The sequence below is a fragment of the Colletes gigas genome, unplaced genomic scaffold (assembly GCF_013123115.1).
Source record: "Colletes gigas isolate AHSC1104 unplaced genomic scaffold, ASM1312311v1 Colletes_gigas_Sc00104, whole genome shotgun sequence".
NCBI classification, from domain to species: Eukaryota; Metazoa; Arthropoda; class Insecta; order Hymenoptera; family Colletidae; genus Colletes; species Colletes gigas.
Genome location: NW_025106730.1, coordinates 4,635 through 72,703, shown reverse-complemented (window position 1 = coordinate 72,703; position 68,069 = coordinate 4,635). Strand labels below are relative to the sequence as shown.

Sequence of the window (68,069 nt, the reverse complement as noted above, 5' to 3'; positions counted from 1 at the left end):
CTTGATTATGCTAATTGGGGGTACGTAGTGGGTGATGTTTTTTTGTATGTAGTTTTTCGGTTCTAAAACGTGAATCGTTGTATAGCCCTTGCAGCTGCTCTGTAATTGTAGTACTCCTGATTGGTGAAGTACCACGTCTTCCATGTGCTGAACAGACGATTGTTACCGTTACCGGTTGTTGCAGTACATAGATCCATTATTATAGTAGATTTTGAAGTATGGATATTCGCACAAATGAATTCACCATCCAAATATTCATGACATTCCGACAAATCGGGGAGGAATGAAAATTGTGTTTTGGTTTGAGAGAGGATTAGGTACTGTTGTTTGGGATTTATAAAGGAAAAGATTGAAGAATTTTTATGCTGTATGGGGAGTGTAATTAATTCGTACAAGTCAAAAATGTTTCGTTTTACTAAAGGAATTTCCAGAACAAAAACCACAATCTCGTCAGTAACTAGAGTGTGTAATTTAATTAATTTGTAAATTATTGGCAAGTTATTATAGTTTGCTATTATGGGTAATTCTAATTCGCCTTTGTAGTTTTTTAGTTCGTCGCAAAGATCTTTCGGAGTAACTACCGATGGTGAGATTATATTGTGGTTCCCTAAATTAATGGCCTCGATATAATTGTTATATTCGCCAGAGATGCGGGTGCACAGTGTCAACAAAAGAGTGACGTGTTCCGTTATCACTGACTTGATAGATAGCCGCGTTAGGGCAGCATTAGCTTGTATAATATGTTTATTTATGAGTTTCATGTTAGTATTTAAGGTATCTTTCAAGGATTGTATAGAATTATTAAGGTTTTTTATCGTACTTGAAATTATTTGCACCTGTGATTTTAAGAGAGTATGCGTTTGTCTGTTGTCGTTTAAAAGCATTTTAATACTATTAGAATAGTACTGAGCATCGTTCGCGTCTGGTGTCCCAATTAACCAATTTAAGATATAAGAAGCACCGTTGATCAATCCTCTAAACTTACGTTCCTTTGAAGATCCTAATAGCTCATACAGAATTTCCTGTTTTGCATGTATGTTTCTCAATTCTTCGGCAATTAGTTTTAGCGTCCTCTCACAGTGAAAGCTAGCATGATTATGCACTGTAGGTTCCTTTAATGGTAAAGTACAGAAATTTTGTGACTTGGTAAGGTATGTTTCTAAAATGTTAATTCCTTCGCGTAAATAAGTTATGTTAATGTGCGTCAGTAATTTAAGTTGCGAGTTCGAGATTTTAGCAATACCCTTCTTATTATAAAATATTCCGCTCGACTGTGAGAGGGGGGTGTTGATGTAAGGATTACCATGGGTGGGATTAAGAGACAGAAGGAATGTCAGGATTGTCAGAGTTATCCGGAACATCTGAAATGTAAGGTTTTAAAATGTTAGTATGGTATGTAATCTTTTTGCTCCCTACTTGAATTTCAACGGTATTGTTAGTGTTTACTCGCGTTATCCTGAAAGGGTTCTTAAAGTTGGGCGATATGTTGTATTCCTCTTAATAAGGGTTTATTCGTCGTCGGAACACTGAGGTTAACGGCGGTACCGGTACAATTTAGACAATTCGTCGTCGTCTTAGGTTAAAGGTTAGCGCGTACTTGTGATCTGTCTAGTAATGGAAACTGAAGAGAAGTTTTGGGAAAAGCGCAGGATATATATCCAGGACTGGAAAAGAGGGAAAGGTAGGGAGAGAAAAGGGCGAGACAGAGAGGGCTTCGAAATGAGTCAGTGGTCAAGGTTCGGGTATGAGTCAGGATAGGTAAGGAAAGAAGTCTAAGCTGTTTGGAGTGAAAATATGATAAAGCATGCAGTAGTAAATCGGATGATGCATAGCGGCGTAAACATGCTGATGCATACTGGCATACAACACCTTCCTCCATAAGATTGTTAACAGGAGGTTAACAATTGAGCAGGTCACGGATACGTTGAGTTTCTATTCTAACTTAATGCGTCTCTAAGTGTAACAATTGTGCAAGTCACGAATACGTTGAGTTTCTATTCTAACTTAATACGTCTCTAATTATAATAAATGTCAACGAGAATTATAGGTTATTACTGTACATCTACCTTATAGCTAAATATAATATATATATATGAATATTATGGTTATAAAAATAATGTAAGAATATTATAAAGATTACAGTTTCTGATAAGTTAATACTATACGTATGCTATACATATATGAGAGTCGTAAGGTGTACATTAACATAACTTATCGATAATATATTAGGTTTCTCTTTCCCCTTTTATTTTTAGAGAGGCGTAGTGCTTCTACGCGACCTTTGTCGCGTTTGAACTCGAACTGCGGGGTTGGTTTCTTCATCTTCTGACATCTCAGGAACTGAAGAGATTGTAACTGGTGAGTTCCGTCTGGGTTGATAGGAAACTATCTCATTGATTGATGTGGTTGGTAGATTCGTTGATGGCGATGAATCGAAAATGCAGTTGACGAAATTTTTTATTAATGGTGGGTTGGTTCCTCCATGCCTTGGATCCGTGGTCGCACAGCATAGGCGTTGTAACCAATGAAAACATCCGTTGCTTCGAAAACATTTAAGAAGTATAAATACTACCAAAAGAGCAGTAATTATTCCAAGAGTGATTGTGTACCACTTGGTATGTGTAATTATAAATGGTTGATTTATTTGTTTTGTAATAATTTCATCGAATTCATTTAGCTTTTTATCGGCATATTTGAGGTCTGCGAGGTCGATGTTCGTAAGATGTATTGGCCTTAGGGTAGCTGATTCGATTATTTCTCGATGAGGCGTCAAAATACAGCAGTCATCGTCCAGGATATTTATCCGAGGAATATAAAAGGTTACGTTCTTGCTAGTTTCGTGTGTAGCTTCGATCACAAATAAATTGGTGTATCCTTTACAGTGAGGTTGGAGATGTATAATTCCACTCTTTTCGAGAATAACATCCTCCATAAGGTTCTGACTTTCTTCGCACATGACAGTGAGCGTAGTTGGTTCATTAAGAATATAGATCCATTGATTTTTTGCTATATAGTTCCAAGTTTCTATCGATGCTTTAATGGTTTTTGTTGTACACGAGGATGGAATTTTATTGATATGTGGAGATAGTAGATCGATCTCACAAATCGGTTGATTAGTCGAGGCTGTGGCGTGTAGATGGTAACAGATGTACTCCTCTTCTCGATACTCGTTGCAGTTAGACAGTTCATTAAGGAAAGTGAATTGAGATTTGCTTTTGGATAGGAGAAGAAAACGACTTTGAGGAATAATATAGGAGAAGAGTTTCAAATCATTGTGTTGAATTGGAAGAGGGATGATTTCGAAGAGATCGAATTTCGTTCTTAAAACTAATGGAATTTGCAGTGCGAATATTATATTGTCTGCCGTGGCTACCACATGAAGATGAATAAATTTGTAAAAATAATGCAAATTTTCTAGATTTGGTTCCATAACTAATTTGTGTTCATTTTTATAATTCTTTAGTTCTTCATATAATGCTTTAGGAGTAATAAGAAACGGTGAGACAATGTTGTGTTCTGCTAAAGTGACAGTCTCTATATATTTTGAGAATTCGCGGCTCATCTGGTTCGTTAACACGTTTAAGGTAATAATTTGTTGGTTAACTATGGACTCCATTTCAAGTCGCGAGATATAAGAATTAGTTTGTATAGTAAATGAGTTAATTTTTTCTATATTATCATTCATTATTCTCTCCTGACTCTGGAGGGAATGTAACGAACTATTGAAATTTTTGATAGTGTTGCTAATTACTTGAACTTGTGAGTTCGCGATTTTTGGGGACAATTTTTGCTGTATTTAAAAATTTAATAGTATTAGAAGGAAAGAAGAATTTAATCATTTCGTTAAAAATTTCAAGTTTAAGTCCATCTTTTCTTTTGGGTGGTACTAGAGTAAAATCCTCTGATTTTATTGTGTCATGAAGAACCTTAAAACTTTCAAATAAATTCCGATAATCGAGTTTGTCATGATTTAGATTTTTAGGAAATAGAATTAATAGAGTTTGTTTATCGTTTTGTAATTTAAGTAACCCATTAGGGGTTGATTTTAATGCTGTTATGTCAAAGTTTTCAACTACATAATTTGAGTATTGGTTATCCTTGTCCAAATCTTCGGACCACAAAAGTACTATTGGACTTTTTAATTTTTCAAGGGGTGTTTCTTCCTTTGGGAAGTCGATTACGTCCATATTTGTATAGTGAAATTTAGTAAAATCTTGATATGTTCTATTAGATTTATTTGTACAAAGTACAGATTTTAAGTTTTCTTCCTGGTCAGGATGTAGTCGCGATAAACCGTCTGCATTTGAGTTTACTCTTCCCGGTTTATATTTTATTACGTATTTGTATTCGTTAAGACGTAAACGCCATCGAACGAGTTTCGAAGAGGGGTTTTTACAATTAAAAAGCCATTGAAGAGGTCTATGGTCAGTGTATATTGTAAATTCTCTACCATAGAGATAAGGTCGAAAATGCTCAATAGTGTTAATAATGGCTAGAAGTTCCTTTTCGGTAGTAGAGTAATTTTGTTCAGAGTTATTTAAAGTTCTCGAATAATAAGCTACAGGCAAGTCCTTAGAATCTTTCATCTGCGAAAGAACTCCGCCAATGCCTACATTAGATGCGTCACAAGTGACGACAAACGGTTGAGAAAAATCAGGATATTGTAATAAAGGCTTGCTGATCAAAATTGATTTTAATTTTTCGAACGCTCGCTGTTGTTGTTCAGACCAAATGAATTCCGTATCGTTTTTTAGCAGTAAAGTTATTGGTTTCGCGATCGTGGAAAAGTTAGGGATAAATTTTCGATAGTAACCTATCATTCCGAGAAATATTTTGATTTGTTTCAAATTTTTCGGGCGATCTATTTTTTGAATACATTCGATTTTCCTTGGATTTGGTTTGACACCATCTTTAGAAATGATATGCCCTAGATATTGACATGATTCACGTAGAAATTCACATTTATCTGGTTGTAGCTTAAGATTGTATTCGCGAAATCTATTAAAAACATTGCGTAATTTAGTATTATGATCAGAGAGGCTAGATCCGTGAATAACGACATCGTCAAGATAAACAAAGCATTGCTTATTATTGAGTCCGATTAAAACATTGTGCATCATTCTTTGAAATACTGCGGGTGCATTTTTGAGACCAAAAGGCATACGTGTAAATTCAAAGTGACCTTCCGGAGTAGAGAAGCCGGTTTTTTCGGCGTCGTCTGGATGCATGGGAATCTGGTGAAAACCACTCGCTAAATCTAACGTGGTAAAATAGTGTGAATGCCCTAATTGATCTAATATATCCTCAATATGCGGTAAGGGATAGGCATCACCGATTGTTCTTTCATTGAGTTTTCTATAGTCGATGACAATTCGCCATTTTAGTTGACCGGAAGCATCCGGTTTTTTTGGCACAACCCACAAGGGGCTTGACCATGGGCTCGTAGAAGGTTTAATAATGCCTTGTTTTAACATTTTTTCGATTTGCTTAGATACTTCATTTTTATGTACCTCGGGATATCTATAGGATTTTACTTGAACTGGAGTATTGTCGGACGTCGGAATCTTAGTTTCGGCTGCGGTAGTCGTAGTTAATATGTCGTCAGGGAGATGGAAAATATCTTCGAATTCATAACATAATTTAATGATTGAGTCTTTTTCTTCGAGATTTAAGTGTTCGATACGTAGGTTTTCATCTAGTGATTTAAATCTATTTTCCTTATTTTTTGAATTGATATTAGTTGAGTGAAAAATATGACCTTGCTGAGGGGGACGTAAAAGAGGCAATTCGATTTTGGCGAATATCTTTTTTTCTAGAGATCGATTAATAATTGTAGTCAAAGCTTCATTCTTGTTTGTCACTTTTACTAACGCGCAAGGAGTTATTAATGATTTTTCTTGATCCAAGAATTGGTTTAGAATTATACCTTCTTTCAAATTAAGAGGGTTTGTGACCGATATTTTAGCTATCATTTCTGATCGCGGGTTTAAAGTTAATAAAGACTCGTTTGAGCATTGATTTACATTTCGTTGTAGGGGAATTGAAAATGGAATCGTTTCGATTGAGATTGATAGATTTCGAAAATCGATTTTACAATTTTGTTTATCGAAAAAGTCTTGTCCTAAGAGACCATCGAAAGGAATACCCGTATTTGAATCGAGGATTTGGAATTTGCAATTAAAGGAGTATTTACGAACCGACAATTTGAGTTCTGTTTCTCCGAGAGTTGCGATTGGCGCATTGACATTGATACCATTAAGCATAATTGGTTTAGAGTTAGTTATTTTAAAGTTACTTAGGCTCGACTTTTTGACTAATGAAATCGATGCTCCTGTATCAATTAAAAATTTTAAAGTTCCATCAGGGGAATTTGATGATAAAGATTCGAATAGGACGAATGTCAATTCATTATTATTTAGATGGATATTATGAAATGTGAAGGAACTGAGGCTCGTCGTAATATTGGATTCGTCGTTGTTCGTGGAATCTTGTTTAGGAGAATAAGGATTTGATTCAGAAATTTGCGAATTACGATTACTCAGGTGAACATTTGCGTGTCGAATGTTTTGATCTGACCTAATTCCATTATTTTTGTTACGTCGAACATTTGCAGCGAATCTTTTTATACATTCTTCAATAGAATGGCCTATGTTCTTGCAATATCGGCATTGAATTTGATCAGTCGAGCGGTGCGAATTTTGGTTTGGCATTAGAGCATTGAATCCTTTTGAATTAGGAAATTGATTTTGATCGGTCGAACGATGCGAATTTTGATTTGGCATTAAAGCATTGAATCCTTTTGAGTTAGGAAATTGAATTTGATTTTTGTGGAAACTACTTTTATTACTTTGACTAAAGGGTCGATTTTGTTGTGTAAAATGAATTGATCTAGAATTTTCAAATGTCGAGGGATTCCGTTGAAAACTACCTTTTTTATAACAATCCTCGCTTGCATGATTTGTTCTATTACAATAAGTACATTTCAAAAAGTTATCATAACGGATTCGGAGAGCCTTTTCCTCAGCTGAGGCTGCGGTGAAGGCTTGATTAATCGTTTGAAATTCCCTGTATCGAAGCATTTGCGAGATTTGTGGATGAGTGTGATAGATAAATCGGTTAAGAGTCATTTTAGTTACCATTGCGATACTACCAGGCAAAATACTTTCATCTTGTTCTGATGTATGAATAGCTGCTAGGATTCGAGACGAGAGATCTTCGATTCTTTGATAGAATTGTGACACGTTTTCATTTTTCTTTTGAGTTATCGAGTTTAATTCTTCAAACAGCTGATCGAGAGATTTTTTATCTTGATAAAGATTTAAAAGAAGTTCCGAAACATCCTCCCAAGTCGTTAGATTACAATGAATGTCTATCTGTTCCCGTGCTTTACCGGTAATACGACTTTTTACGTACAATAATAAGGCAGATTTTTGAGATTGTACGGCTAATTCAAACACTCCATCGACTTGTTTTATGAAGCTTCGAACCTTAAAACGATCACCATCGAATGTTTCCGGAATTAGTTTAATTAAGAACGAAATATCGTATGTAATTCTCGAGCTTTGAGGCGTATTATTATTAGCCATAATTGCGTTTTAAGATTTAGAAGAAGAAAGGAAATAGAACTGTCTAGACTGACGAATATCTATTGAGTAGTACTCACTTTAGAAGTTATTCTCTGTAATTGGTGCTGGCGTTGCTAGGACCAGTATTTTCAACCAGGTAACAGGACTTCCTTCAGTGTGCCGCGTCCTCGGGTATCGTCTTCTTCGATCTCCGTGTAACTTGAAAGTTATTACTCAGTTCACAGGGTAGAATTGCTGGTTCTACTTGTATTCGCTGTATTTAGAGTATTGGAGATCCCGTCCTCGTCGCCAGTTTTGTGTTGTATTCCTCTTAATAAGGGTTTATTCGTCGTCGGAACACTGAGGTTAACGGCGGTACCGGTACAATTTAGACAATTCGTCGTCGTCTTAGGTTAAAGGTTAGCGCGTACTTGTGATCTGTCTAGTAATGGAAACTGAGCGGAGTTTTGGGAAAAGCGCAGGATATATATCCAGGACTGGAAAAGAGGGAAAGGTAGGGAGAGAAAAGGGCGAGACAGAGAGGGCTTCGAAATGAGTCAGTGGTCAAGGTTCGGGTATGAGTCAGGATAGGTAAGGAAAGAAGTCTAAGCTGTTTGGAGTGAAAATATGATAAAGCATGCAGTAGTAAATAGGATGATGCATAGCGGCGTAAACATGCTGATGCATACTGGCATACAACAGATAGTTTTTTGCTTAAACCCGTTTTTGTCTGGTTCTGGTATATGCAAACGAGATCATTTACCTTAAATTTTACCGGATTGGTTTTCCTATCGTAATATTCTTTGCTTTTTTCTTTTGCGTTGAGTAAATTTTCTTTTGCTATTTTGAAAGAAACGTTTAGCCTGTTTTGTAGTGAGCGAATATAGTCATCATAAGTATAGTGGAATTCCGGTTCCTTTACAATAGATGATGGAAGGTATGCTTTCCGACCGAATAGAAGCTCGTAGGGAGTTAGATTGGTAGATTTGTGGATAGAGGTATTATAGCTAAAGATTGCAAATTGAATGTATTCGTCCCAATCAGATTGGTTAGGTTTAATATAATGTTTCAAATAATCCTTTAAAGTTAAGTGGTATCTTTCCAACCCACCATTAGTTTGAGGATGGTAGGGGCTAGTGCAAATATGTTTAGTTTTAAGCAAGTTGCTCAAGTTCTTTATTAATTCCGACATAAAGTCTGGACCCTGGTCTGTAAGGAACGTTTTCGGGATTCCAAATCGCGTAAATATTGTAATCAATGTTCTGGCAACAGTTAGTGATTCATGGTTTGGGATAGGTTCGGCAAAACAAGATTTAGTTAGATCATCCTGTGCTGTAAGAATAAATCTATTTTCATGTTCCGTAAGTGGTAGGGGTCCGACTATACATATCTACCTCTATAGCTAACTTTTCGAATGGTTGATCGGCTGTGGTAGTTATTTCCATCGGTTGTTTGGCGGGCTTGAAATTTGTTTTATTTATCTGACAAGAGCGACACAATTGTACATACTGTTTTATATCTGATTTCATATACGACCAGTGGTACTGTTCCCTGATTCTCAAATAAGTTTTATGAAAACTGCAATGACCGGATAGTTTGCTATCGTGATTTTCTGCTGTATTTCCTCAGGCGATTGGGGTGTGATTCGTTCGGAACTATATATTCTGATTTAATTTCTAGGAAATATAAATTTTAATAGTTCATTTAGTCGGTCTGGTCTGATGTTATTGTACCCCTTGGGTGGTACGAATACAAATCTTTTATCTTTAATTAGAAATTTTAATCTTTGGAGACATTCAAATATGTGTCTGTTAGCGTCAATCCCTTTTTAAGGGGTGACACGTGTCGGGATCAATGCATTTGGGGCTTTGACCAGATTCTCAAGAGTATTGTAGGTATCGATACCGGAACCATAAGTCTGTCATCAGACTTGGGCCGATGTAGTCGATACTTGAGGCGCAACGAATTCTAGGAGTCGCAGATGTTTTATTTATATGTCGGCGATAGGGAGCCCCATCGCCGATCTTCAAAAGGTACCGTGCGTGTGACCGATGACCCGAAGTCATGGTGCAGTACGACACGTGTAGTAAGATAAGGATTTTCTAGAAGGATCTGGCCACGGAGTGGGGAAGGCTTTGCCTTTTGCTAAGAGGACTGTGATGAACCCCACGGCACTAACCCCAGAACCTTGGTAAAACGCGGATCGCTAAAATAAATTTCTAACATCAGAAGTGGGATAAAGAAGTGCGACCACATTATTAAGTTACGCGTGGCGTTATTTAGGTTGATACCATATCGCGGTTGGACATTTTTTTTTCCTCTTTCTTTTCTTTCCCTCAATTTGTGTCGCGTAGTTAATATCGTGCGAACGATGGCCAGTGCGTCTGCGACTCCATCTCTTGAGGACATTGTTCGGGAGGTAATGGAGAAGATAGCGCGTAGCGTTGCGCCTGTCGCAAGCGCTAGTGCGACTTTACCTGACAATTCGATGGAGGTCCTACCGGAATTCGACGGTTCCGACTTGGGGGACGACGCGAGTGCATGGTGTGACGTGGTAGAGGAGATAACGAAAAACGCTAGTGCTCACCAAAGACTGTGTCTTGCTACCCACGTATTAACTGGTCCAGCGAAGAAATGGTATAAAGAGTGGAAGGGTAAACCGCGTAATTGGGAAAAGTTCCGACAGGATATGTGTGCAGTGTTCGTGTCCGAAAAGAAACTTCACGAACGCTTACTTCGTGCGGTGTCGTTTAAAAGTGACATGGCTACGACGTATATTGAATATGCGCGAACCAAATTGCTATATATAGAGCAAACACGCGTTAATTTTAAGCCGGAGGAACTGATTGAACTGATTATCGGGGCCATCATTGACCAAAGTGTCCGTCAATCTTTGATAAACGGAAATTACCAAACTACTTCCGATCAGTTGGTTGGCATAACCCAGTTTGCGAAACCGTGCAAGTCCAGAGAAGAATATAAGGGGACAGAGTACAGGGACGGACAAAAAAGGGAGAACAGGAAGAGGTACTATATCTGCAATGAAGTGGGCCATTTCCAACACGATTGCCCTAAGAAACGTAAACAGTGTATGAGTGAAGAATCGACGAAGAAAGTGATCACTTGTTCGTTCTGTTCGAAGAAGGGTCACGACGAATCCAAGTGTTGGATCAAGCAGCGGTCCCAGGGAAATACTCAAGGTCGGAGGAAACCAGTGGCGAACGTCTGTCACACGTCGAATCACAACCTGACACCCATTCTACTAAAAACCACCCTTGTTTATTGCCTAATGGACAGCGGAGCTGATTGCTCGCTCATAAAGGAGTCCGTTGCAAAAAGGGTGGGATGTAACGTCGTTCCTTTTGTCACGACGGTATATGGACTCGGAAAAATGAATTTATCGACGATCGGACGTTCATCTATTTTAATGCAATCCGAGGATGTGTCTGTGGAGATGGACTTATTTGTTGTTCGCGATTGTGACTCCTTGCACGACGTCATAATCGGAAGAAACGTCCTCTCACACGCCGATTTGCGGATGGTAACGGACATCAGTGGTACAAGATTGCTGCGAGTCCCTGGTGCAGTCAACAGTAACCAGCCTGGGCAACAATGCTGCGTCGCCACGACCGTCGTTGATGAAGCGCGTGGTCCAGTGGAGGAGATCTTGCAGCAGTACAAGGAAATGCTTTCTTCGTGCGGCCGGATTCGACCGGTGACCACGGGAGAAATGAAGATTATCGTCAAGGACGACAAAGTAGTAAACTATCATCCGTACCGTCTATCTTTTACTGAGCGAGAAAAGGTAAGAGATATTGTGAACGATTTGCTTTAAAATAATATTATACGCGAGTCAGTATCGCCTTTTGCCAGTCCGATCATATTGGTAAAAAAAAAAAAAATGGATCAGACAGACTTTGCGTTGACTATCGGGCACTAAATCGGATCACGGTTAAAGATCGTTATCCTCTTCCACTGATAGACGATCAGCTCGATCGACTGGGGAAAGGTCGATATTTCACGACGCTTGACATGATGTCGGGGTTTCATCAGATACCGATCGCCGCGGAATCTTTCGAAAAAACCGCGTTTGTAACGCCTGATGGTCACTTTGAATACCTTCGGATGCCCTTCGGTTTGAGCAATGCCCCCGCAGTTTTCCAACGAACAATAAATAAGGCCCTGGGGAATCTGCGGAATAAAGTCGCGCTAGTTTACCTTGACGACGTACTTATTCCATCTTTAACAATTGAGGAAGGGCTGGACAGACTAGATCAAGTTTTGAAAGTCTTGTCGCTAGCGGGATTTTCACTAAATCTCGCAAAGTGTAAATTCTTACAAGAAAAGGTAGAATATTTGGGAAGAGAGGTGTCTGCCGAGGGCATCCGACCAGGTGAAAGGAAAGTTAGAGCTTTGCACGAATCACCGGTCCCCACGAACGTGCGGCAGGTAAGGCAGTTTATGGGCCTGGCGAGCTACTTTCGCGAATTCCCGAATTCGCGACGCGAACGGCTTGTATTTCAAAGTTAACTAAATTAGGTATGCCGTGGCACTGCGATAAAGAGCAAGAGGAAGCTCGACGCTATGTTATCAATAAACTTAGTTCAAAACCGCTGTTGGTAGTTTTCGATTTTGAAAAAGAAACGGAGCTTCATACGGACGCTAGTAGTATCGGTTATGGTGCGATTCTGTTTCAGAAAGTAGAGTCCGATTTGCGAGTTGTTGCATACTTTAGCCGCCGTACGACTCCGGAAGAATCTAAATACCATTCGTACGAGCTAGAAACGCTAGCGATCGTTAATGCGTTGAAGCACTTTCGTGTGTACCTTTTAGGTATCAAATTCAAGATAATAACAGATTGTAATGCCATAAAGGCGACGAGTACAAAGAAAGACTTGCTTCCTCGTATTGCTAGGTGGTGGGTGTTCTTACAAGATTTTAATTTCGATCTTGAATATCGAAAGGGAAAATATGTAGAACATGTAGATTTCCTGAGTCGCAATCCGAAACCGAATTACAGTATAAATGTCGTTTGCGAAGGATCGTGGTTAGAAGTTGTTCAAAAGAAGGACGCTGAGACCAACGAAATTGTGCGAAGGGTCCTTGCTAAGGAATCCATAGCTAGTGATTTTGAGGTTAGAGAGGGCATATTATGCCGAAAAATTTCTAAAGACAACGGGCGTACTATTTATAGAAGCTATGTACCGAAAGGTAGCAGGATCGGACTCTTAAGATTATACCACGACGAGAATTGCCACGTCGGTATCGATAAAACTTTCGATCGTGTGGCACAGAAATATTGGTTCCCGCGGATGCGAAGTTTTGTTAAAAAATATTTGGAACACATTTGGAACAACATTACTTGCACGGTAGCAAAACGGGCCGCGGGTCCGAAGCAAGGATTATTGCATTCTGTAGAAAAAAGGCCGATTCCGTTCGACACTGTTCACGGCGATTGTGTAGGACCGTTCGACGAGTCTAAAGACGGTTATAAACACATTCTCATCATTATTGACGCGTTTACAAAGTATGTACAACTAATTCCATTAACGTCTCTAAGTGGGGCAGAAACTTTACGTGTCTTTAAGGAGCGCCTAACGTTGTTCGGTACACCGCGTTTGGTAATTCTTGATCGCAGGACAAATTTTACGTATAAACCGCTAGCTCAGTTCTTACAGAAATAAGGGATTCAACTCCATTTAATTGCCAAAGGCGCTCCTCGAGCTAATGGACAAGCGGAACGATACGTTTCTACGGTTACAAATCTTTTAACGGCGGAACTGAATAAAATAGCAGAATGGCCGAACAAACTATCAAAAATTCAGCTCTCTTTAAACACAACAGTGCAAAAATCGACGGGGTTTTCACCGACCCGGTTATTGTTCGGGGTCGAAAGGTGTGCAGGTCATGCAGTTGTTGCTGATGGGCAATTACCAGATTTGAATGAAAAGATTGATGTGACTCGTGATAGGGAAATTGCGTACAAGCGTTTAACAAAAAATGCGAACTTGCAAAACATTAGATTTAACGAGAAACGGAAAAATAATATAACATATAATTTGGGGGATACCGTATTCATACGACCCGGTGATTCGCGCAGAGCAAAATTGCAGGACAAATTCGTAGGTCCGTATTCCGTCACGAAAATCTTAGCCAACGATAGATATGAGATTGTCGGTAAGAGTGGAAAACCACAAATTGCGCCTAAAGACCGTTTGCGATTGTGGAAGGGTGAATGGTCGGGTGACGGTGAAGAAGATGTTATCGGTGAGTGTCTCGATGAACCGTGTTAGCGATTGGATATAGTACATAGGCAGAATTTGAGCGTTTTGACCAAAGATTTCGATCTTTATCTGTACAATTATTTTATTGTTCATGATTTTAATTGAATATATGTTATTGCATTTTCTATAGAATTTGAGTTGGACTTATTTCTTTTACCTGAGATGTGATTATGAGATATCATCAGCATCCCTGTAGAGCGTGTTCTGTGCGAATGTGTTCGAGAGTGACGACAGTAGGGTGCAGTTGGCTGCACGGAGCTGTGAATGTCACGATCTCGATGTTTATGCTGACTGTAGGCGTTGCCACAGTTGCGTAGTGTTGTATGTGGAATAGACAACATCTCAATATAAAACTCCTCCTCGGGTGACATAAGGTCACGGACTTGGGGTAGTATTTGAATGTTTGAAGGGCATACGCTTGCGCATGTAAAAGTCATGGTGATGCTTTGCATCTGGGCCAGTGTTCGGGAATAACGTATGAAAGGCGACAATGCCGTGTACAGAATAGAGTAACGTTATGAGTTCGAAGAAGACCTCTGTCATGGGTGGTTACGAGGCCACGGACTTGATACAGTGTTCTTCGAAGGACGGCGTTTGAAAAGTACACGAGTTACGCGGAATAGAGGACGTTATGTCTCGATGTAACACTGTGGTTAAAGTGTTTGGTGGTGATTGCAGCAGGGCACGAGTAAGGTGCTGAGCTGTGAAGGTCACGACACCTGGAGACACTTGAGGTTGAAGTGTTTGACGATGACCGTAGCAGGGCACAGGTAACCCCTCAGGGGCTGTGTCCGGTAATCGTCGGCCGCAGTACGGGGCGTAGCGACCCCGAGGTACCTGAAGCTAATCACACCGTAAGCCTCCTGTTGGTCGTCACAACGATCCACTCACAATTCCTTTTTTGGTTTTGTGAATGGTACGTGACGGCAGGAGAAACGGGGGACTTGGCTTAACCGCCTGGGCCAAGAGTATGGCGACTCTATAAAATCGCCCTCCAATCCTAAGCTATGGTGCGCGGCGATGGGATGCATGGTTGGGGGAGAAGGCCCAATCCCAAGCGACCACCTCCGGGGCACCTGCCGAACCCCCGGAGTATTAGGCTTACCCGGGTAAGGCGGCTCTGCCCAGGTGGACCTTTATTTCCGACCTACGCGTGGGAATTACAGTATTGTCTCTCTATAGCCGCACGTTTTCGGATTCTCTATAGACGCGAAGCTATCCCCACTACTTCGTTTGTAATCATCGCGCCGCGACATCGGGTATCGGATATCAAAGAGAAAGCCGAAGAAAAGTGTACGAGCCCCATCCCCCTTGAACGCTCGAGCGTGAAATCAAAGAAAGCCGAATAGACTACTCGTCTCTCAAGTTGCGTGCGCCCGGTCCCGACACGCGCGGCTATAAAGAGACAATACTGTATATGGATTCACAAATTAAAACGGGGATGGGACGGGCTGTTTCGGTTGGGGAGGACGAAGACGGTGCTGGGGCTGGAGTGACGGTGCTCGCGCCTCACTCAGCGCCTGGCCTGGCTTCGTGGAAGGTGGAGGAGGACGACGAGACTGCGTCAGTCTCGTCCTTCTCCTCCACGAGGAGCCACATAGGCTCCAAGAGGAAGCGGACGGGGCAGGCCGTCGACGGAGTGGACCGGGCGATGAACCCGGTCGTGATGGTGAGTTGCCTCAGGGACGAGGTAACCGAGGAGATATCCGAGAGGATCTCCTCGTCCCTGAGGCGGGTCGAGAAGGTTGCCGCAGCCTGCTCTCTAAAGGGGCAGAAAAGCAGCGTGGCTAGAGGCCCTGCGAGAGGCTGCGCAAAATATGGGGGAGGCGGCGCAGGAGTTGTGCGGGCGAAATGCCCGGCTGCAGCTCCTGGTGGAGGAGGAGCGACGGGGGAGGATGAGGGCAGAGGCGCGCTGGAACAGCGCAGCCCTCCCTCCTATCCTCCCTCCTCCTCCACCTCCACCACCACGACCCACGGTCGTGGAAAAAAAGCGGAGTGCGGCGGCGGTGTTGCGGGGACCTTCCATCCGCACTCCGCCCGTGCAGAGTTCCCCATCCTCCTCAGAGGACGAACTTCTGAGGAGGATCGGGAACATGATGGATAGTAAGCTGGCCGCCTTCCGGGAGGAGCTCCTCCACGGAGGTGCGGTCAGCAACAAGAAGGCGGTGCCTCCCCGACCAAAGTCGGTTCAGGCGGGGAAGGCAAAGGTGGGGGGAGGGAAGGCTCCACCCACCGTGGCCGTTCCGGTGCCGCGGGTCGCGGCCCCCAGGGGGGTAGTGTACCCGCGGCCCCGGTGCGCGCGTCCTCTGCGGCACCATCCCAAGGGGGGGTGTCGTGGAGCGAGGTGGTAGGGCGGAAGGCGAAGAGGGCGGCGAGGAAGGCCTCGCAGCCGCGACCTGCTACCTCGCCGCCCGCGGCCAAGGGAAAGGCCGCGAAGGTGCGACCAGGGCGCCCCCCTAAAACGGCAGCAGTGACGCTGACCGTTCCTCAGGGGGGCGACCTGACACTCGCGGGGGCGATGCAGCTCGCCAGGGATAATATATCCCTGGAGGAGCTTGGCATCGCTTCCGTGAGGGCGAAGAGGGCCGTGACCGGGGGTCTCCTGCTGGAGATCCCTGGTCCAGAGGGCGGCGAGAAGGCGGACCGACTCGCCCAGAGGCTCCAGGAGCAGCTGGGCGAGCGGGGTGTCCGAGTCGCCCGGCCCACGAAGCGCACAGAGATGCGCATATGTGGGTTGGACGACTCGGTCACCGCGCAGGAGGTGTCCTGTGCCCTAGCGAGGGCGGGTGATTGCCCCGAGGGAGACGTGCGGGTCGGAGAAATCCGCAGGTCTCCTTCCGGCCTGGGGTCGGTGTGGGCCCGGTGTTCGCGCCCGAATTGTTGTAGGTCGGATTGGAGTGATGCGATGTCGTCGTGTTGGAGAGTTTTCAAATGGTTTATTTTTAATAATAACAAAGTGGACTGTATGAATGTTTTCAAGTGCGTTGAACTGTGGGAGGAACTGTTTCCCCCGCGCTTACTTTAACAAAATGCGTTCAACTCAAGTAAAACTGCTGTACTGTTACAGACTTGTTAGTTAGACTTGTTAGACTTAGTCGGTTAACGACTGAACCGAGAATTGAAACTGGTTTGTCGGTTGACGACTGAAACTAGAATGCAAATGTGTCCGGAGTCCGTTTCCTCCTCAGCTTAGATCCCCTCCAAGAGGTACACTTGGGGGTGTTTTGCAAATTCCTCTGTGGAATCGTGAGTCGATTGATTGGCCATCGACTTGGGAGAGGAGGACCCATTTTCCTGCCCCAGTTTGGCAGCAAGCTCCTCCTTCACCTCGGTGGTGGAGGAAAGTCCCAGGCCACGCTGGCGAGGGTGGCCGAGGTTTCCTCCCCAAGTCGACGGCCGCGTTAATTTATCGAGGAAGAAACGGAACTCCGGATTATCCACGCAACAAGGGGTTGCGTCTGGTCTACGTCTGTTTTTATGGCTATATTGTTCCGCGTGTCGGCGATGGCCGTTGTCGTCGGTGCCTACATTTGGCCTCGACGACCGTACCACCCGCGGAACAATATAGCCCTTCGCTGGTCAACTCGAGTGTCGCGTTTCTTTCGTTTTCCAAAAATGCTATTCTTTTACATTGACATTTGCCAGATGCGAGAGACTCGAAGACGTTTGCAACGTAGTACCGATCCCGCATCTGGCAACATAAAGGACCGGAAACAACTCGAGTTGGCCAGCGGAATGAGCGAGCTTTCGTTTACCGAACATGCCGCCCACCTTGAACGGCTGTCGTTCAAAAGAAATATCAATAAATACCAAAAACATGGAACAAACAACAGTGGTAGTGTACTAGTTTAACACATATCTATATCTAATTCGATTGCAAGGCATCCTAAGCTACTATTTACAAATGGTACAATGGTTGATGATCTTGCAACGTAAATCTAAATATTCTACTACACTTAACATTGAGAAAGTTTATACACATGCAGGCTCGGCTGCCGCGGATTCATTTTTTTTTTGTGTCACGATTAACACTCGATCCAGGCTGATCCTTTGGGGATGAACTTTCATCCTCCGTAGGCAAAATGCAAATTTTTGCCACAGGTCGCTTTATGACTCCATCGGCTGTCCGGATGGAAACGACTCTGGTGATCTGGTCAGTGCCTGGGTGTAGAGCCGTGATTCTTCCTAGTTTCCATCTTAGAGGAGGGAGACTAGCGTCTTTGATGACGACCATCGTGCCCACTCCGAATCCTTCTGGTACAGCGATTTTCCATTTATGTCGCTGTTGCAGCTGATGGAGGTATTCCAACTGCCACCGTTTCCAAAAGTGCTGCGACATTGCTTGGAGTAGCTGAAACCGACTTAAACGAGTAGGTTTGACGTCAGTGACGTCAGGATATGGAAGGTCCATGAGTGGGCTGCCGGTGAGGAAGTGACCAGGAGTGAGGGGATTCAGATCTGTGGGATCGGTTGATACAGGACATAGTGGCCGAGAATTCAAACACGCCTCTATCTGCGCCAGAACAGTGGCCAGTTCTTCAAATGTTAGCCGAGTTTCCCCAACGACTCGAGTCAAAAGCCGTTTCGCGGACTTCACGCAGCTCTCCCACAATCCCCCGAAATGTGGAGAGTATGGTGGGATAAAATGCCACTGCATACCCTCAGTGACCGTAAATTCAGAGAGGGTATCCCTTCGTTTTTGGTCTGCAAAGAACTCTTTGATTCTCTGCATTTCATTGCGTGCTCCTACAAAATTGGTGCCGTTGTCTGAATATATTTCGCGACACCGGCCTCTTCGCGCAACAAACCGTTTCAACGCATTTAAAAAGGCATCCGTCGATAAATCTGAAGCTACTTCTAAATGGACGGCCTTTGTGGCTAAGCAAATAAACACGCAAAGGTAGGCTTTAGTCGTCGTCTTGCTACGGACCCTTTCTTTCAGGTAGAAAGGACCCGCGTAATCGACACCGGTAGAAAAGAACGGCGGTCTTATTCGTATTCTCGGTGCAGGCAACTGCCCCATCAGGTAGCTGGTACCCTTTGGCGCAGCTCTATTACATTTAACGCAGGTTCGGATTATCCCCTTGGTCAGATTGCGTCCCGTCAATGGCCAATACCGCGTTCGAACCATTGATAATACCGTTTCGCAACCGGCATGTAAAACGCGTTCATGTGCACGACGAATAATCATTCGCGTGACATGGTGATTCTTCGGTAGAATCACTTGGTGTTGTTGGTAGTATTTTAGCTCCGCATTGGCAAGCCTACCGCCCACCCTAATGAGCCCCTTGTCGTCAATAAATGGGTTTAATGACCGCAGCGGGCTATTGGATGTCACTGTTTGGTTTTTACGCAAGTCAGACAGTTCTTGCGTAAATGCATTACCTTGTACTAATCGGAGGATGACTACCTCTGCAAGATCAAGATCCTGCACCGTCAATTGAGTGCTCCACGGGCGAGTGGTGCGATTGTTACGAAGACTCACTCTATGTTTTACTGTGTGATAGAATTTTAAGCAGTACGCAATCACACGGAGCAAACGTGTGTAGTTTGAGAATTTTAATAGGAACCCCGGTACTTTGGGATGCGATTTCCCTTATTACAATACAAGAAATGGCCCTTTCTTCAGGAACTTCTGCTGGGATAGACCCAGTGATTGGCCATTCCGTTGATGGCTGTGCGAGCCATGATGGACCGTTCCACCAAAAAGATAGCTTGTCCAAAGCGGAAGGCTTGACTCCCCGCGACAATAAATCAGCTGGGTTGTCCCCAGAAAGTACGTGGTTCCATGGTCCCGTCGAAAGTGTTTGAATTTCAGAAACCCTGTTCGCTACAAAGGTTTTCCATCGGTTCGGGGACCCCTTGATCCACGCTAGTGCTATCATTGAATCGGTCCAATAGAATTCTTGGACCTTTTGACTGCGGGACGCTACTCGAACCTTATTCACAAGTTGCGCTAGTAATAATGCACCACATAATTCCAAGCGAGGAAGGCTTATTGTTTTAAGCGGTGCCACGCGTGTCTTTGCGCAGAGGAGCTGTGTCAATGCTTTGCCCGTTTCTGAAATCGTGCGCAGGTAGATGCACGCCCCAAATGCCCGTTCGGAGGCATCGCAAAACCCATGCATCTCTACCTGCACAGGATTCGGGCACAATACGCACCGAGGAATTGCGAGCCGTGTTAATGACCTGAGGTCCGCATAAAAATCATGGAACTCGGAATGAATCGCTTGTGGTACGGATTCATCCCATGAGAGTTTTAATTGCCATAGCGACTGTATAATTAGTTTTGCCTGGATGATGACAGGCGCCACTAACCCAAGCGGATCAAAAATTTTGGATACTTCGGATAGAATTGTTCTTTTCGTAGTCCGTAAGACTGGTTGAGATTCTACACTGACTCGCAACTCATCGGTGCATGGTTCCCACAGTAGTCCAAGAGTCTTTGGGTCCTTTTCTGCTTGTAAATTCAGATCTCTGGATTCCGTTAGAACCTCTTGAACCACTGCCGGAACATTTGAGGCCCACTTTCTAAGTGGTAGGCCTGAAGATTGCAATATTTTCTCAAGTGATACTTTAATTTTTATTGCTTGTTCTACTGTTTCCGCGCCCGTTAGCAAGTCATCCACGTAGAAGTCGTGGATGATGATATTACTTATTACTGGATCTAGATGAGACTGATCCAATCCAATTTGCCGAAGGACGCAGGTCGCTAAAAACGGCGCGGACGCAGTGCCGTATGTAACCGTATTCAATTCGTACGTTTCTAATGGGAGCGTAGGTTCTTCGCGCCATAGAATCCGTTGAAAAACTCGCTGCTCGGGAGCGACTAAAATCTGCCGATACATCTTGGCGATGTCGGCGCTCAAAATAATCTGATGCTGTCTGAATCTAATGAGTATGGAAAATAGATCGTCCTGAACAACAGGACCGATCTCTTGAGTATCATTTAAAGAATATCCGGAACTGGTTTTCGCGGATCCGTCAAATACAACGCGCATCTTGGTCGTTGTGCTTGCTGCCTTTGTCACCGCATGGTGTGGCAGGTAATAGGCAGGACCGGCCTGCGTTCGAGAGTCCCGACTTACCTGAGTCATATGACCCAGTGCGAGGTATTCGCTCATAAAAGACACGTATTCTGCTTTCAGAACAGGTGTCCTGTTCAATTTTCTTTCCAAGCCGAAGAACCTACGCTCCGCCATGGAATATGAATCGCCGAGCTTTGCCAGGTCCGAGTTAAACGGAATCGTAACAATAAACCGGCCGTCGGAGTCTCGCTTTACCGTCTCATTAAAATGCTCCTCGCACGGGTGAGCTGGAAGGTGACCGAGTGTTGGGATTTGTTCGATATCCCAAAATCGAGTTAATTGTGAATTTAATTGATCATTCGTGACTACATTGCACGACTGCGACTCCGCGTTGAGCGACGCCCGAATTTTCCCACCGAAAACCCATCCGAACTGGGATTTGAGCAATACCGGAAGACCCTGTCCCAGGCGTTTCTGTCCTACGCTCATTATCTCCCACAAATGCCCATTCCCTATTAGCATGTCTACATCACGCGGTTTGTCAAAGGATGGATCTGCTAATCTGACATTTGCAGGGATGTTCAATGCTGATTTGGCGATTTTAAAATTGGGAATATCGGAAGTGATCTTTTGCATCAGTATGCATGACATCGTAGTTGAATATCCGTTTTGCCGCGATTGTATTGTAACGCGAGCCTTACCCTGAGCGCGTTTACCTGCGTCCGCGGCCCCTACCCCCGAGATCGCTAATTGGGTCGGTTTACAACTCAAGCCGACAAATTTCGCAAATGACTCTTTTATGATATTTACTTGCGAGCCTTGGTCGAGTAACGCCCTACATTCAAATTTTTGTCCCTTGTCGTTGAGGACATGTATAATAGCCGTGGATAAAAGAACATGCTCTTTTCCCGACGAGTCATGAGTTGCATAACTCTGAGGGGGCGTATTATTTACTACATTTGCTATACTAACGACGGGATCTGCAACCACGGGATCTACGGTAGGCGTCGAGTCATTTTTTAAATGAATCAACGTATGATGGTTGCCGTTGCATTTGTGGCAATTCCCCTTGTTGCAGGTGTTTGAACCATGACCTGGTCGCAGGCAATTAAAACAAATACGGAATTCTTTGACCTTCATAAACCGAGCGTACGGAGTCAAAGCTTTAAACCGTTTGCATTGTGTGAGAGGATGATCCGACGAACATAATGGGCATTCTAAACTTTGCATGCTAACCAGCGTCATGGGGTGAGGTTGCGGTTTCTGACCTGGGTTCCTATTTTTCGGAGGGAACGGACCCGGAGGTATTACTCGAACTGACTTTATTAGGATTTTGTACTGCTTTTCGAGAAATGTCTGTAAATCTGCCAACGTTTTCTTACGGCCTATTTCCGCGACCCGTTTATCCCACGCTTCGCTCGTTTTCCGGTCGAGTTTGGTCGCTAATAAATGGACCAAGATCGTGTCCCATTTTTCGACGGGTTCCTCCAGCGAGGTTAAGGATTTTAAATTGTTGTTAAAGTCGTCTAAAAGTTGCCTCAGACTCGCCGGTGAGTCCTTTGGCAACGTCGGCAAGTCGAACAATGCACCGACGTGGAAATCGATTAATTCATTTGTGTCTTCGTAACGCTCGCACAAGAGCTTCCACGCGGCCGTGTAGTTTTCATCTGACATCGGTAATGCTTTCAATGCCCGAGCAGCGTCTCCCTTTACTGCTGATCTCAAATAGTGAAACCGTTCGATATTGCTTAACACGGTATTTTGGTTTATCAATGATTCGAAGCTGTCTCGAAAATAGACCCATTCTCCGACCGTCCCGTGAAAACTGGGCAACGGAACTGACGGCAATCTAACCGAGGGTGCCGCTACGGAGGCTGTGGGTGATGCAGCATCTACACGAAACGTCTGTTGCGCGGTAGAGCTCGGATTCGGAACCGGAGCACGCTTAGCCGAAACATGTTCGCGAACCGCGCCTATGATATCGAAATACGCGTTTTCGAACGCCTCGCGAATTTGATTTTGCGTGTGTTCTTCCGGTGTCCCGGCGGTGATCGCATCGATGCGATCCTGAATCGACTCAAATCTATCGAGTAAATGGAGATTTCTGTGCAACCGTTCCTCCAATGCAGCAGCCCCGGTGGTTGCTCGCTGCGTCTCGAAACATGTCTTAAATCGCGTGAGCGACGATTTAACGCGACCGCGTTCCTCGACTAACTTATTCAAAGTATCCTCTCGTGGGGTGGCCATTGTTCAGCGCAAAATGAGAAGTAAATGAAAACTCGACTCACCGGACGTAGACAAGAATCTGCACAGGACTCGCTTAGACGGCCTCTGCAATTCTCCAGGAATCGGTGGTCCTGTTGTCGTGCCCTTGGACTGCTCCTTGGTGAGCTGGACTCGTAGAAGCGTCTGTCACTTCCTGGTCCACTGGATGAAGCGGCTGTCGCTTCCTGGGTAGCTGCACGAAGCGCCTGTCGCCTCCTTGGTAGCTGAATGAAGCGTCTGTCGCCTCGTAGGTTGCTGAATGAAGCGCCTGTCGCCTCGTAGGTATACTGCCACACTGGCAGTTATCCTCTCTCGTTCACGAACGTGATGGGTCACACGATACGGCGACTGTCCCCGTATCACACTCTTTGCAATCGAGTGTACTCTCAATCCACGATCCGGCTCGAAGGACCAATGGTCGCGCCCCAAGTTGTTGTTGGTCGGATTGGAGTGAATGCGATGTCGTCGTGTTGGAGAGTTTTCAAATGGTTTATTTTTAACAATAACAAAGTGGACTGTATGATATGTTTTCAAGCGCGTTGAACTGTGGGAGGAACTGTTTCCCCCGCGCTTACTTTAACAAAATGCGTTCAACTCAAGTAAAACTGCTGTACTGTTACAGACTTGTTAGTTAGACTTGTTAGACTTAGTCGGTTAACGACTGAAACTAGAATGCAAATGTGTCCGGAGTCCGTTTCCTCCTCAGCTTAGATCCCCTCCAAGAGGTACACTTGGGGGTGTTTTGCAAATTCCTCTGTGGAATCGTGAGTCGATTGATTGGCCATCGACTTGGGAGAGGAGGACCCATTTTCCTGCCCCAGTTTGGCAGCAAGCTCCTCCTTCACCTCGGTGGTGGAGGAAAGTCCCAGGCCACGCTGGCGAGGGTGGCCGAGGTTTCCTCCCCAAGTCGACGGCCGCGTTAATTTATCGAGGAAGAAACGGAACTCCGGATTATCCACGCAACAAGGGGTTGCGTCTGGTCTACGTCTGTTTTTATGGCTATATTGTTCCGCGTGTCGGCGATGGCCGTTGTCGTCGGTGCCTACATTTGGCCTCGACGACCGTACCACCCGCGGAACAATATAGCCCTTCGCTGGTCAACTCGAGTGTCGCGTTTCTTTCGTTTTCTAAAAATGCTATTCTTTTACATTGACATTTGCCAGATGCGAGAGACTCGAAGACGTTTGCAACGTAGTACCGATCCCGCATCTGGCAACATAAAGGACCGGAAACAACTCGAGTTGGCCAGCGGAATGAGCGAGCTTTCGTTTACCGAACACCCGGTGTACCCTCTCCGCCGCCCGAAAGGTGGCGGAATCCGGGAGGGTATTGGTGGGGTGGGTTTCGGCGCGAGTGGAGATACTCGCGCCGCGGCCACTCCAGTGTCACCGCTGCCTCGAGCTGGGGCACGTGAGGCAGTGGTGCACCTCGCCGGTGGACCGCAGCGATCAGTGTTACCGCTGCGGGGCGAATGACCACCGCGCGAGCCAGTGTTCGGCGGCCCCCCACTGCCCGCTATGTGCGGACATGGGGAGGCCAGCCGATCACAGGGTGGGGAGCAAAAAGTGCTCTCCCCCCTCCCGGAAGGGGAAGAAGAAGGGGCCCACCCCGGTTCAGGCACCACGGTCGCTGGCAGCGTCCACAATGGAGGTGGACGGTGCCACGGGGACGGACAGCCGGGAGGAGGCTGGGACGGCCGTTAAATAACGGCGCCCCGCCTCCTCCTCCAGGCCAATCTCAACCACTGCCGCGCGGCACAGGACATGATGTCCCAAGTCCTCGCGGAGTGGGGGGTTGGCCTGGCGGTCGCCGCCGAGCCGTACCGCGTGCCGGATCACCCACATTGGGTGGGCGACGCGGACGGTTTGGTGGCGACGGGTCCCCGCCGTTCTCCATTCTGGAGCGCGGTCGGGGTTTCGTCGCCGTGGACTGGGGGGGAGTCGCCGTAGTGGGGTGCTACATCTCGCCCCGCAGCGGTCACGCCGCGTTCGAGCTGTACTTGGCCGAGGTCGCGGCATGCGTGCAGCGCTGCGCGGCCCGGCCGGTGCTAGTCCTGGGGGACTTTAACGCCAAGTCGGTGGCTTGGGGATCCCCTAGGACCACCGTTCGCGGCGGGATCCTGGGCGACTGGGCGGCGGGGCTCGACCTTCGGTTACTGAACCGGGGGTCGGAGCACACGTGCGTGCGGCGATATGGGGGGTCTATCGTGGATGTTGGATTCGCGACCCCCAACGCCGTGCGCATGGTGTCGGGTTGGCAGGTGGCCCCGGAGGCAGAGACACTCTCCGATCACCGGTATATCCGGATGGAGGTCTCTGCCGCCGGGGCTGCGTCCCGGCACCGCCGCCCGGATGGCACCCCACCGCGCCGCTGGGCGCTTCGGCGCCTGGACAAGGACGCCCTGATGGCAGCTGCCCTCGCTGCAACTTGGCCGCAGGTGGCGGCCGAGTTGCCAAGCATGGAGGAGGAGGCTGCCCGGCTCGGGGTACTAGTCGCAAACATTTGCGACGCGTCGATGCCCCGGGTCGGGCGAGCTTCTCCTCGCCGGGCGGTGTACTGGTGGTCGGCCGCGATCGCGGAATTGCGGGTCGCGAGTGTCCGCGCCCGACGCCAGTACGCCCGCGCGCGCCGTCGTCTACGACCGGACGATGGCGTGGCGCGAGCGAGGGCAGATGACCTGTATGAGGCATACCGGATGGCGCGGGTTGCTCTGCAGGTCGCCATCAAACGGGCCAAGACCCGGGCATGGAAGGATCTCCTCCAGACCCTCGATGACGATCCTTGGGGGCGCCCGTACAGGGTGGTGCTGAAGAAGCTCCGCCCGTGGGCGCCCCCCGTCACCGAGGGTCTTGACCCCCGGCTGCTGGAGGACGTGGTCAATACTCTTTTCCCAATTCGGGTGAGGGGACCACGTCCTCCGGTGGAGGCGGCAGTCCCGAGGGAGTGGGCGGCCGAACTGGGGGTCACTCAGGGGGAGCTGACCGCGGCCATCAGACGGCTCGGGGCGCGTAACACGGCCCCGGGTCCGGATGGTGTGCCCGGCCGGGTTTGGGTCTTGACCCAGGGCGTCCTTGGGGCCGACCTCAGGCGGTTGTTCGACCGATGCCTGAGGGACGGGCGATTCCCCCCCAGGTGGAAGGTGACGAGGATGGTCCTCCTCCGGAAGGAGGGTCGGCCCGCGGAGTCTCCCTCCGCATACCGGCCCATCTGTCTCCTCGACGAGGTGGGCAAGCTCTTCGAGCGGGTGATTGCTGCCCGCCTCGTCGAGCACCTGTCGCGGGGTACCCCCGGCCTGGCCGACTGCCAGTACGGCTTCCGGGAGGGTCGATCGACCATCGACGCGATAGGTCGGGTCAGGGCCCTCTCGGGGTCGGCCGTCTCCCGGGGAGGGGTGGCTTTGGCAATATCCTTGGATATTGCCAACGCCTTTAACACCCTGCCCTGGGAGGAGATAAGGAGGGGGCTCGAATATCATCGGGTCCCCCCTTGTCTCGGGGCGGTCATCGGGGATTATCTCCGCGGCAGGTGGATCGAGTATCCGAGCCGGGATGGGCATATGCGGAGGGAGGTGTACTGCGGGGTTCCGCAGGGGTCGGTCCTCGGGCCACTCCTGTGGAACATCGCGTACGACGCAGTGTTGCGGGCCGACCTCCCCGACGGCGTCAGCGCCGTGTGTTATGCAGATGACACACTGGTGCTGGCCGTCGGGGCGCACTGGGGGAGGGCCAAGCGTCTCGCGGAGGAGGGGGCGCAACGCGTCGTCGACCGGATCAGAGGGATGGGGATGACGGTGGCGGTCCATAAGACCGAGGTGATAGCGTTCTCCTATGTGAGTGGCTGGACAGAGGGCATGGAAGCCTCATCTACCGGATGGCACAGGTGTTCTCGGGGCATGGCAGCTTCGGGAGATACCTGTGCCGGATAGGGAAGGAGCCGACGGCGCGTTGCTGCCATTGTGACGCTGAGCAGGACACGGCGGAACATACCCTCGAGGTATGCACTGCGTGGGAGGGGGAGCGCCGTGTCCTGGTCGGCGTCATCGGGCGGGATGTCTCGCTGCCGGGCATGGTGCGCGCCATGCTCGGCAGCGAGGAGAAGTGGAGGGCCGTGGCCTCCTTCTGCGAAAGCGTAATGCTGCAGAAGGAGACCGCGGGAAGGGAGCGCGAGCGTCAGCGGCGTGCTGAGGCTCGCGCTCGTTTGGTGGCGAGAGAGCGTCGCCTGGGCGTCAGGCGACGCGGGCGGCCCCCTCGGCGTGGCGCATGACCCAGGCTGGGAGGGGGGTCCTGATAGCCAGGCAAGTAGAAAGCTTGATAGACACCGGAAGCGCATGTACTATCGTTCATTCGTCGATAACGAAGAAATTCTGCATCAACACGAAAACCGTGGAAGATACAATATTTAAAGGATTCGCCAATCAATCCGTAGTTATTAATAGAATCGCGTCGATTACGATAAAGATTCAGAATGTAACAGCGCGCGTAGATTCCTATATTATTCCGGACGAATATACGGCTCATAACTTAATCCTTGGAAGAGATTCCCTACAGCAAGAGCATGTTATAATGTTGAAACGGGGAAACCAACTCATCTTTAACGATTTGAGAGATTCAAGAGAACCGCGAATAATTTCGGCGATGGACATTTATATCATCGAAGCAAACCCTAAGTTGGATTTGGGAAACATCGGGAAGAAGGAACGAGAATTATGCGTCGCGGTAATTGAAGAATTCCGTGATTGCGTATCGTCGTCAATGCGAGATCTTGGAAGAACAAACACGGCGTCGATAGAAATCCGATTGCTCAGCTATAAACCGATTGCGTATCATCCTTACCGTCTCGCGGAACCGGAGAAAAGGGTCGTTCGCGAAATAATTACGGAATTATTAGACAATAGAATAATTAGAGAATCAGATTCACCGTATGCGAGCCCGATTACGCTCGTGAAGAAGAAAACAGGGGACGTGAGGATGTGCGTAGATTATCGTAAGTTAAACGCTATAACTGTAAAGGACAAATATCCTCTGCCTCTGATCGACGATCAAATCGATAAGCTGGGAGGCAATCGGTATTTCACGGGTCTTGATTTAGCGTCAGGATATTACCAAGTACCCGTCGCTGAAGATTCGATTGCGAAGACAGCCTTTGTTACACCAGAAGGACATTACGAATTCCTTCGAATGCCTTTTGGGTTAACCAACGCGCCTGCTGTTTTCCAACGGTTGGTGAATAAGGTTCTTGGAAATTTGAAGGACACCGTTGCATTTCCGTATTTGGACGATGTTATTATACCGTCGAAAACGATAGAAGAGGGTATCGTGAAGCTACGGAAAGTTTTAGAGACCTTCCGAACACATGGCCTGACCCTTAAACTCGAGAAATGTTCGTTTTTTAAGGAAACCATCGAATACTTGGGTCGTGAAATAAGCGAACAAGGGGTAAGGCCAGGCCAACGAAAAATAGATGCCGTGGAAGAAATGCCACTTCCGACAACGGTCAAGTAGGTACGGCAATTCCTGGGATTGGCCAGTTATTTCAGGAAATTCATCAAGAATTTTGCAACGCTCGTGGAAACCCTAACGCGTCTCACACGCAAGGATATATCGTGGAAATGGGGGGAACAGCAGGAAATCGCTTTTCGGCAGGTACAAGCAAATTAACGTCGCGACCGATATTATGCATTTTCGATCCAGCTCGACCCACTGAACTACACACGGATGCAAGTTCTTTAGGCGTTGGAGCCATACTGTTACAACAACAGGAAGAGCGGAAATATGGCAGTGGTTGCCTATTTCAGCAAGCAAACGACAGCGGATCAACGATCCGCTATCATTCGTATATATTCGAGACTGTAGCGGCCATTGTATAGCCACTACGCCCTTGCCAGAGTATGAATGGGAATGGAATATAAGGATAGTTTTAAGCTTTCTATTTTTCCATTTTCCTAGGGCCTCGTACGACGCTGGTCGTCCTGTTAAACACTTGGCGACCAGAGTCGTGCGAGGCGTCTGTTTTCCTTCAAGGTTTCGCCTGGGCCTCGGACCACCCCGATCCAGGCCCGGCGAGCCTCTTGACTTTTATGACTCTCTTTCGCTAAACTTTTCCTACGCTGAGTATTTTCCAGTTTCGTTTTCCGTCTTTCTGTCCTGTCTCTTTTTCTCTACCTTTGCTATTAGGGTAAGAAATTGTATATATTCAGGGGACGTGAAAAGAAAGACCCCAGTCTATTTTAGACACCCAGTCTGGTAAAGACGTCGTTGCGTTACGAAACTAGTTTTGGGCAATAACATTAACCTACGTGTGGCTACACCCCCGACACTCGCGAAATAAACAGTTTAATAATTGTTGGGGTAAATCGTGGGTTTGTCATTTGAACCCCCAGCCCCCTCAGAGACAATGGCAGTTGTGTTCGCGCTACGCTATTTCCGAGTCTACTTACTGGGAATAGAATTCAAGGTGGTGACAGATTGCAACGCGTTGAGGACGACCTTTTCGAAAAAGGGATTTATTGCCACGCATAGGCCGATGGTGGTTGGAAGTGCAGGAGTACACTTTCGAAATCCTGTATCAACCGGGGATGAAGATGGCTCATGTGGATGCACTTAGCCGAAATCCTCAGCCGGTCGCTCTCGAGGTTGCCTACTTTGACATTACGGAGGTTGAATGGATAACGTCAGCACAAATGCAGGACGAGCAATTGTTATGAGTTCGAACGATTCTCGCCAACAAGGAAAAGTCACCCGAGACGAAGCACTATTTCCAGGAGAACGTGTTGAAAAGGGACAAGCTATACCGGCGGTTAGCAGGTAACAAAACGGCTTGGGTTGTTCCGAAAAACGCATACTTTGCACATCGATCACGTGGGACCATTCGAAACGAGCAGAAAGGGGAACAAGTATCTACTCGTGATGGTAGACGCGTTTACAAAATTTATGATCGCGGAACCAGTAAAAAGCCAGAAGACTCGTCACACTGAAAAGGTATTATTGAATTTGATGTACTTATTCGGTGTGCCGACGAGGATAATAAGCGATCGTGGAACAAGTTTCACGTCGCAACGGTTCGCTATTCTAGTATGTCAAACGTACGGCATCAAACACGTGCTTAACGCGGTAGCCACACCAAGAGCGAACGGGCAATGCGAACGATACAATAAAACTATCGTTGACACGCTAACGACAAGTTCGGCAGGCCTGGATCCACACGACTGGGACACTCAGGTAAAAAGGGTGCAAAGCGAAATAAACACCACGTGCAACAAGGGTATCGGTACGACGCCGACCAAAGCATTGATCGGATGCGACACGAGAACAGTAGCTGAAGGCACACTACTGAGTGTCGTACAGGAAGAAACGGATCGGTTGGATTTGGCTGCCCTGCGAGGAAGCATCAGCCAGCACATATCCGAAGATCAACGGAAACAAAAGGAGCGGTATGATCGTACGCGAAAAGAAGCACGCACGTATACCGTTGACGAGCTGGTATTGGTACGAATTACCAGTGAACCTGCAACGGGGAGCAACCGAAAGTTGCTGCCTAAGTATAAAGGACCATTCAAGGTTCGAGCGGTGCTACCGAATGACCGCTATGACGTAGAAGATCTACGGGAAGGGGCGAAACGGCTACGAACAGCCGTTGCAGCCGATAAGATGAAACCGTGGATTACGATCCAAGGGGACGACCACGATGTTGAACAATAATCATCGATATATCCTTTTTTTGTTAAATTAAAGTATCGTTGATTTTAGTACGGATAGTCGTTCGTTAACGATCGTTGAGCCAAACGGACACATACGGTGTCGAAGTTGCCGAGTAGGGGTACAAGGGTGCCCTAGGCAAATATCCTTCGCGGGTACAACGGTATCTTAGCGAAGAAGGGCGTGAGCCAGACGGACACGACGGTGTCAAAGTTGCTGAGCATAGGTACGCAGGTACCTTAGGCAAATATCCTCCGCAGATACAACGGTATCTTGGCGGAGAAGGACACCGAACCAGACGAACACGAAGGCGTGTCTCAGGTAGGGTGGTTGTCAGTAAGGGATACAACGGTATCCATAGTTGATCGTGAGTGGTGCAACGGTATCACGTCACGACGACAACCCTTTTATTTTCAGCCAAATCAAAGGACTAATTTTATTGTAAAGTCTGAGGGCAGACTTGAATGTCAGTATGGCCGAATGTTAGAAACGTAGAAATCAAGGAATGCCTGAAGCAGGCCATGTGCTTCTCCTTGGCGCGCCTCCCCCTCTTATAGGAGGATCGGCCAGAATGTTTAGACAAAGAAGGACCGTACTGTCAAGGGTGCCCTCACGACCCTGGTTTTCTGTCAGGGTACAGAACTGTATTGGCTTTTGCCGTGAGCAGATATACGCTACAGTTTTAGAAAGCAAGTCGTGTCGATTTTATTTAAAAAACCCGACGCTATCCAGATCCTGATATTGAACTTTTTCTTACACGCGGCTCAAGTTTCTATTCTTGCCTACAATTCGACCATCTTGACTGTTAATCGCCCCGATTAACTTACAATATTCGATTACAAACTTAGATAAACCAAAATATATTTATAACAACTACTCATAACGGACGTTAATAAAACTACAACTAAAGGCGCATGTGATCTTAAACATTCAATAAAAAAACTACAGCTAAGTCGATTCTGGTTTCCATGGACGCATGTTAGCTGCTTCACATGTACCTTGGTAAGGTATTTGAGTTAACTGGAACCCGTCAACATCTTTCACAACGTATCGATCATTACGTAATACTTTTGCGATTTCATAAGGTCCCTTAAACTGAGGTATTAATTTACTACATACTCCTGGAGTACTATCAAAATTCTTGATCATGACCTTATCACCTTCTTGATACGTTGTAGCCAGTTTATGTTTCTTATCGTAATTGATCTTATTGCGTTCCTGACTTAAAAATGTGCGTTCAACCGCTTTTGTACGAATTTCTGAAAGATTACGAACCCTGCCTACGCATTCCTGTTTGTTTAAGTAATCCCTAAGACTATCGAGTACTTTTCCTCGCTGTAAAATACCGTACAACAACAGACTTGGACATTCCCCCGTAGATCGATTTATCGAATTATTCACGGCATACTCGACTTTCTCTAATACATTCGGCCATGTTGTTTCTTTCTCGTCGCTCAATTTCGCGATCATCGGTATAATGGTCCGATTCGTACGTTCTGCTTGACCATTCGCCTGTGGCAACGCAGTCGCAATCTTAACATACTGAATATCGTTATCCTTCATGAACTCCACGAATTCATGTGACGTAAAACTACTACCCCGATCCGAGACAATACGTAACGGCTTACTATAATGCGCAAAATATTGTTTCAAGCACTTAATAACCTCAGCAGTATTTGTTGTTTTCGTCGCATAAAGTTTTAAATACTTTGTAAACCCATCCACTACTAAAAATATATGTCTCTTTTGGGCGGAGGGCGATTTCGACAACGGGCCTAAGTGGTCTATGTGAATAGTGTCAAATGGCATATGCCCCTTGGGTATGTTATGCAACATTTCTTCGGACTTTCCTGACTTTGGTGAAAATGCAATGCACTTAAGGCAAGACGAAACATAAGCGTTCACTTTCGTTCTCATATTCGGAAACCAATAAGTAGAAAGAATATTTTGCATTGTCTTTTCCGGTCCAATGTGATCCATCTCATTGTGATATGCGTGTAATATGCTGTGTTCCATAGAATATGGAACATAAAACGAAACCTGTCCCTTGATTTTCCGATACACTAAACCATTTCTCAACTCCTAATGTTTATCCTCCACCGTTTCCAATCTCATACGTACAGTGCCGAACAAAAATATTGGCACAGAGCGTATTTTCAAATAAAATGTTATGTAGCTGTGAATAAAGCACAATGTCTTCTTTATTTTTTATGTAAAATATAAGTTTGGGGTTTGAACTTTAAGTATCTCGCGAAAAATGTAAAAAATCTTCCGCGAAGTGGTCGTCCACAAAAATGATCAGAACGAGATAAACGAAAAATTACCAAGATTGTAGAAAAAAATCCTAAAGGTGCCTCTACAGAAATAGCGGCACAAATGAAAAGTGAACATAAGGTAGATGTACATCCTATAACTATCCGGAGAGTTCTTAAAAGTGCCAGGTACAATTCAAGAGTGGCTAGAAGAAAATCATTGATCAGCAAAATTAATGGAAAAAACAGATTAAAGTTTGCAGAAATGTATGTACACAAAAATTTAGAATTTTGGGATAGGATACTCTTCTCTGACGAAAGTAAATTTAATATTGAAGGGATAGGGTGCGTGTTGGTATTATATAATCACAGCGTTCACTTTTTGAAGTCTTTATTTTCTGCGCGTCGTTCTCAAGTAAAATTGGTCTCGAGAAAACTCTCGTCTTTCTTTATATATTATTACATAGCTGTCGCCGTTTTCTTTGGCCAACCCCCTAAAAGGTGGGGTTAACCAATTAGCGACGTAGAACTCCGCCAAATCGTACCGTTCCCCTTCTTGCGCTCGCAGCGCGCTTTCTTGAAACGGGGGTGCGATTTGACGGTGGTTGCGCTTACTGGCGAAGGTGGCAACGCCGCGGAATTTCCCAAGGTCCTAGGTCGGCAGCGTGACCAGCCGATGGTCGCTTGTCCTTGCATAGGAGACCGTTGTGGAAACTCAGGGTTTATGACACTAGCGATTCCCATCGAGGCCGTTTAACAAATTCTTACTATGGGCATGCTTTTTACAAATTCTAATTGCAGAAACGGCTTTCTCAAAGATAGCTTCGCTGTCGTCCATGTCATAAACCGTGCTAGCCGTTTGCATGTCCTATGCCTTTTTATAGTTGTACGGCTAGCCGCTACATCACCCCCTTTCCAGTGCAAACGTTATGCCTAGCTAGTGTTCCTAATTTCTAACTTACAATTAGTTTTAAGCTAAAACTATGTACATCTTACAAACTACTTACTATTTACGCTATAAGCTTATCTACAACACTAGCAACCGACCTGTAGACGATCGGGATATCTAACGCGTCTTCCCGTACGCGTCCGTACAGGATTCTGCGCGCAGGTCGGCGTGGCATCTGCTACCGGTTCTCGTGTGATACGCGATGACATTTCGTTATCTGATTCTGTCGGTAATTCGCTATGTTCGAATATGTATGCCGGTTTGAGTCGATCTATCGAAATTGACGTATCTTTACCTCTTACTCGGATTACATATGTTTTTTTTAATCTAGAAATGACGGGGAATGGTCCCTCGTATTGTGGTTGCAACGGGCCTTTCGCGGCGTCGACGCGTACAAAAACGTGCGTGGTTGTCGGTAAATCTTTAAATACGAAAATTTTCCTTTCTCCATGCCGTGATCCTGTGATCGGCCGTAGAGTTTTAAAATGTGCTCGAAGGTTATTTACTAATTCTATGGGTTCCGCGTTATTTCCCAATGCTGTAAAAAATTCTGCTGGTATACGGATATTCTCGCCATAGACTAATTCAGCTGCGGACGCTGTCAAATCCGATCGGTGGGCTGCTCTAATACCCAATAAAACTATTGGTAGTGCGTCTGTCCATCGTTCGTCATTATGGCATTTAATCGCTGCTTTGAGTTGCCGGTGGAAACGCTCGACCAGACCGTTCGCTGCCGGATGGTACGCGGTCGTTCGCAGGTGCATCGTCCCTAACAGCGCGTTCAATTGTTTAAATAACCGCGACTCAAACTGTCGGCCCTGGTCGGTGGTAACCCGTAACGGCGTGCCGAACCTTGCTACTCACCCGCTAATAAATGTTCGGGCGACGTTTTCCGCCTCAATATTTTCTAACGGGAACGCTTCCGGCCAACGCGTAAACCGATCCACGCAGGTAAGGCAATACCTGTTACCTCTTGCTATCGGCAATGCTATCGTACAAGGTCGATATGCACATGTTATGTAACTGTGAACGAAGCATAATATCTTCCGTATTTTTGGTATAAAATATAAGTTTGAGGTTTGAACTTTAAGTATCTCGCGAAACAAAGCGATTAAGTAGACCTGTAATAATAAAAAATAATAACAAACACATGCAGGGCAGTTTTCGACGAAACAAAAATATTGGCACACTTACTATTTTATAATAAAATATTCAAATTAATATTTTGTTTGTAATCCTTTTTGTCTTATTACACTTTGTAACCGATTAGGCATCGAATGTACTAAATTTTGTGTTACTTCGTGTTGAGAATAGATATATTTTCAATGTCTAGCATTGCGATTTTTCTCTGCTCGACGTCGACCCAGGTCGGGTCATAAAACCCATAGGTCTGCCGATCATTTGGCGACGCCTATAAAGCCGGGCTTTTTCTCCGTTTGGAGTTAGTTGTGCGACAACCCTGACCGCGGAGAAAGTCTTTTACTTAGTTTTTCGCCTCCGTGTCTTGTAATATCCATTATTATACTTTTCAATAAACCATTTTTTCTTCTGCATGTAAGCGGTTGAGTTCAATCTTTCATAACGATAGATCCTCAACAATTCAAAGTTCGATAATCTATACATAATCGAGTGTCGCCCGTATTTTTCTGCAACAAAACTATTGGCGAGGCATAAGCCGAGGTGCTTTCTCTAATTACCCCTTTTTCGCAGAGAGTATCTAAGATTTCCTTCAGCTTAATTTTTTCCATGTGCAAAAGTCTTCTGGGTGTACTGTTCCGTTCGTTCGGCTCGGGGTTTTCCGCGTGTTTATGGTGCCAGATGCGGAAACATGACTTTGTCGAAAAAGTCTACGAATATTCCGCATCTGGCAAAAATAATCGTAAACCGTTCAAGCACATTAACTATTCGAAAGCGCAAGGCCCGAGTTGACCGACGAAGGGCTGTATTGTTCCGCGGGTGGCACGGTCCTCTACAACGACCATCGCCAACTCGTGGAACAATACAGCCATAAAACGGCTGCAACGCACGTGCAGCTACGCGAAATCCGAAGTTCCGTTTTTTCCTCGGAAAATTAACGGGGCCTTCGACTTGGGGAGAAAACCTCGGTCACCCTCGTCCAGGGTGACCTGGGCCTTGCCTCCACCACGATCGGGTGAGGGAGGAGTTTCCTGCCCAACGGGGCAGGAAAATCGATCCTCCTCCCCCAAGTCGATGGCCAATCGATAAACGGGAAAATTAACGCGAATTGAAAGACAAACCCCCGAAATCGCGAGTCGGAGGGGGTTCGAGCCGAGGAGGAAACGGGCTCCGGACACTTCGAGCACTCGTTCTTCGATCACCGAACAGTTAACAGCAAAAAGACTTCCATCGCAACCGCGAGTCGATTAACGTACAGTTCGACTCTGATTCGACACCGACGATTTTATTTCGAGAACATTCTTACATCAGTTCAACGTCATTCAGCAGCAACATTCGTGCTGCATTAACCTTAGAATCATTGTTTCCGGGTTAATTCCTTGAAGCAACGCGACGCGACGGACCGTTTACCGCGAGCAAAGGTAGCTTCGAAATTTACGACTTCGAAGACGGGCTCCACCGTGCGGGATATCGCGACGCAATCGCGAGGTACGAAATCAACCTCGAACCGCAACATGGTCCTTCGAGCCGGATTCCAGTGACCAGTGGAACAGTGATTGTGCTGAACGAGGGAGAGCAACAGAGCACAACACTCGCGGAATCCAGTCAACGGCAATTCTACGGACAAACGCAGCAGCCATCACCAACTGGAATCATCCAGCAAGGACAACAGACGGTCCAGGATCAACCAGCCATCGGGAGATCCAGTCAAAGGTAGGCTCGCACTTTAGATTTGCCAATCATCCCCCTATTAAACCATTCCTTGAACCTCGTTAAAATCGTATCGAAATGGAAGCTCGAAGTGAGAACGCGTCCAGCATCGTCTCCGCGCATGTTCGTGATCTGAAAATCAAGCGACGGACTTTTAAGAGCCAGATCACGCAGTTCCGAAACTGGGTAGAAACATACGCGGATTCCACCAAAGAGCGCGTGAAATTGCGGGAACGTATCGGAAGGTTACGCAGTCAGTTTGAGACCTTCAACCGCATCCAGGACGAACTAAGCTCGTTAAATTGTACGGATTTTGAAGAAGAGGAAGAAGAACGACAAAACACCACAGACCACTTCGACGACGTCATGGCCACCGCGGTCGTTTTGTTCGAAAGCGTAGAGGCACGCGCGACACAGGCTTCACCCGCGAGCGGCAATTCGCCAACCCCCTCTTCTTCCGCGTACGCGCTATCGGTAAATCTACCAAAAATCGATCTACCGAAATTCGACGGTCGTATCGAAACGTGGATAACGTTCAAGGACGCGTTCCATACCTTGATCCATACACAACCGGGATTAAGTAAAATCCAGAAACTCCATTATCTGCGACTATCGTTGTCCGGAAGAGCTGAAGCCGCGATCGGAGCTTTCAGCATCACGGAAGACAACTACGAGGCCGCGTGGAAACATCTCATGGAGATTTATGACAATAAACGTGCGCTCGTGTTACGTCACGCCACGCTCTTACGCGACACCCCCGCGATGCCAGACGACTCATCGGAGTCGATACGCGATTTGGCGAATCACATGCAACTTCACATTCGCTCGTTGCAAGCCCTCGGTCGATCGCCAAACGACATTGCGAACGATCTCATTGCGAGCATACTTATCGCGAAGATGGGGATCGAGACGAGAAGATCGTGGGAGCGCACTTTATCGGGCACGGAGGTACCGAAAATCGACGACCTGTTCAAATTCCTGCACAACGCGTCGCACCAGAGCAAGGAGTACGGACTCGACATCAATCGCTCGCCCACATACCGCGACTCCGTGAACAGACCGCGAGCGACCCCGACGCGCAATCCCACCGGCTATCCGCGAACGCAGCCACCGATACAAAAACGTCAAGTTTATTTGACCAACACCGCGCGAAACAGTCCGACGCCGCCGTTATCTTCGAATTCGCAACGACGGACGACGCCGCCGACATCTCCTCGTTCGCAACGACGGTCAACCCCTCCATCGTCTCCACGCGCCCAACGCCGATCGACGCCGCCGCCGGGACCGAAACGAACGGGATACGCTAACGCGAAATGCCCCGTATGCGAGGGATCGCACGCGATATATCAGTGTCCGCGGTTTTTGGATACAACGGTACCGCGTCGCGTTGAAGCCGCTCGCAAGGCACATTTGTGCCTTAATTGTTTGCAACCGGACCACCACACGGAAGATTGCAAGGCCGGAAGATGCCGTGTGTGTAACCACCGGCACAACACGAAGCTGCACCAGGATCAGCATCCGGAGAACGAATCATGACTACGATCGACCGTCAGAAAGCCCGACCATCCGAGGGCCGCCAACTTCGCGATCGACGGATCGACCTTCGAGTTGCTAGCTACTGCAATCGTACATGTACTCGATCGCGACCGAAAACCGTTCGAATGTCGGACCCTAATCGATACGTGTTCGAGACCAAATTTTATTACCAACGACCTGGCGACGAAATTACGGCTTCCCACGAAAGACAATACCACGACGATTGAAGCGTTGAACCAGTTGAACACGATCGCGAATCAACTGGTGTCAACCACGATCAAATCGCGACTATCTAACTATCAGCGGGAATTAACCTTCTTCACGATCCCACGGATCGCCGGACCAATACCGGACGAGCACATCGATCGTTCTCGAATAGCGATACCGGCGAACATCAAGCTCGCAGACCCGCAATTCCACCAACCGGCACAGGTGGACATGTTAATCGGCACGGGTCCTACGTTGTCCTCGCTCAGCATCGGTCAACATCGACTCTCTCCTCGCACTGGACCTGATCTGGTCCTCCAAAAAACGCAATTTGGATGGATCATCGGGGGGAGCGTATTAACGGCTGCCGCGCGGAAAAAACAGCGCACATTTCTCACCACCCCAACCTTTGACCTTCAAAGGTTCTGGGAGTTGGAAGAGGTATCCGAAACGCGACACCTTTCCTTCGAGGAACAACAATGCGAGCAGCATTTCCGAGATCACGTCACGCGAGACAACACCGGCCGTTTCATCGTCGCGCTGCCGTTTAACGAAAAAAAGACGCAACTCGGCGAATCTCGATCGCGCGCCTTGAATCGTCTTTTGTCCCTCGAACGCAGATTCCGGCGAGACCCAGACTTAAAACGCGAATATTCGGACGTCTTAAAAGAGTATCTGGACCTGGGGCACATGAGCGAGGTAGAACCTCGCGGCACGGAGGGTTTCTACCTGCCCCACCACGCGGTCATAAAACCGACCAGCACGACGACTAAGATTCGTGTCGTCTTCGACGGATCCGCAAGGTCCAGCAGCGGACTATCGTTAAAAGACACCCTGTTAACTGGACCGACAATTCAAGACGACATTTTCGCGCTCCTAGTCAGGTTTCGTTCGCACACGTATGTCTTGACCGGAGACATCGAGAAAATGTACCGCCAATTTCTCATCAGACCCGAAGATCGCCGGTACCAACGCATATTGTGGCGAGACAACGACGACAAGATCAAAACCTACGAACTCAACACCGTCACGTTCGGGTTATCTCCCGCACCGTTCCTCGCCATCAGGAGCATTCAACAGCTAGCGGACGACGAAAGAGTTGAGGCTCCAGTCGCGGCAACCGTTCTTCAGCGCGACTTGTACGTGGACGATTTGTTGACCGGAGCGGACACCTACGCAGAAGCAATAAGGCTACGCGAGCAAACAATCAGGCTTCTCAAATTGGGTGGATTGCACATTCGGCAGTGGGCTTCGAACGAACCACGACTTCTCACAGGACTTCCGGAAGCCCAAATCCACACCAAATATTTCGGAGACGCAACGGTCAAGACTCTCGGCGTCTCGTGGCACGCGCGCGACGACCACATCACCTATTCGGTGGATCCGAATATCGAGACAAGAGTAACGAAGCGAACAATCTTGTCCACCATCGCGAAGATATTCGATCCTTTAGGTCTGCTGGCACCGGTTATCACGACCACGAAGCTACTGATGCAGTAACTTTGGTTACTGAAATTGGACTGGGACGAATCTTTACCAGCCAGCATCCATACCGAATGGACCACTTACGTCAAGGAGTTGCCGTCACTGAATCGGACATCATTCGAGCGTCACGTCGGTCAACGCGCTATCCGCGCCGTAGAGTTGCACGGATTTTGCGACGCAAGCGAGCGGGCATACGGAGCGTGCCTATACGTCCGGTCAATCGACGAACGCGGTCATATCAAAACGAAATTGTTATGCGCAAAGTCTCGCGTCGCCCCCTTGAAGGTCGTCAGCCTTGCAAGATTAGAGCTGTGCGGAGCCGTACTCCTCGCGTCATTGGTTTCGACCGTTCGTGAAATCAACGCATTCGGTTTCGACTTCGTGAGGTTATGGACCGATTCGACGGTGGTCCTGAGCTGGCTGAGGAAAGAGCCATGCACGCTAAAAACGTTCGTAGCAAATCGAGTGTCCGAAATTCAAGAGAAAACGGACATCGCAGTGTGGCATCATGTCCAATCAGGAGACAATCCAGCGGATCTGATCTCGCGAGGCCAGTCACCTGCAGAATTTTTAAGGGATTCTCTCTGGCGTCACGGACCAGAATGGCTCGCCAACAACGTCGCGGATTGGCCCAAGTCAAAATTCATCGTCACCTCAGAGGTTCCGGAAACCCGTCCGCGCGCATGTTTCGCGACCACAATCATTCGCAGCGAAGAAATCCTGAACCGATACTCAGACCTCGCCAAATTGAGAAGAATCGTCGCATATTGTCTCCGATTCAAGAAAGGTTCTCGTCAAGAAGGAACACTGTCCGCCGAGGAAATCCACCACGCCAACGAACGGATCTTGAGGCTCGTTCAAGCCTCCGCCTTCGATCAAGAAATCCGCGATCTCAAAATCGGAAAGACGTTACATCCGAAGAGCCGGCTTCTGCCATTACACCCTTTTCTGGACGACAAGGGACTACTTCGCGTCGGCGGTCGGCTACAAAATGCAACCGTGCCATTCGACCAGAAGCATCCGATCCTGCTTCCAAGAAACCATTGCGTCACCGATCTAATATTGCGTCAACACGTTCGCGATCGAAGTCGAGGCGATTTTAAATTCCCGTCCACTAACTCCTCTGTCATCTGATCCCAACGATCCCGCCGCGTTGACTCCTGCCCATTTCCTGATTGGCACTTCTTTAACGAGCATGCCCGAGACCGATTTCAGCAATCTTCCCAGCAACCGGTTGTCAAATTGGCAACACATTCAGAAGGTCAAGCAGGACTTCTGGGCCAGATGGCACAAGGAGTATATCCACCAGCTGAACGTGCGAACAAAGTGGACCAAGGGTTCGCACGAGATCAAGGAAGGATCCTTGATCATCTTAAAGGATGATCATCTTCCACCTTTACAATGGCATCTCGGACGAGTCGAGAAGGTGCACCCAGGAGCGGACAACATCATCCGAGCAGTCACCGTACGGACCAACCAGGGCACCTACAGACGCAACGTGAAGCAGTTGGCGATGCTCCCAATTCCAAACGAGGAACCTCCCCAGCAATAATCAGGCAGCTCATCAAGATGCGCAATCGAATCTTGAACGCCGTATGCGTTCAACGGGGGGAGCATGTTCCGTCCGTTCGGCTCGGGTTTTTCCGCGTGTTTATGGTGCCAGATGCGGAAACATGACTTTGTCGAAAAAGTCTTCGAATATTCCGCATCTGGCAAAAATAATCGTAAACCGTTCAAGCACTTTAACTATTCGAAAGCGCAAGGCCCGAGTTGACCGACGAAGGGCTGTATTGTTCCGCGGGTGGCACGGTCCTCTACAACGACCATCGCCAACTCGTGGAACAATACAGCCATAAAACGGCTGCAACGCACGTGCAGCTACGCGAAATCCGAAGTTCCGTTTTTTCCTCGGAAAATTAACGGGGCCTTCGACTTGGGGAGAAAACCTCGGTCACCCTCGTCCAGGGTGACCTGGGCCTTGCCTCCACCACGATCGGGTGAGGGAGGAGTTTCCTGCCCAACGGGGCAGGAAAATCGATCCTCCTCCCCCAAGTCGATGGCCAATCGATAAACGGGAAAATTAACGCGAATTGAAAGACAAACCCCCGAAATCGCGAGTCGGAGGGGGTTCGAGCCGAGGAGGAAACGGGCTCCGGACACTTCGAGCACTCGTTCTTCGATCACCGAACAGTTAACCTTAAATCGCTTTATCCATCATACGCATCCCCAAATATCTCAAATGCTAAGGTACCGCGATTTTAGTAATATTAATAGTGCTCTTACCGCGGCTATAACAGAAGAAAAAGCTTTACGCTTAAGATACGACAATTCTCCTAGATTTGCTAGTTTTAACCGGCCGGGACAAAGCAATTATAATCACGAAAGGAAACAGTGTCGTTACTGTAAAAATTTCGACCATGAAACAGAGGAATGTAGGAAATTGCAGTATAACAATGCTAGGCGAGATAACAGACCCATGAATCAGCTTTCATCTAATCCCAATAGGACGAATACTTATCGGCAGAATACACACCCTACGCGTTACCACTCGCCCAGGCACAATTCAACTTATGATTATTACCAGCAAAACCGGTCCGCTCCTACTAATATGTTTACAACTGATAATATCCCCTCAAAAACTAATCCGAATCCGCTAAATTTTCCGCACGTCCAACATCCACCAAACCCACCAATTTCGCTAGAAGAAGCAACCATGGAATTCGATGCGATGAGGTTAACATAAGTTGCTCCAGTGTATTTCAAATGCACAACGATCAATTATGTGTACTTTTTGAATTCGAGGATTCCAAGGCCGATGATAAAACGTTAAAGTTCTTGATTGACACCTGTGCTGCCATTTCTCCCATTAAAGCCAGCAGTATACACATTTCGAATATCGACAATAACAGATCCATCATGTTAAACGGCATCGCACCGAACCAACCCATTCCAACCTTGGGAGAAACCGAACTTTCATTCAAAATCCATAACAAGGAAATCTGCGGAAACTTTCAAGTACTTAACACCCCCAGTAACATACCTTTCGACGGGCTTTTAGGTGATGACTTTCTTCGAGAGCACAATGCTCTAATAGATTATTCAAAAGGTAGTATCTCGTTTGAACCGATACCATTTACGATACCATTACATCGGAATAGCCCCCAAAACTCAGCTCCTGCAATTAAAATCAATGCGCGTACCGAAACGGTAGTGCTGATAAAATTGTCAAATCCTCAACATCTTCGAGAAGGAATAATAACCTCACAACAATTAAGTGTAGATAACTCCCTTTTGTTACCAAATGCAATCGTCCAGGTTCGTAACGATGACACGGCACTTGTCACGATAATTAATACGTCGAACAAATCTCAGGTAATTCCGATTCCCGAATGTTTAATTGAGCGAATGCCTAGTTCTGCATACATTTATAGCCTTGCTGCAAACCAAGGCACCAATTCCAGAGAGAACAGATTACGCATATTGGAGGAAAACTTGCGACTTGACCATCTTTTATGCCTTGCCTTATGGAAGAAGGGTCACTGGTTAAGGGTTGTGTTTGCGATTGGCGTCTAGAGTTGTTGTACTGAAGTTTTCTGCACTCATTTATTAGATGTCCAAAATTTGTACAGTAATTGTATTGCTTTACAGGCAGCGAAACATCAGAGGTTTGATTTGGAATGGAGTTTGAAGTGTGTTGATTATGATTGAAACGTGTGTTGAAATTATTGTAACGAAGGGGTTCAGACCTAAATTGTGAAGATTGGTAATTTCTGTTTCTATAACATTCATGCGTTAAATGATTGGTTTCAAAGCAAAGTTTACATTTCTGTGCATAATTATCGTATCTCAACCGTAAAGCCTTTTCTTCTGCTACAGCAGCTGTAAAAGCATGATTAATTGTTTTGAAATCCCGATACCGTAACATTTGCAAAATTTGAGGGTGTGTGTGATAAACAAATCTATTTAAAGTCATATCATTGATCATGGCTGATCTACCCCCGAGTGTGTCTTCCATTGATTCGATGGAGTGAAAGATACCTAGAATTCGCGACGAAAATTCTTCTAATCTTTGATAAAATTCAGTAACGTTTTCGTGACGTTCTTGTTTCAAGCAATTCAATTCTTCTAATAATTGATCTAGACTTTTCTTATCTTGATATAAATTTAGTAGCAGTTCAGATATTTCTGGCCAAGATGTTAAGTTACAATGAATGTCAATTTGTTCTCTTGCTTTACCCGTAATTCGACTTTTTACGTAAAATAGAAGTGGTTGAAATTGGAAGGGCTTGGCTAATTCAAAAGCTGCATCTACTTCTTTAATAAAGCTACGTAATTTATATCTATCGCCATCAAAGGTATTTGGAATTAATTTTATTAAGAATTCTAGTGAAAGAGTTTGAGTTTGTTCAGTATAGATAGGCCCACTTTCAATCGACATGTTGTCTCTCCCTTATTTTTTTTTTTTCTTAGAAAAATTGGAATCGGAATTTGGAATTAGGAATTAGAGTTCGAAAATAAAATTGCAAGATTGTTGAACGCAAAGATTCGGATGGTACTTACGATGCAGATATTCCACGTCGTCCCACTGTTGCTGCTGGGCCTTTCTTCGAAATTCCAGGGTCTTCCAGTCAAACCGTGGATCGTCAATTGGTCCTCTGATGTAGCCTTATGCGATGGTCCAATCTTCCCAATTGAAATTGGAACTTACACTCAGTTCGGAAATTAGTATTCCGTAATTCAACTGAATATGTAAGTGTTGGATGCTAATATCCCACTTCTGACACCAATTTATGTTGGGAACCGGGTAAGAAACTCGTAGACTGTCGGTATATTACAGGTATAATATATTTCGCAGTGGTTTCTAATATTACTCGGTTACAGCAACTAAAGTTCTACGATAAGACTAAACGAGGAATGACGTGACGTGAACTGATCGTATTCGAATTTGTACTGAATCTGGGTCCCTATGTTTTGACTCCTATATACATATATGTCGGAGAAACAGAATCTTGAACCACTTCTCTAGTGCGGTTAACATTTGGTCCTCTCGGGCGACCAAGCCTTTGTCTTGTTATCATATGCATTTTTTTCTAAACTTCGAACTAAATAAACTTTCACAGATAATAAACTCAACACTTAAACGGAACGAAAGAATGCTCAACGTCAACTAATGAGTCCTTTGCAAGGATTTCTATTTTTGATTTTCTCGCACAACCTTTCCGTCTGATCACCCTTTTTCAATTCTTTTCTCTTTCAAAAGTTTCGGTAACCAGACAACCAACTCGGCTACCTTCAAAGGCCACATTCAAACGTCAACGCCAACCAGACGTACGTTTGCGTTTCCGATGACATTCTTTGCATCGATTAAATTTAAGAATCGATAAGGGGCAATATAACTTTATTATCACAAACTGAAGTAACATTCAATTAGAACAACAACAACTGTTTAATGGATTCCGACGGAGGTGATGGAAGATGATCTTTGCACGAAATTGTACTTTGAGCGACTTAGTCAGCGCAGCACGCTGACTAAGATGTTTTTGCGGAATTCGGCTATTTGACGGCAGGGTATTGTGACTTAGGATAGATACAGATAGTAAACAGAGGACTGGTCTTCCAACACTATAACATATTCAAAAATCATTGAAATCGGAAGTACCGTCCGTAATCTAAATAATTACCCCTAACTATTCTACCTAGTAGCTAATATAATGAATTAGGTCTGGGTTAGATCTGGGTTAGATATATTTTACTCGAATCGAGTTTTTAAGCACCCCCGTTATACATATCCATTTCCGGCCTCCTCGATATCTCTACAGAAACAAGAGACGATCGGCAATTCAACGCTTACACACACGCTGCCACCGGCACGTACGTATAGATAGAATTCATTGTAGTAGCAGCGATCTTTTTCAAGAAATATCTCGGAAACTAAGGCCGAGCGGCGGTTATATGTATAGGAAAAAGTTGTTTAAAATGTTGGTTTCTGTAACATATTAAAAAATCACAGAAATCGGTGTTACCGTTTGTAATCTAAATAATTACCGAAATTGTAGTTGATGAGACTATGGTTCCCTGGAGAGGAAGGCTCATATTCAGGCAGTACACACCGACAAAGTCGCATAAATATGGCATAAAACTCTTCAAATTGTGTTCTACAGAAGGATATACGTGGTCCACTAAAATATATGCTGGACGCGATTCTTGCGGGGGATCAGGCAAGTTGGGATAGCCGAAAACGTTTCCATGGAGCTCATGAACAAGCTATTGAACGAAGGGCGTACCTTGTTTATCGACAATTTTTATACAAGTTACGAATTAACAGTAAAATTGTTAGATTTCAAAATCCATGTTGTTGGTACGGTGCGCCACAATAGGAAATTTATGCCAAAAGCGGTTATACTTCACCCATTAAAGAGAGGTGAAATAATATCACGGGAAGACGATAATGACATTGTAGTGCTGAAATGGAGAAATGTCCGTGACGTCAGAATATTATCATCGAAACATGCACCTCTTATGGTACCAGTTTCGGACTCGTCCACTCTTCGCGGACGTCCTCCAAAAATAAAACTTTTAGCAGTCATAGCTTACAATACTGGAAAGTCTGGCATTGATAGAAGCGACTACATATGCAACAATAATTCGGAAGAGCATAAAATGGTACCGAAAACTAGCAATTCATTTCCTACTAGGTACTTCTGTAATGAATGCACACATTGTTTATCAAAAAGCAACGAACTGAAATATACAAATAAGAAAATTCCGAGAGCTTATAATTCGGGAGTGGTTGGAATCAGAAAACGCAAGACTCCAAGCAATAAAAAAGGTGTCTCATCACCTGCAAATTCGCAAAAATTCTCAGGGCAAATCTATTAGAAGGATATGCGTTCGGTGCTACGCAAAACAGAGGCAAACTCTCGGAAGCCAGGACGCAAGGAAAAATATGCAAAAGACTATTACGTATTGTCCTGAGTGTCCATAGTCGCCTCAATTATATTTAAAATGTTTTAACGAATTCCATCATAACTAATAAAATGTTATAATATTTTAAAGATAAATTTAAATATAAGTATATTTTTAATGTTTATTTTTGTTTACTTTATAGTGTATTATTACTTTCTGTTGTCTATACTCGTCATAATTGTGTTACAAATAAAATTACTATAAATTACCTTAAAAATCCTGTTTTAATTGGACGAAGAATAGTGTCACCCGTTTACAGGTGACGGGGCCCCCGTGGAAACATAGCCGTCACCCAGATATGGGTGATGTGACGTTCAACGTGTTAACACTCACCGGCCCCTCTCGGGGAGCCACCAAATATTTCAAACGAGGAATTCTCGATTCAATTAAAGAAACAATCGGCCCCTTTCGGGGCCAAAAAAAAGAATAACAATCGGAACAACAATTAAAAAATAAAATACCCTTCCTACCGGCCCCTTTCAGGGTCAGGCACGTTTTTTTTTTCTTTTTGCAGGGACAGCAATCCTGAAGGGAGTAACGATCGAAGAAGCAACAATCCAGAAAGGAGTAACAATTCAGGCAGGAGCAACATCCAGACACCGTCATCAACCCAGGAAGAAGCAACAATCGAAGAAGGGTGCAACGGAACGCACCGATATGTGAAAGTGAAAATTGCCAGTGACAGTGCTGTGAAGTGTTTTCGGGGTGAGAAGCAGGTGCAGTGACCGGGCCGTTCCATCAGCTGATTTTTGTTGGGGTCTTCGATCTTGCCGTGATCGATAGCAATGCACTGACTGGGCCCTATTATCAGCGCAGCAGGTAAGTTGAATTTCAATTATTTCTCTATTAACCCTTTGCATTTGAGGAATGTTTCAATACGCACAAATCCAGTCTGCTTTTCCAGTACAGTTCTTAATAGCAAACGGTTACAAATGGTTCTTACCGTATTTATTTTAATTTTCTGAAAATAGTTCTTTCAATTATTCTTTCAATTTAATTTTAAAACACTACGGCGAGAAGCGTCATTTGGGTGCGCAGGGTTAATTTCCTAAAAATTCCGAGAGCATCTTCTTACATTTTATTCCTTCTTCCTTGGAAACAGCGAATACAAATAATTAATAAATTCTGTTTAAAGATTGCATAATGCCGAGCGATTATCCTCGGCCGCAATTACCGTTAATCCTGTTAGCGTACAACAATCAAGAGATTATCTCTAATAGAATTTGTACAGCGAACAGTGATAGAAAAACGCGTTTATTACTAGTTTTTCTGGTATCGGTAACGGCTCATTACCTTCGATTCGAGTGTGCTAACGGTGTTGATGACGACAGTATTGTGAGAGAGTAGCGCGCTGATAGTTTGACAAAGATAGACGGCCGAAATTTAGACAGCACCGCGGAACGACTAATTAAAGTACCACAGCGACGTCTTCGGCTGTCAATCCGCACAGTCTTACGACGACTTCTGCCAGAGACACATCGGCTCCTGATCGTGTCCGTACAAAAATCAAGTGCGAATCGAAAGAAAATATTCTTTTGAGCACAGCTAAGAATTCAAAAAGCTCGAAAAGGTGTGGAAATTTATTCCCACTTTGCTTGACAAACGAATCAAATTCCGATTCGTACAAGTGCATCCAAAAGTCTCGTTCGAGAAATTCCCAATCGAGCTTCATTAATTTCAATACTGCAAATTCTGGAGGGCTCGAGAATACACCAATAAGGTGTTCGACCCCCCTGTGCGGAATTGAACGGTCGTTTCAAGCGTATAAACGTTTGAGACACAAAGAAGTCGGCGGATACCGTCCACACTTCTTTGTGATTGCCATTCGGCTGAGGAGACACCGAAGGGAGGCACCTGCGTGGTGTACCTCCAGATGGGCTCACTGTAGTCAGGTCGACGTCCACTTAGGACATCTGACATTCGGTCTTCGCCTCCTTACTTTTACAGATCGCGCCGGTGTAACGTTTAGAGGAGCACCTATGCGGAGAGGTAACGGGTCATGGGTCAGACCCCCACGTAGTTCAAAATACTGCTACGAATCACGTCGAGTGCTGCATTCGTGCAGTGAACAACGTGTTGTCGGGCTTCGCAGTGTAACACTCGGCCAACAGGCCATCTGTTGGAACGTGTAAAGAGAAGCCGCAGATCGACAATCGTACCTTGCACTGCAGTGCAACTCGACGCACAGACTCAGTGGACATACTCAGGGGAACAGTGCACTTGGAGCCTTACAAGCTCCACGTAGAAAAGAAGTTTAATTCTTTTCTACGCCTGACATAACACAGTCCACAAAATAGTTCGTATATTACGAACAAGCGAAATTCTCCGCTCCTGTATGTTCGAATAACGAAACCAGGAGCGTGAGGAAACAAGCGCGGCGAATATACGTATAATGTGTTTACGTGTGTCTAACACATAGCCGTATTTTTCTGTTATAGGAATCCGGACCTGCCTCAACTGAGGTTCGTGGAGTGAACCGGCGCACGGCGAGGCGACAAGCGCGAAGCACAAAACTCCTAGGAGACGCTGTATAAAATAAAGTGTTGTAACAAGGTAAAAAAGAAAGGTGTATCAAAATAAAATAAGATAATATACTAAAACAGAATAAAATACTATGAAAAATAGTACCCATATAAAATGAAAGCGGTGAACAGTAAAGAATAATAAAGTAAATTAATCAGTAAGTAAGTAAGATAAAGGTAAGTAAAAAGCATAAATGAAAATAAATAAGTAAGTAAAATACAGGTAAGTAAAAAACATAAATGAAAATAAATAAGTAAATAAAATACAGGTAAGTAAAAAGAATTAATAAAAATAAATAATTAGGTAAGTAAAAATAAAACAGATAAGATAGTCGATAATTAAAAAACAGTATTAGATAACAAAAAAGTCAATAAACAAATAAATAAGCATATATGTGTCAATAAATAAGTTAAATAAATAGATAATGAGGGGGCTGGAGGTTCAAGTGACAACCCTCAATCTACCCCAACAATTATTAAATAGTTTATTTCGCGGGTGTCGGGGGTGTAGCCACACGTAGGTCAAAGTTATTAACACTGGCTTCGCAAACGCGCGACGTCTTAGCCAGACTCGGGTCTAAAATAGACTGGGCGTCTTTCTTCTCACGTCCCCTGAATATATACAATTTCTTACCCTAATAGCAAAGGTAGAGAAAAAGAGACAGGACAGAAAGACGGAAAAACGAAACTGGAAAATACTCAGTGTAGGAAAAGTTTAGCGAAAGAGAGTCATAAAAGTCAAGAGGCTCGCCGGGCCCGGATCAGGGTGGTCCGAGGCCCAGGCGAAACCTTGAGCTTAAAAAAGCTTAAAACTATCCTTACATTCCATTCCCATTCATACTCTGGCAAGGGCGTAATGGCTATACAATGGCCGCTACATCACCCCCCTGCCAGTGATTGACCAATCACGAAACAAATATCCCATACAGTCAACCAAACATACAGACAAAAAACACAATATATACAGTACACATAAATAATTTGCACCCATACTATACAGGGTGTTCGGCCACCTCTAGCAAAAATTTTAATGAGCGATAGTAGAGGCCAAAATAAGACGAAAATCAAGAATACTAATTTGTTGATGGAGGCTTCGTTGCAAAGTTATTAACATTTAAAGTTCCGCCTGTAGAATGACAATCCGCTAAACAGCTGGTTCGCGCGGACGGTTGCGGCAGGCGAGTGCTAGTGGTTCTCACGCAGCATGAAAAATTCTGCTTACCGACATTATTGACAGCCTTAGATTTTTGTCCACTTATGGGAATGCGAACACTTTACGTTGAATAAGATTCAACCTGTCTTATGAAAATCCAGAAGGGCATATCAAAACTCGTCCGACGAGATTTTCACAGAGAAAGGGTGAATGCCAGTTCCGATACACAATGTTGTGAACAAAAATCACCCACATGCGATTATACACGCCCCACGATTGTCCGCAGTGTCCACAAGTATCCACAAATAATCCTTTCAGGCACTAACCACTATGCAATTAAATAAACACGTACCGCGATTATGTTATTCGTGAATGTCTACGTGTAAGTGTATCACGATTCTTCCGAGTTACTTACGAATAAAACTGTTATTAATTTTTCAAATACACTTCAATTTAAAAATGTAAAAAGGAATCGCAGGATAAATGAAATTTTCGCATCGATTTACGTTCACGGCGAAGAATGTAACAATACTAGCACAGACGAGATATATGAATAGACGTTTCACGTAATGTAATTTTTCGGCCGGAGTTTCTGGGGTCCCGGGACCCCATTACCATTTTCGTGTCACTCGCTACGTTATCAACAGATTCAGAAATTAACACAAGAGGAAGTGAGACAGAAAATAAAATTACATAAATTTTATTATTTTTTAACGGAATTAAAGCTGTAGGGTCTATCATTGGACATTAATCGATTAATTTCATTGGAGAAATCAATCGATTAAGAGTATTTAAAAATTTCAAGATTATTAAAATTCATAAGGATGTATTTCATTGATACGTACACCGCAAATTCTCTATTTTTTATTTTAAATTGTAATACATCATTTATTAAAAAAATAACTCGGCAGAAACGTATTTGCGACTCGAAATCAGTTTAATCAGATTGTGCATCGGGGCCCCGGAAACTCCTCATTCCTCGCTTTCGCACACTATGCTCAATTGCGTGTACGTGAGCTCGTTGAGTTTCGGAAGAGCCGAGAAGAACAGGCTGATACTCGCTTTCCTTCTCGCTCTTGCATCGCTGACGTCGTTTACATTTCTTGAAAGCAAGCCTGGCATCGCCAACCGTTCGAATCGTCAGTAAACGACAAAAGCCATCGTGACTGACAGACCTTACATTTCTCGAAATCGGACCTGGGCGCTTTTTGAAGATTCATTGACTTTCCATACGAAGCGACCATGCGTTATATACATATACATGTTATACATGCTAGGAACTATAAATTGTATAACTTTCGTTGTATATCTACTTTCTAATAACATGAGAAAATTTTAAAATATAAAAAAATGTAAGAATACTGTAGAATTTATGCAATGGAGAATTATTGAAAGAAAATGAGGTAATTATTTAGAAAAGGCCGGGTCTCACCGATTTCGATGATTTTTGAATATGTTGTAGAAATCAACATTTTGAACAACTTTTTCCTATACATATAACCGCCTCTCGGCCTTAGTTTCCAAGATTTTTCTTCAAAAAGATCGCTACTACTACAATGAATTCTGTCTATATGTACATATCTGTGGCTCTGTATTGCATCAGTCCACGATCGTTGCTTTTTTCTCTTGTTTGTATTAGTCGGCATGACAACCGACGACAAATAATGTATAATGTGTCGAGCTAAATCTACTTCTGCATTGTTGTCAAAGGTTCGAATATTCTGAAGTATGGAACTCGCCAAATACATTATGTAGGCTATTTAGGTGAATTCTTCTTCCGTCGACAATATCATGCTAATGATCTAATAATTAAATTTGTCGAAATAATGGCTGAAATCTTTCCCACTTCTGATAATATCAATAAAGAAAATTGAAATAGAAAATGAATGCGTGGCCGCCGTCAGGCGGCCGACTACACAAATCGAGTTTTTAAGCACAGCTGTTATACGCATTCATTGCCGGCCGCCTCGATGTATCTATAGAAACAATAAACAATCGGCGAGTCGTATACATACTGCAGATTTTTTGTCAACAATCGGCGAGTCGTATATACAGGGTGTTCGGCCACCTCTAGCAAAAATTTTAATGAGCGATAGTAGAGGCCAAAATAAGACGAAAATCAAGTATACTAATTTGTTGATGGAGGCTTCGTTACAAAGTTATTAACATTTAAAGTTCCGCCTGAATCATGGCAACCATCGAGCATATGCGTAAGCGTGGGAGGTCAGGAGACGATGTATTACAGGAACCGAGCTTACCGACTTATCGATCGCCTTTCGTGTCTGCGTCAACTCTCAGGACGGCGAACGTGGTACGTTGAATGAAATCCGACAGTCCCTCGTTTTTGCGTCAACTCCCAGGAAGGTAAACGCATATCGTCGAATAGGATTCAACCTGTCTTATGAACATCCAGAGGGGCATATCAATACTCGCCCGACAAGATGTTCACAGAGAGAGGGTGAATGCCTCTTTTAACACACACATTTTTTTCTGTATAAAAATCACCCACACACGAGCATACATGCATCGCGATTGTCCCGTCCGCGAATGCCACAAGTAAATACTTTTCGACGAGCACCACTATTCAATTAAATAATACACGCGCACCGCGATTGTCCCGTCCGCGAGTGTCCACGTGTCCACGTTTTCTCGTTCCGCGCCGCGCACTACACAACACAAACCGCATACCACACACTACACTGCACTACACAACACTACACAACACAACTTAATATAAACCGCGGATTTCGATTCCACGCACTATCGCGCAATAAAAAAGTAAAACTGGAAAAAAATGTATAATTAGTAAATCTGATTAATGACTGAATATTAATACAGATTGTAGAGTTCGAGAGCTATTGAATGTCCGTATTCGTTGGCGACTGCCTTCGAAATGAGTATACAATTTCTTACCCTAATAGCAAAGGTAGAGAAAAAGAGACAGGACAAAAAGACGGAAAAACGAAACTGGAAAATACTCAGTGTATAGAAAAGTTTAGCGAAAAAGAGTCATAAAAGTCAAGAGGCTCACCGGGCCCGGATCAGGGTGATCCGAGGCCCAGGCGAAACCTTGAAGGAAAACAGACGCCTCGCACGGCTCTGGTCGCCAAATGTTTAACAGGACGACCAGGCTCGCACGAGACCCTGGGAAAATGGAAAAATAGAAAGCTTAAAACTATCCTTACATTCCATTCCCATTCATACTCTGGCAAGGGTGTAGTGGCTATACAATGGCCGCTACAGTCCGTATTCGTTGGCGACTGCCTTCGAAATGAGAAAGGACAAACGATGACGAGTGGCGAGAAAAGCAGACACATTATTAAAGTGCCGAACGCGCGGCCTACGAAGCATACATTGTAACAATTTCCAATAACAAATATTAAGTAAAAAGAAATATTTATGATCGGGGAGTTTTAAAACGTGTATTTCTGTAAACAAAATTCTGGACATTTTTTTCCATTATCGTACTTATGCCTACATAAGTCGGAAAGTAAAAATGTCGGGGCTTTACAATGTATGCTTCGTAGGCCCCGCGTTCGACACTTTAATAATGTGTCTGCTTTTCTCGCCACTCGTCATCGTTTGTCTTTTCTCATTTCGAAGGCAGTCGCCAACGAATACGGACATTCAATAGCTCTCGAACTCTACAATCTGAATTAATATTCAGTCATTAATCAGATTTACTAATTATAAATTTTTTTCCAGTTTTACTTTTTTATTGCGCGATAGTGCGTGGAATCGAAATCCGCGGTTTATATTAAGTTGTGTTGTGTAGTGTTGTGTAGTGCAGTGTAGTGTGTGGTATGCGGTTTGTGTTGTGTAGTGCGCGGCGCGGAACGAGAAAACGTGGACACGTGGACACTCGCGGACGGGACAATCGCGGTGCGCGTGTATTATTTAATTGCATAGTGGTGCTCGTCGAAAAGTATTTACTTGTGGACACTCGCGGTCGGGACAATCGTGGTGCACATACACGTGGACATTCGCGGACGGGACAATCGCGATGCGTGTATGCTTGCGTGTGGGTGATTTTTATACAAAAAAAAATGTGTGTGTTAAAAGAGGCATTCACCCTCTCTCTGTGAACATCTTGTCGGGCGAGTATTGATATGCCCCTCTGGATGTTCATAAGACAGGTTGAATCCTATTCGACGATATGCGTTCACCTTCCTGGGAGTTGACGCAAAAACGAGGGGCTGTCGGATTTCATTCAACGTACCACGTTCGCCGTCCTGAGAGTTGACGCAGACACGAAAGGCGATCGATAAGTAGGTAAGCTCGGTTCCTGTAATACATCGTCTCCTGACCTCTCACGCTTACGCATATGCTCGATGGTTGCCATGATTCAGGCGGAACTTTAAATGTTAATAACTTTGTAACGAAGCCTCCATCAACAAATTAGTATACTTGATTTTCGTCTTATTTTGCCTCTACTATCGCTCATTAAAATGTTTGCTAGAGGTGGCCGAACACCCTGTATATAACAGGCACGTAAGTGTAGATAGAATTCATTGTAGTAACAGCGATATTTGTGAAGAAAAATCTCGGAAACTAAGGCCGAGCGGTGGTTATATGTATAGGAAAAAGTTGCTCAAGATGTTGATTTCTACAACATATTCAAAAATCATCGAAATCTTTGAGACCCGACCTTTCCTAAATGTTACATGGTAACAATATTAATTATAAAGGGACCCATGTACGCCCGTCTTGAGGTCCAAAGAAACAGTGCCGTGTGCAACTGATTCGGGCTGGGTGCAAAATCGATCGACTGCACGTGTCGCGGAATGTTCTCGGTCCTCGTGGGACGAGCCGAGAACTTTTGCACCCGGCGCGAGGGACAACCAAAAGACGATCGGAACCAGGACTATATAGTACAGGGCCCCGATCGCCGACCAGCAGTCTTAACAAGTAACTCAAGAGACACGGAACAAAAAAAAGACCGCACTGTATAGATTAATAAATTTCAACATAGTTAATTGCCTTTCAATACTTGCACCAACCACAAATATTTAAGCGGTATTAAGTTACCGCTTAAAGCGTATCACCGATCCAATAAGTTAAGTGTACGCGTTGAACATGGTCCTTCGAGCCGGATTCTTTATTACTATAGTAAAGATTCTAAACATTGAAGAATATATTGGTGCAAGTGCAGTTAATTATAAGAACACTCAATAAACAATCTATCGGTGCTTAGCGCAGTGCATTGAACTACACAACAAAATCAGTAAGATTGTATTCTGAGCGGACAATCCATTCGGAGAGCAGCCGTCGGAGTATTGTTATTAAACAATCATATTCAACAATCTTACAACACGTGCTGAGCGGACAACCCATTCGGAGAGCAGACGTCGGAGTATTTGTTGGTGAACAATCAGTTCAACAACACATTCATCATCAACTTACGTAACGGACATCATTGAGAAGCAGCCACGAGAGCAGCGACGGAACGTGGGATTTCATTCACCTGGACAATCAGTTCAACATTCATCGAGTCGACATATCATCATCTAATAATTCAACAAGGAAGAAAGTAACAGCGCCATTGCAGAAGTCAACGCTCGAGTAAGCTCAAAAATCTCCATTCAATCAATCCTTATCTATAACATCCATTATAATTCAACCGATTCGATTTCGATTATTCTTTTGAAAAATGGCGTTGTCAGAAAATTTAAAAACATTAATTAAAACTCGAACAGCTATTAAAGCAAACGTTACGCGGTTAATAACATATTTCAATGCCCACCCGGATTCGGAAATGGACGAAATTCAGAACCGCAAAGCAAAATTAGAAGAAGCCTACGAAGCCTTCTCAAAAGCTCAATTACAAATTGAAATTGTAGCAGAGAAAGAAAATCAAACAAATATGGATCATGAAACTCAACGATCGCAGTTTGATGATCAATATTTTGCGTGCGCTAAATTAATAAGTATGCGACTTCGCGAAATCAATTCAGTGGCCCTGCCGGTAGCTAGCACATCAAATTTAGCTTCGCATTCTGCTTCGCCGATAACTATAAAACAAACCAACAATCTTCTGCCAAAAATAGAGATCCGTCCCTTTGATGGAAATCTTGTGAATTGGTACAGTTTTCATGACACTTTCAAAAATTTAGTGCATGATAATGATGAGTTGATACCAGTTCACAAATTCTATTTATTGCAAAATGCACTTCAAGGCCCATTAACTTCAATAACGGAAAATTTAAATGCTTCGGAAGAAAATTATTTGGTGGCTTGGAATATTTTAAAACAAAGATGCAACAAACCGCGCCAGATCATTCAAACTCACTTACAATTGTTATTGGAACTTCCAGAAGTTTATCGCGAAACTCCTGCCAATCTACGTTCTTTGGTAGAAAAGGCACAGGTTCACATAAACGCTTTAAAGGCTTTAAATCAACCGGTTGATCAGTGGGATGCGTTACTCGTTTACGTAATAATCAAGAAATTGGATAAGGGCACGCGTCGAGCGTGGGAACGTACGTTAGAGGACGAGGAAATGCCGGCTTTTCAACAATTATTAAAGTTTCTCGGCAAACAAGCACGGGGTGATGAACTCGACACAATTTCCTTTGACGCGAATAAATCAAACACACAACATAACAATTACAATTCAAAAATGCCATATAAAAAACGAGCTAATCATATTCAATCGCACGTAGGTACACAAGTGCAGATTCAATGCCCTATCTGCGGTCAAAATCATACAATCTACACATGTAGTAAATTTTTACAAACAAATGAAAAAGGACGTTTCGAATTAGCTCGAAAGGCAAAACTTTGTCTAAATTGCTTAAAAAATAATCATCAAACAAGCAAATGCTATCTTAGTGGTTGTAAGAAATGCAATTACAAGCATAATACGCTTTTGCATTTTAACGAAACACACAAGGCGCGTAATCAGAATTCCATAAACAACACTGTCGAATCAAACATTCAGAATAGAGAAGAACAACCACCAGTAAATCTAGTGGTATCATCCGAGTCGGAAGTATTGTTAGGAACAGCCTACATTAAGATTTTGGATAAGGACAAGAATGAATTTCCGTGTAGAGTACTTTTAGACGGAGGTTCACAAACGCATTTTATAACGGAAAGGTTAGCTGATCGTTTAAGATTAGATAAAACGAGAATAGACTCACCATTTTCAGGTTTAGGGCAAAATCTAACTAAGGCACAATATACGGTCAAAACAACTATTAAATCTCGAACAACTCCATTTTCATGCGATTTAACCTTAGTAGCTTTACCTAACATAACTGGTTTATTGCCTTATCGAAAAATTGACAAGGATAATTTATTTATTCCTAAAAATATTGCGTTAGCTGACCCGAATTTCCATAAATCTGCCGAGATTGATGCTTTACTCGGCAACACTCTATTTTATCAATTGTTAAGTGTAGGTCAAATTAAATTGTGCAATAATTCAGTAATATTGCAAAAAACTCGACTTGGATGGATTGTAACAGGAGAAGTTAATCTTTACAATAACCAGTCAAACAAGACGAAAACATGTCTTTTGACAACTACCCTTGAAAAACAACTAAGTCAATTTTGGGAGATCGAAGAATTGCCTAATAAAAAACACCTTTCTAGCGAAGAGTTAGCATGTGAAACACATTTTATACAAAATATTGATCGGAATTCGAACGGAAGATATACGGTACGATTGCCATTTAATGAGAAAAGGGATGGTATCGGAGAATCACATAGGATGGCTTTAAAACGTTTTTATTCTCTAGAAAAACGGTTAGAATCGAGTCCAGAATTAAAAAAACAATATAGTGCATTCTTAAAGGAGTATATAGAGTTGAAACATATGACTGACATAACCAATACAGATGATCTACACATAGGTTATTATTTACCGCATCATGCGGTAATAAAGGAATCAAGCGCGACCACAAAAATTCGAGTAGTCTTTGATGGATCTGCAAAAACATCATCCACTCTTTCACTAAACGATACATTAATGCAGGGTCCTACAATTCAAGACGACCTGATTTCTATAATTATGCGTTTTCGTACTCATCAATTTGTATTAACAGCCGACATTGAAAAAATGTTTCGGCAAATTCAAGTACACCCAGATGATGCAAAATTCCAAAAAATCTTTTGGCGTGAAAATAAACATGAACCCATCAAAACTTACGCCTTAAACACGGTCACTTATGGGACTACTTCAGCTCCATTTCTCGCGGTTCGTTGTTTAAAACAATTAATAAAAGACGAAGGACATAAATATCCATTAGCTGCAGCAATACTTGATCGTGATTTTTATGTCGATGATCTGCTCACTGGAACAAATGATCTGAATCAAGCCCGGCTTTTAATAGATCAGTTAATTAAATTACTAAATTCAGGAGGTTTTAATTTACGCCAGTGGCTGTCAAATGAGCCAAAGCTTTTAAAGGAACTAAAGAATTCCTCTACATCTCAGCTCGTATGTTTAGACGCCAATGAAACAAAAAAGGTTCTCGGAATACAGTGGGATCCAGATACTGATACTATTAGTTATAACGTAAAACCCTTTGCTGAACAAAGAACGATTTCGAAAAGAACAATTCTGTCCGAAATTGCCCAGCTTTTCGATCCTTTGGGTTTATTAGGGCCCGTAATAATTCAGGCTAAACTAATTATGCAGGAACTATGGAAAGCAAACCTAATTTGGGACGAATCAATTCCACAGTCGTTACATACTGAATGGGTCAATTTTAAAAGGCAGTTACCAATACTAAATAATTTCTCAGTGCTTCGTAAGGTTATATTAAATAATTCAGTAGAATTACATTTACATGGCTTTTGTGACGCCAGTGAAAGGGGCTATGGTGCCTGTATTTATCTAAGATCCACTGATAACTTTAATAATCATTTCGTAGGGCTATTATGCGCAAAGTCACGCGTCGCTCCTATCAAAACAATCTCTATACCTAGGTTAGAACTGTGTGCTGCCAAATTATTAGCAAATTTGTATAAATCCGTAGCAGACGCATTACACCTACAATTCAGCAAAACTAATTTTTATTCTGACTCAAGTATCACACTAAATTGGCTTAAAACATCACCTCATACTTTGAAAACTTTTGAAGCAAACCGTGTCTCTGAAATTCAAACGCTCACTGATAAGAATAATTGGTATCACATATCAACACACGATAATCCTGCTGATTATATTTCTCGCGGTCAAACTCCTTCAGAGTTTATTCAAAATACATGCTGGATTAACGGACCTATGTGGCTTTCTAAGGATGAATCTCTTTGGAAAATCACGAAAATATCAACGAACCATAACATAGAACAACAACACAATGTGACGTTGATTACTACAGAACAAAATTATAACAATATAAAACAAAAAAAAGGGGATAATATTCATAATGATACCTTCGAACGATTCTCATCTATTATTACTTTGAATCGTTTTGTTGCTCTTTGTCGCCGAGCAATTAAAAATAAAAGGTCAAACAATAAAATCAAGGGTGAATTCACAGTAAAAGAGTTACAAGATGCACATTTACAAGTAATAAAGGTAATTCAAGAAAGGGAATTCCAACAGGAATTCCAATGTTTAACAAAGGGCAATGAATTAAATAAACATAGCAAGTTGCTGAGATTGAATCCTTTTATCGATGAATTCGGAGTTCTTCGCGTAGGCGGTAGGTTGACCAATGCCAATATAAATTATTCACACAAGCATCCAATTTTATTACCCAGAAGCAATCATGTGACTGATATAATAATACGACATGCACATACAAAACATTGGCATCCAGGAGTGCAAAATACATTAGCAATTGTAAGACAACATTATTGGCCTATTGACGGCAAAAATAGAACTCGATATATCATACATAAATGCATTGCATGTTACAAGGTAAATCCTAAGCCACCAAACTATTTAATGGGTCCACTACCTAAAAATCGGTTAATACAAACTCGACCTTTCGAAAATACTGGACTAGATTACTGTGGTCCGTTTTTTATAAAGGAGAAGAAATTTAGAAATAAAATAAAATTAAAATCATATGTAGTTGTATTTGTTTGCTTTTCAACCAAGGCTATACATTTAGAATTAGTTACAGATTTAACTACTGAGACATGCATAGCAGCAATTAAACGGTTTTTCGCTCGCAGGGGCAAATCAAAAAATCTTTATTCCGATAACGCAACAAATTTTGTAGGAGCAAAGAATGAACTGTTAAATGTCAGGGCACTATTATTATCTGCAAATCATAATGATAGAATTATGTACAAATTAGCAAATGAAGGAGTTAACTGGCATTTTTCACCACCGCGTTCACCTCACTTTGGAGGCTTATGGGAGGCAGGTGTAAAACAATTCAAGCACCATTTATATCGTACCGTTGGCGACTCATTGTTCACATACGAACAGCTTAATACATTTATAATCGAAATTGAATCAATCTTAAATTCCCGTCCTCTAATTCCATTATCCTCTGATCCTAATGATATGTCGGTCCTTACCCCAGCTCATTTTTTGATTGGAGATTCTTTAATGAGCATACCAGAACACCACTTTCAAGATATACCAGCAAACAGATTGTCATTGTGGCAACACATTGGGAAGGTGAAACAACATTTTTGGAACAGATGGTATAAAGAGTACTTTAATGAATTACTGCTGCGTAGTAAGTGGCGCAAAGGTGATCCTGAAAAAATAAAAATTGGAACACTTGTTATGATGAAAGAAGAGAATGTCCCACCTATGCACTGGAGCATGGGTCGCATCATAACTACTCATCCTGGCAAAGACAAAATCGTTCGTGTGGCAACCGTGAAAACAAGTCGCGGAACGTATAAACGATGTATAAAGAATCTATGCCCCTTACCGATTGATATTCCTGTAGAAGATTAATTACTATCTTATTCATGTCTTTGTTATTGTATTACTAGTTCTAGTAACCATTTATAATCATTTATGATTGCATTAATTAACTATTAATTAGTCATAATCTCATTATTAATCATTATGCTAATCATTACACATGTTAATTGTTTAAGAATCAGATTCGTGCTCATTACTTTAACTAACTACTTCAATTTGAACGCGGATCGTTCAAGGCGGGCAGCATGTTACATGGTAACAATATTAATTATAAAGGGACCCATGTACGCCCGTCTTGAGGTCCAAAGAAACAGTGCCGTGTGCAACTGATTCGGGCTGGGTGCAAAATCGATCGACTGCACGTGTCGCGGAATGTTCTCGGTCCTCGTGGGACGAGCCGAGAACTTTTGCACCCGGCGCGAGGGACAACCAAAAGACGATCGGAACCAGGACTATATAGTACAGGGCCCCGATCGCCGACCAGCAGTCTTAACAAGTAACTCAAGAGACACGGAACAAAAAAAAGACCGCACTGTATAGATTAATAAATTTCAACATAGTTAATTGCCTTTCAATACTTGCACCAACCACAAATATTTAAGCGGTATTAAGTTACCGCTTAAAGCGTATCACCGATCCAATAAGTTAAGTGTACGCGTTGAACACTAAATAATTACCGAAAATGAATTGATTATATACATATGTTTATATCGGACACATCCCTCGTCATTCGATAGCTTATCCAAAACAAACTCTGTATGCAAATTTTTAACTTGAAATCTCGACCGTGGGGGTAATAATGTCGTGAAAACGAAAATCATGTTTTTGTACAATTTCTGTTGACCTATTAAGTAAAAAAATGTAAAACAATACAGAGACATTTCTTGTACCGGGGCACATATTTTAGGAGATTTTCAGATTTTTTGATTGAAGAACTAGGTAGTAAAAAATAAAAAATGTCGAAAAATGCCGATTACGTATTGAAGAAGGTCCGGAATTACTTTTATACTTTTATAGTAAACAGGTATTGTTGTTACTATTATTCTCAATTTTTTTCAGATTTTTCATTCTGGTGCGCCGCAGTGAAAAAAAATAAAAACCGATTTTTTCCTCATTTTCTGCGTATTGGAATAACTTACACGTTGAATTTTTATGAATTCTTCAATATATGAGTGTTTTCTAGACTGTTTAATGTTTGTACACTAGGCAGAATTATACAGGGTGTCCCGTAAATAGTGTAAGAAACGGAAATGGGGGGTAGGTGAGACAATTCTAAGCAACAATTTCCTTTGCAAAAATGTCGGATGGGGCTTCGTTTTTGAATTATTAACGAAAAACACTGACCAATCACGGCGCTCGCCTTCCGCGCGCTCAGGGCCGTCCGACCTCGGAGAGCCACCGCGCCGGGTAGGTAGCAAGATGCGCGTTGAAAATACATCGAGGAACGAGTACAAATAATTAAAAATACTACCACTGCAACTGTTACCTAATTCGTAAATTACTACGTAATTAGTACGTAAATTACTAAATGGAATTTACTTTTTATTAATTATTTGTATTCGCTGTTTCCAAGGAAGAAGGAATAAAATCTCGGAATTTTTAGAAAATTAACCCTTCGCACCCGAGTGACGCTTCTCGCCAGAGTGTTTTAAAATTAAAATAAGAATTATTATCAGAAAATTAAAATAAATGCGGTAAGAACCATTTGTAACCGTTTGTTATTAAAAACTGTACTGAAAAAGCAGACTGGATTTCTGCGTACCGAAACATTCCTCGAATGCAAAGGGTTAATAGAGAAATAATTGAAATTCGACTTACCCATTCATCTGCAAGTTGACCTACTGCGCTGACAATAGGGCCCGGCCAATGCACCGCTGTCGGTCACAGCAAGGTCAAAAACCCCAACGAAAATCAGCTGATGGGATGGCCCGATCGCTGTACCTGCTTCTCACCCCGAAAAAACTTCACAGCACGGTCACTAACACTTTTCACTTTCACATACCGATGCGTTCCGTTGCACTCTTCTTCGATTGTCGCTCCTTCCTGGGTTGATAACGGTGCCTGGATGTTGCTCCCTCCTGAATTGTTACTCCTTCCTGAATGGTTGTTGCTCCCTGAATTGTTGCTCCTTCCTGGATTGTTGCTTCTTCGAACCTTGCTCCCTTCAGGATTGTTGTTCCTTTTCGCTGGGATAATGGGCGCGATACGTGCGGGCGGCTTTCTTCGCGTTCCCCTTGGAGTCCGCGAAAACGAAGAACGAACGATAATACTCTGCGTTTACGCGTTCCATCGCGTGCGTCCGCTTCTGTTCAGAAACGCGTAGGTTCTGTGAAAAATTTTGACTGACAAATTGCATTTCCCTCCCCGAAAAAGTTCCAGGTAAGGCAACCCATTGTCGCGCGATTCGGAGTTACCTGCGATCGGCGAAGGTGCAGACCATGTTTGTCGCAAATGCTTGCTGCTAAACCGTACGGTCGACTCTTCTAATAGAATTTTTAAGATTCACCGTGAATATTTTTTCATGGAAAATTTGTTATAAAAAAGAAAGAAGAATATACCATGAAAAATTCCATGCTTTTAAATTTTAAGAGTATAAAATAAAAAGGTATTGTTTATAAAAAATAATCCACAAAGAAGGAGGCAGTTACATAATAGATAATATGCGATAATAAAAAATATTGGAGCAACAAAAAACAAAAATATTTAACAAAAATATTAAATAATATTTCTTCTAGTTTTTATTTCTGAAATAAAAATTCCAAGAAGAAATATTTTTTAATATTTTCGTTAAATATTTTTGTTGTACAATTAAATATGTTTAGTGTACAAAAATATTCACGGTGAATCATAAAAATTCGAATAGAAGAGTCGAACGCACGGTTAGCAGCAAACATTTGCGGCAGTTTTGCAGTAATAAAAAAATAACTCCGCCAGGGTCAACTAGCCGAAGAGACGTTTGGCTTTGTGCGATACACGGCAAAAGCATGGTCTGCACGTTCGCCGATCGCAGGTAATTCCGAATCGCGCGACAATAGGTTGCCTTACCTGGAACTTTTTCGGGGAGGGAAATGCAATTTGTCAGTCAAAATTTTTCACAGAACCTACGCGTTTCTGAACAGAAGCGGACGCACGCGATGGAACGCGTAAACGCAGAGTATTATCGTACGTTCTTCGTTTTCGCGGACTCCAAGGGGAACGCGAAGAAAGCCGCCCGCACGTATCGTGCCCATTATCCCAGCGAAAAGGAACAACAATCCTGAAGGGAGCAAGGTTCGAAGAAGCAACAATCCAGGAAGGAACAACAATTCAGGGAGCAACAACAATTCAGGAAGGAGTAACAATTCAGGAGGGAGCAACATCCAGGCACCGTTATCAACCCAGGAAGAAGCAACAACCGAAGAAGGGTGCAACGGAACGCATCGGTATGCGAAAGTGAAAAGTGAAAGTGAAAATTGTTAGTGACCGTGCTGTGAAGTGTTTTCGGGGTGAGAAGCAGGTACAGTGACCGGGCTGGCCCATCAGCTGATTTTCGTTCGGGTCTTCGACCTTGCTGTGATCGACAGCGGTGCATTGGCCGGGCCCTATTGTCAGCGCAGTAGGTCAACTTGCAGATGAATGGGTAAGTCGAATTTCAATTATTTCTCTATTAACCCTTTGCATTCGAGGAATGTTTCGGTACGCAGAAATCCAGTCTGCTTTTTCAGTACAGTTTTTAATAACAAACGGTTACAAATGGTTCTTACCGCATTTATTTTAATTTTCTGATAATAATTCTTATTTTAATTTTAAAACACTCTGGCGAGAAGCGTCACTCGGGTGCGAAGGGTTAATTTTCTAAAAATTCCGAGATTTTATTCCTTCTTCCTTGGAAACAGCGAATACAAATAATTAATAAAAAGTAAATTCCATTTAGTAATTTACGTACTAATTACGTAGTAATTTACGAATTAGGTAACAGTTGCAGTGGTAGTATTTTTAATTATTTGTACTCGTTCCTCGATGTATTTTCAACGCGCATCTTGCTACCTACCCGGCGCGGTGGCTCTCCGAGGTCGGACGGCCCTGAGCGCGCGGAAGGCGAGCGCCGTGATTGGTCAGTGTTTTTCGTTAATAATTCAAAAACGAAGCCCCATCCGACATTTTTGCAAAGGAAATTGTTGCTTAGAATTGTCTCACCTACCCCCCATTTCCGTTTCTTACACTATTTACGGGACACCCTGTATAAGAAATGAAACAAAATTTTTTTTCTGCATTATTTTTTTCCAAAATCTAACTACATACATAACAATGCTTTATATTTATTTGCAAATGTTCTAAAAGCAGTTTACAAATATTTTAACGTGAAATGTATATAAATATAATTTTAGAGCGTTTTTATTTTTTTTTGTCAACAACAGTTATTGTAAGGGGATGGCCGGGATTCAGGGTAAGTGCAGAAGGCAGAGTTGAAATATATATGTATGCGGTTCGGGGGTAATGGGGGTCCGGACGAGACTGACCGTTGGACGTCCGAATTTGGTCATCGCCGGTAAATCGGCATGTCTTCAAAGAATTGCGTCGCGATCGCGCGGCGCGACATAAAAGCCCTTTTGGCGGCTCGCGGGCGCCTTTGACCTAAGGCCACGTCCATGCCACGTGTCCAAACGCTGACCGGCTAATATCTTACATTATTGTTTAACATCTCTTACACTGAAATTAATGTGAAATGTTAGTTTTCAAATCTCTTACCTTTGACTATTGTAAATGGAGGAAAAATGATTACTTGTCCTACCTGCGCTACGAAGGAAGTGAAGGGGTGAGGTCTGGGCCTTCATTGGGTGAAGGCCCAGACCATTCAGGTTAATGAGTGATTGTCGCGTTCTGGTTCCATACTGTATTTATGATACGGCAATGGCTATTGAGCATGAAGGAGCAAAGCATTGAAAACATGTAATGAGGATTAGTTATCCACAATATCGTTTTTTAAAAATAGCGGTGTAGACGTACTCGTACCGTAAACTTTAGTGCTGAAAATTCCCAAATGAGGATTTTAGATATACAGTATTGTCTCTCTATAGCCGCGCGTTTTCGGATTCTCTATAGACGCGAAGCTATCCCCACTACTTCGTTTGTAATCACCGCGCCGCGACATCGGGTTCGGATATCAAACAGAAAGCCGAAGAAAAGTCGACGAGCCCCATCCCCCTTGAACGCTCGAGCGTCAAATCAAAGAAAGCCGAATAGACTACTCGTCTCTCAAGTTGCGTGCGCCCGGTCCCGACACTCGCGGCTATAGAGAGACAATACTGTATCTAGAATTGATGGCTTCACTGATTGTAGTTCTTTATAACTGCTACGGGCAATAATAGTAGCAGTTTTCAATCTTTGTAAAAGAGTCACAATAGATTTATTTTTTAATTACTCTGTTCAGGCTACTATATGCGATAGGATTTATACATAATTACTTGGCATGGTCCGTAGAGGGTGGTCCTACAAATGTTTCCATTACCTTTAAAACCAGCCAGTAAGGAAAAGATAATGACCCTTACATGTCTACGTTAGATACTAAAGCCGTAGCAAACATTCATATTTATCAAAAAAAGAGAAAAAGAAGGAAAGATCTGCTTGATCGAAAGGGGAGAAGACGTGATAATGAGCCAGTATACAATCTTCTGCTCCGATTCATTCACAGTAGTCAAAGATGAGAGATTTGAAAAGTAACATTTCACATTGATGTTGAAAAAAATAACTATCACCCTGGGTCGAGAATTTAAAATTAAAGAGGTCAAAGGACCGGTGGAAGTAGAATTCGAAAAAGAAATTCTCCAAATAGATTATTCAGATAATTCTACGAACGCCACAACCGAGTTAAGAATCGGGGTAGAATGTTCAAGCACGATTAAAAAATTAGAAACATTATATAATCAAGAATATGTAAACGCTGATGCCGCTCCCGAAACAAGTTGTCCGATAGAATTAGAAATCAAATTAAAAACGGAAGATCCAATCAGTTTCCGCCCGCGGAGACTGGCCTTTAGCGATAAGGAAAAATTGCGATCGATTCTGGACAATTTGTTAAAGGAAGGCATAGTAAGGCCTAGCAATTCGCCGTTTGCGAGTCCAATTGTTTTAGTTCGGAAAAAAACGGGCGATATACGCTTATGTGTAGAATATCGCGAGATCAATAAAGTAACAGTAAATGAAAATTTCCCTACACCGCTAATTGACGATCATTTAGATCAATTGAGTGTGGAAAAATATTTTTCAAAGCTTGATCTTCGAAACTGTTTTCACCATGTCAAAGTGTCCAAAAATTCAGTAAAATATACGTCTTTTATCACCCCTCTAGGGCAATTTGAATACACAAAAATGCCTTTTGTTTTAAGAAATGCACCCCGAGTATTGCAACGTTATTTGAACGAAATTTTTCAAAAATTGATTAGAGAGAATCGTATTCTCTTATACTTAGATGATATATTGGTAGCTACGGT

At 44.0% G+C, this 68,069-nt stretch overlaps 4 protein-coding genes and 1 pseudogene across 4 annotated transcripts; 4 read left to right on the top strand and 1 right to left on the bottom strand.

Moving 5' to 3' along the window:
• Positions 1–17,852: 17,852 nt before the first annotated feature.
• Positions 17,853–23,124, bottom strand: LOC122404117. The gene is made up of 2 exons (XM_043408016.1): positions 19,428–23,124; positions 17,853–19,345 (listed from the first exon to the last, which is right to left on the bottom strand). The coding sequence occupies exons 1-2, from the start codon at positions 23,122–23,124 to the stop codon at positions 17,853–17,855; spliced, it is 5,190 nt and encodes a 1,729-aa protein (XP_043263951.1).
• A 13,838-nt stretch (positions 23,125–36,962) lies between these two features.
• LOC122404116 lies at positions 36,963–38,420 on the top strand. The gene has a single exon (XM_043408015.1). The coding sequence runs from the start codon at positions 36,963–36,965 to the stop codon at positions 38,418–38,420; it is 1,458 nt and encodes a 485-aa protein (XP_043263950.1).
• A 438-nt stretch (positions 38,421–38,858) lies between these two features.
• Positions 38,859–40,127, top strand: LOC122404115. Its single transcript, XM_043408014.1, has one exon. It carries the CDS (start codon positions 38,859–38,861, stop codon positions 40,125–40,127), a length of 1,269 nt encoding a protein of 422 aa, XP_043263949.1.
• A 6,034-nt stretch (positions 40,128–46,161) lies between these two features.
• Positions 46,162–46,857, top strand: LOC122404114 (annotated as a pseudogene).
• A 9,651-nt stretch (positions 46,858–56,508) lies between these two features.
• Positions 56,509–61,629, top strand: LOC122404113. Its single transcript, XM_043408013.1, has 2 exons — positions 56,509–56,929; positions 57,068–61,629. The coding sequence occupies exons 1-2, from the start codon at positions 56,509–56,511 to the stop codon at positions 61,627–61,629; spliced, it is 4,983 nt and encodes a 1,660-aa protein (XP_043263948.1).
• Positions 61,630–68,069: the final 6,440 nt, after the last annotated feature.

Coding starts and splice junctions, on each gene's coding strand:
- LOC122404113 (XM_043408013.1), top strand. CDS start 56,509: ATGGACGAAATTCAGAACCGCAAAGCAAAATTAGAAGAAGCCTACGAA. Junction 56,930..57,067: donor ATTGCAAAATGCACTTCAAG/GCCCATTAACTT, acceptor TGGAACTTCCAG/AAGTTTATCGCGAAACTCCT.
- LOC122404115 (XM_043408014.1), top strand. CDS start 38,859: ATGTTAATCGGCACGGGTCCTACGTTGTCCTCGCTCAGCATCGGTCAA.
- LOC122404116 (XM_043408015.1), top strand. CDS start 36,963: ATGGAAGCTCGAAGTGAGAACGCGTCCAGCATCGTCTCCGCGCATGTT.
- LOC122404117 (XM_043408016.1), bottom strand. CDS start 23,124: ATGGCCACCCCACGAGAGGATACTTTGAATAAGTTAGTCGAGGAACGC. Junction 19,346..19,427: donor AAGGGAAATCGCATCCCAAA/GTACCGGGGTTC, acceptor TCTATCACACAG/TAAAACATAGAGTGAGTCTT.